The 72,089-nt window shown below is 45.3% G+C and overlaps 2 protein-coding genes across 3 annotated transcripts in view; one reads left to right on the forward strand and one right to left on the reverse strand.

Moving 5' to 3' along the window:
* Positions 1 to 11,657: 11,657 nt before the first annotated feature.
* On the forward strand, positions 11,658 to 21,549 carry LOC111591162 (zinc finger MYM-type protein 1-like). Its single transcript, XM_023302092.1, has 4 exons — positions 11,658 to 12,565; positions 12,644 to 14,107; positions 20,852 to 21,454; positions 21,540 to 21,549. The coding sequence occupies exons 1-4, from the start codon at positions 11,658 to 11,660 to the stop codon at positions 21,547 to 21,549; spliced, it is 2,985 nt and encodes a 994-aa protein (XP_023157860.1).
* Positions 21,550 to 69,512: 47,963 nt separating this feature from the next.
* Positions 69,513 to 72,089, reverse strand: part of LOC103650450 (wall-associated receptor kinase 2) — a 6,368-nt gene continuing 3,791 nt past the window's right edge. For both annotated transcript variants that reach the window (XM_020550278.3, XM_035966277.1), the window contains 2 exons: positions 70,912 to 72,089; positions 69,513 to 70,487 (listed from right to left, as the gene is read on the reverse strand). The exon at positions 70,912 to 72,089 is cut by the window's right edge and continues 325 nt beyond it. In XM_020550278.3, the coding sequence (XP_020405867.1) occupies positions 69,970 to 70,487; positions 70,912 to 72,089 (1,696 nt within the window). In that variant the 3' untranslated portion in view covers positions 69,513 to 69,969. The remainder of the gene's footprint in view (positions 70,488 to 70,911) is intronic.

Below are 72,089 nucleotides of genomic sequence, written 5' to 3' on the forward strand. Positions count from 1 at the left end.
CGCACGGTGATGATTCCTTGTGGTCCCGTCATCTTCAATATCATGTATGTATAGTGCGGAATGGCCATGAATTTCGCCAATCCTGGCCTGCCGATGATAGCGTTGTATCCGCAGTCAAAGCTTGCTACCTCGAACCTTAGGAACTCGGTTCTGTAGTTTTCCGGAGTTCCGAAGGTGACCGACATGTAGATGTGTCCGAGTGATTATTCTCCTTTAGTCGGCACAATGCCGAAGAAAGGAGTGTTTGACTCGTGGAGCTCTTTGAGTGCGACTCCCAAGCCAAGGAGTGTCCGGGGGAAGGTGACGTTGATGCTGCTTCCCCTGTCCACTAACACCTTCTTTACCCTGCTTTCTCAGATCACCGGATCGACGAGGAGCAGGTATTTCCCTGGGATGATCGAAGTTGAGCCACTGATCCGCCCGAGTGAAGGTGATCGGGTGTTCGGACCATCGATACGGGGCAGGAGGACTGGTGGCTGCCACCAGTATCTGACGGTCGTTGAGCTTCTGCTGCCTCTTGCTCTCTTGCGACCCATGTCCGCCAAAGATGACATTGACTTCTCCATCGACGCGCGGGAATGCTCCGCCTCCTCCCCCTTCCTGCTACTGGGGTTGCCGAGGTTCTTTGGGTCCTCCTCGTGGTGGGGAGGTGGCAGAGGTTAGAAGGGTCGGCCGTTCCCGACGGAGTGCTTGAAGTCTCTGCAGTTCTGGAGGGTGTGGCGCATGTCCTTGTGGTATGGACATTGGGTGTCGAGGATGTCGTCTAATGTCCATTCGCCTCCGCGGGGTGCCCCTCGGGCACGAGAGACAGGTGGTCCGACGGCGTGGACTTCCTCGCGAGGCCTCTTCTCCCAACGCTTGTCGGGTTGTTGGTTCGTGTCGTGTCGTGGTGCCGATGGTGTAGGCTTCGTTCCTCCGATGAGGTCCTGAGCCCATTCGTCGACGGTGATGTAGAGGTCCACTTCCCTAAATAGTTGCTCAGAGGTAGTCGGCGCCTTTTGCAGTATGGCTCGGACAAAGGCCGAGTCATTAGGTCCTCGGTAGAAGTCCTCGATCACCGCTGCTTCCGCAACCTCGGGGATACGATTTCTCATGGCCTGAAATCTTTTGAGGTATGACCGGAGAGTTTCATCCCCTCGGCGCTTGATAGATTTGAGGTCCCATGGCTGCGCCAACTTGTCGGAGAGGGATTGGAAGTTGGCGATGAAACGCCGACTGAAGTCGCTCCATCGTTGATGCAGTGTCGGGGCAGGTGTCGTAGCCATTGCAGTGCATCTTGCCCAAGGACGATGGGCAAATACGCAGTCATCACATCTTCAGTTGCCCCAACGGCTTGGGCAGCGGTGGTATAGACGGCCAACCAGCCTCCCGGGTCCTGCTTAGGCTCGTACTTGTCAATGTTGGAGACCTTGAAGTTAGGGGGCCACTGAATGGACCTGAGACGTGGAGTGAGCGCCGATACTCCACACGTGTCCTCCTGTCGACGATTGTGGTGTCGGTCCCAGGGAGGGGAGTTATCGACGTGCTGCCTCGACCGTCCCCGGGTTGTGCCGCCAGTTGAAGCTGTTGCCGACTCAACCCTGGTGGCCTGACTTCGCGTAGGGATGCCATGATCCCGATCATACTCTTCTCGGCGCCGAATCTCGTTCTCATGTCGTCGTTCGCGCAATGCATTAATGGAGCTCCGTGTGTCCCATCGACTATTGATGGCGTGTCGTAGATCGCTCGGACGATGAGCGAGAGGCAGAAGGTGGTTAGCTGCCCGAGTAAGCAGCCGTCGATAGCCCTCGACGTCTGGAGTCCGGGGGAGGCCATCGGCTGTAACACCCCTCGTGTTACTGTAACTAAAACTTGACCATGACATCATAAACATTGGCATTGCATATGTTTGACACACCTAGAGTGCATTCACTAGGTAAAAATTTCAAACAAGTTGTATTGTTATAGCATTTTGCAAATAGAACCCTAGATAGGGAACTTAACCCTAAATAGGGATTAAAGGGGTAAAACTTAACCCAAGTTGAGAAAACCTAAAAGCTTTAGGGAATAGTCATAAAATGTTCCCAAACATAAACTTGAATCACATTTATACCCCTGAGATACCAAAAAACCCCATTTGAACCCTGAAAAACCTTAAGTCCAAACCCTAGGGGCCTATGTGCAAAAACTGTGCACATTTGGACTAAAGTGTCAAAACTACTATGTTAAAGTATATAAAGTCACATGGTTCACATTTGAGAAGATTTACAAGCCAAACCCTAAGTTTTGGATTCATTTGCAAAAAGGACCCCAATTGAGATTTCACTCTAAGTCTGAATTTCAGATTTGTGAGCTCAACTTTGGAGCTTTGCATCTTTCAAATTCTAGGGTTTTTGCCCTAGGTCACCACATCAAAGTTGTAGACCAATCATAGGAGAACAACTTTGCTTAAGAATGTGAGCTCAGTTGTTAAGAAGAATTTAGAGATAATTAAATCTAAAGTTGGACTGTCAGGCTGTTAAGGTCTGAATTTTCAGACAGACAGTGCAATCACTACGACTTTGGGCATAAATTCAACCTTGATCCAGTGCTCAACCGAGTTTAATCCCTATAGTCGATTTGTAGCTGGTATGTAGCACTACAACTTTGCTGCAGAGATCTGGATGTGTTGCCACAGAAATTTGGAAGAAATCTGGCCCTAAACTATGGCTGTCAGGCTTACTGATGGAGCACTCGCGATGGTACAGTACCCTGAATCAGATCAGACCGCCAGCGCAGCCGCTTCATCGCCGACGACCGCTCCTCGCCATGATTCGTGCCACCGTTGTTGCGATTCACGTCGCCGGTGACCAGATAAGGCCGTCGGTAAAAGCCATGCGCTGGACGCCACTCCGGTGACCCCCCCACCGTACTTCCCATCTGCCTTGCGGCTGGAACCGATAAGAACGCCAGTGAACCGCCGTCGCTCGGTCTTGCGCCACGTGTCCGGGCGCTTTACCACGTCGCGGATAGTTACGCTAGGAGCGTCCGGTGATCGCCGGAGATACAGCCACGGTAGAAGCCACCTAGCGCTTGCGCCAGTGCCTTCTTCTTCCTCTGGCCGCCGCGCATCTCGCCCGATTCACCAGCCACCGCCGTTGAGCCATATAAATTGAAGCCTCCACCAGCCCCACAAGGTCATCAGCTACCCAGCCTCCGAGAATCGTTAGCAATCGTTCGCCAGAGCTCGCGAATTTTGAATTCGCCCCAAATCAGTTCTCCGCCACCCCGAAATCCACCTCACCGCGGCCAGCCCCATTTCGGTCAGTTCATCCTCCCCTCTCCCTCGTTTAAGCTTTCTCATATGTCTACGATGCTTGCCGACCTGCGCAATTGCGCTAGGAGCCCTCTGGTCGCCGGGAACACGACTGTCTAGCCGCACTGCTCACGGTCACCGTGGCCACAACAAACATATTGGTCATTAGTGAAATTAGGTTGGGGGAAAGGTTTGGGATGGGTCCAATTCCGTGTCTGTTGCTAGGGACCCTAGTCATTGCCCCAGTCGGCCGGTACAGTTGCTCACCGGAGCGCGGCCGCGTTCACCGTCGTCGTGGACTTCACCCCGCGAAGAAATAGAAATCGGAGGACCTCTGTGCAAATCGTCAGTGACTCAGAAAAACAGTAACCGAACTCATTCCCAGTTAGCCAAAAACCCGAGGCCCTTTCCGCAAAACTGCCATCGCGCGCGCGGGCGCGGGCGCGCTTACCCTCTGGTGTTGGGCCGCCTGGGCTAAAACCAGCCCAACACTATTCAATCTTTTTCCGTTTCTTTTTCAGTAGAACTTTAGAAATCCATAGAAAATTATAGAAAATTCATAAAATTGTCAAACTAATTTTCCTAGGCTTCTTATTTTCCATAGAATTTAATAAAAATAGTTGCCTGATTTTTAGATAAAATAAGGAATTTTGGAGTATTTAAAGTAGCTTAAAACATTAGTTCTGGATTTTTAGAAAATAAATGGTAATCCCAAAATTGCTCAAACTTTTTATATAAGCTCTACACATTATTTAGAAGCCTTGGGTAGAGTTTGGGTTGATTTGGACCTTGTTTGATACTTAGAACCCAAAACCCCCTGCCCTTTGAACTCCTTTACTGACTCCGGAAACCCTAAGTTCTCGGAGTTCCGTGAAGGAAAGTTGTATTCAAGAATTAGATAATAAATTCTTATTATCTTTGCACTCTCATGAGCATTACATGGCATTCATTCTTATATATACCTATATGGTTATATTTAGAAAACGAAGAAGAGATCGAAGTGACCGAAGAGAAGACACCACCACCTTCGGAATCTCAGGCCGGAAATTGTTTCTACTTCGATATCTGCGGGTCCGAGCCTGACTCACCTATCAACGAAGGCAAGCCCCAGTGCATTTGCCACCTTCCTTGATGTTTTAAAATCTTTCTCACTTGCTTGATGCATTAGGTGATAGGAGTTGATTGATAAAACAATTCCTGCATTACCTTCCTTGAATTTGATTACCTTCCTTGATCACCCGTTTTACAAAATATTTTTGATGCTTAGCCTTGCTTTAGAAAAACAAAAATGTTTTGTTTTACAAAAGATGATGTGGCAAAAGTGGGTGGGATGTTTTCGAAAATAAAACTTGATGGTGGATCCATCACGGCCGTGATGGGTTCAACATCGGAAAAGATGTACCTCTGCCAGGTACCAAACTTTGGGTTTGAAATGATTAAGCTGAGACCGGGCGGGTGACTTGCACGAGAAAGGAGTCTCGGTGTAGTGTCTCCGTTTGAGTCGATTAAGGACCGTCTCGATGTAGGCCTGTTGACCGGGGACCCTTTAACTGGTCACATGCCTTGTCAAGGGTAAGCCTTGCCTCGGGCAGACTAAGGCCAGAATAAGATAACACGAAATGGGCGTGGAGCGATGGCGGGAGTAGCGTGTACCCTCCGTAGCAAGAGGCTGGACGGTGGTGTATCTGTGCTCTCGGTTTGCATGAACCTGATCTGGTCTTAAGAACCCCGGTGGCGGGTTGACATATGTAAGGGTTAAGTGCTACATATGTCGTGTGATTAGAGATCCTCACCTAAGTATAATCGATTCGAATCGCCGTACCTTCGCGGTTATGAAGACTTGGTCACTGACTTACACGTAGTAATCCACTAAAGATGATGGTTTGTTAAGAAATTGGCTAGTGCAGGTCAAGTGATTGAACTAGGGTAGAAAGAACTCTAGTTGCAGGTAATTTTACTTAACTTGACAAATAAAACTGGATTTTTAAGGATCCACTTTAGTAAGCATTTCTGCAAAACAGAGTCTTTGATTATTGAGAAGCCTTACCTTGACTCCCTTAACCAGCATACCCTTGAGAGTCTTTTCTTTAGTCGGGTAAGACTTGCTGAGTAATTCCATACTCAGGGTTTATTCCCCCGTTGTTTTTAGGTGAGGAAGCGACAAATTTTTGTTGCTTTTGCTCCAAGGTGGTTCCCAATGAAGAAAAACAATAGTGAAGCTGCGGGAGGACATGATCCTCCATTAGAACTTTTATAAAAACTATCGGGAGGAGTTTTTGCCTCCCTTGGTATTGTAATAATACTACTCAGCACTCGTTTTATAACTCTGGTCTGTAATAAGTAACTTGATCTTACTTTCTAAATAAATGTAAGTTTATGTAATCGCTTCCGCATTTCTATATCTCCGATGTTCTGTAATGTCTGCAAGACAGGTGAAACGTTCCTGGAAAGGTAAGAAAGAAGATACCAAACTTGTCGAGTGATTCAGGAACATCTACAGGGTTGTCTGATGTCTGTTGGACAAGGACAACTGTAGGTGGGCCTAATTACTTGGGAGGTTCCGTCACAGCTGGTATCAAAGCGAAGCCCTTCTTTGCAGATATTATGAGGCATCTTCAAAAGGATTTTCTAAAAGTCTTATCTAGAAACTCTCTTCCCTTCTTACCTAAGTATTCTGAAGAGTTTATTTTAAAGACCAGGTAGTAAGAGTGCAACATATAGAAGGTGTGAATCAACTAAGGTTGATTCTGTGATTATACATGCATCATGCTAAGAACTATACTAATCAAATTTTCCCCCTTAGAAAATGCCGCCGCGCACAAGGAGAACAGCGCGCAAACATACTGGACCGATTGGTGTGCCGTGTCACCAGCTGGCCCCAAGACATGATAATAGTAGTAGTGGAAGCAACAATCCTATCGGGGATCTGAAAGCACAAGTCGAACTGCTTCAATCAGAACTCCGTTACAGGAATGATCTATGGGTCGCGGATGGTGAAAAAAGAAACAAATTGAGAGCAGCCATCCGCTACTTGCAAGACCAACTCGCGAAACGAGATCTAGCGCTCGATTGGGCGGTTAACTCTCGTCCACTCGCCTGGGCTAATGAAGCCAAAGCTCGAGCCCGCGTGGAGAAGCTTAGCTTAGCCATGGACAACTTGCAGGTCTATTATAATACTCTACATGAAGAAGTTCATGTGTTGTATTCACAACTACACCCGAACGTCCCTGCGAATCTTGTCGGGATGGAAGTCAGACCTTCTCATGTAGCGGGAGAAGCACTTGATGGTGAACTGGACCTTTTCAGGCCCCCTCCCTCTATGAAGATTGGTTGACGAATGATCTTCTACGCCCGACAGTAAAGCTACCAAAAGTGATAAGAAGTGGCTTACCAAGTGCCCGTAACATTGGCCGGACGGGACTTTCCTACAAATATGATTGTTCCAAAAGGCCAAGACATAGATGTCATCTTGGGCATGAACTGGTTAGCCCAGCATAAAGCAATTCTCAACCCTGATCTGAGAACCATCAGGTTGAGTTATGGCCAATAGAGAGTTGGTGACTTGATTGCCTAAACCCAAGATTAGGCTATATTCGTATTTAGTGAACCATGACCAAACACATACAAATAAATGCCTAGATAATTTCTTTGTCGGACCTAAAGTGTACCTAGGCTTCAAACAAGGATCTCAAGTCATATCTCTTTTAGAACCTTTCTCTTGTTCAGCTGATGCAGGTTGAGGTCTCCCTTGTATTTGGCCTCTCCTTGCGGATCACCATGTTGCTTTATTAACCCAACCTAGGAAAGACATGTCCGACCATTTTCTTGAATTTGATGCCTTTGGTTTCTTCGAAGGCATACCAACTTAATCCTTGACCTTGTGCTCTCTACGATGTGCATAGAAATATGCTTGGGGCTGAAATAACAGTCTCCCATCGTACTCCTTTCATTCAGTTAGGTTATGGCCATGTCTTGATTCACTTCATCGGGCCATGATCTATTTGGCTCTCTACTGGTAACCATCTTTACTGGTGGAGTATCTCTTTGTATATTGTCACCATTGCCCAATCCATTAGTGTCACACGAGATTTCTTATTGGTTACGTCTGGCAATGGTGTTATGACTAAAACCGATGGCACCGCGATGAAACTGAGAGCCTCCTGTGAATGTGCACACAGGATTTTGCTGCTTGGTGCATGCCGGTATCGAGGTCTCTAGTCATGATCCATTATGGAATTACACTAATGTGTTATCTTCCATTGACCTTTCTCTTGAAACAATTTCTATGTTGTTTGTGATAGAAATCAAGCAACATCTGTCATTTCCGTTGGATCAAAAGGGCATACCACTTTCATGTGTGGTCTTATTTCTTTTGATCTTGATAGTGACTATTCGTACAAGTTCCCTTTACATCCTTTGTGTAAAGGTGAAGCCTTGGAGCTTTTTAGTGTAAGAAAACAACTGATTAGCTCTCAAAATAGAGATCTGTTTCCCCTGCTGCTGAAATGCAGGAGTTTGTTCATTCGCTCTCTTATTTAATCCATGTATTCCCTAACCAAGTGGATAATTCATCTCGCATGAGAAAAACGGATGAACAACTTGACCAAATAGATTTTTACCCACATACATAACCTCTTATTAACAAAGAGTGAACTCTCAACCCTTGGCTTACCAATGGTATTGAGAGGATTTGCTTAATGTCAAAAGTAGTTCAACAAGTTGGTTTTGACTAACTTGTAACTGCCCGATGAAGGAAGGCTGAGTTTAGAGATCGTTTTATCGAGTTGTCTAAACTCACTTTGGTTCAACCCACCCTAAAGAAAGTACTTACCAAAAATCAAATTAAGTCGCCAGTAAGTTATCGCTCTAGTCGCGCCTCGACCGCCTCACGCATGCTTTTCCTACGTGTGTGATCATGACGATCCATGACTAGTGCCGGATAAAATGGACTAGATGCAAAGTCCGCATCTACAGATCCCTCCGCTGGTGATTTTTCCTGAATCTATCTCACCTTTCGTGAGCTTGGATTCCCTGGCTAACACGAGTTGACCGTGATGTTATTCGACAATCACACCCGTCTCGTGTGCTATGAACTCACTGCAACCACTTGTTGGTAAACCTCTTTCTGTGTGTTTTACCCAAGATGGTGCATCTGCTTCTGTCTGGGTAAAATCGCGTAAATGTCGCTCGCCCAACAGACTCAGATAGTACAGTGTCATCAGAAGAAGCAAATTGCACACATGGAACCTTATGTGTTCTTCTGGCTGACATCGTCTCTATTAGTGGGCAAAGATGAAAAATTGAAATTGCACGCTATGTGGCTAGATGTGACACTTGTAAACGTGTCAAGGCCATATACATGAAGACTGTTGGTCCATTACAATCTTTGCCAATCCCAACATGGAAATGGGAAGATATTAGTATGGACTTCATATGGGATTCCCCAGAACTACAAAAGGGTATGATTCTATCTGGGTTATTGTTGATCGGCTCACGAAAATTGTTCACTTTCTGCCGGTCAAGACATATTACCCGGTACTTACCTATGCGGAATTATACATTGCTCGCATTCTCAGTTTGCACGGTGTTTCGAAGACTATAGTGTCGGATCGTGGACCTCAATTCGTATCCAAATTCTGGGAGGAACTTCATAAATCCCTGGGTACCAAATTGCTCCATAGTTCGGCCTACCATCCTCAAACCAGTGGGCAGACTGAGAGAGTGAACCAAATACTTGAAGATATGCTGCGGGCATGTGTTCTGGAATTTCCACAAAAATGGGATGAATGTTTGCTGTTAGCGGAGTTTTCATATAATAATAGCTATCAAGAAAGCATCAAGATGGCACCCTTTGAAGCTTTATATGGACGACGATGTCGTACTCCACTAAATTGGTCTAAACCTGGTGAAAGGTACTTCTTCAGGCCTGATATGGTGAAAGAGACCGAAGAAAAGGTTCAGAAAATAATTCATAATTTGAAGAAAGCTCAAGCTCGTCAGAAGAGTTATGCAGACAAACGGCGAATGCCCTTATATTTCCTTGAGGGGGACTATGTCTACTTAAAGGTTTCACCAATGATGGGGGTATCACATTTCGGGGTTAAAGGAAAGCTTGCACCCCGGTATATTGGTCCTTTCCCTATACTTGAGCAATGTGGACCAGTGGCATACCGACTTCAATTACCCGAAACTTTGCCTGCTGTACATAATGTGTTCCACGTGTCCCAATTGAAGAAATGTCTTCGGGTTCCCGATCGAACCGTTGAAGTGACAGATGTTGTCCTTGAACCGGACTTGACATATTCTGAGCACCCTATTCGAGTCTTGGATCAAAAGGACAGGGTTACCCGGAGAAAAACTCTCAAGTTCTACAAGATACAGTGGAACCAACATTCCGAAGATGAGGCTACATGGGAAACTCAAGACTTTTTAGATAAGAATTTCCCAGGCTTTTTAGCCTCTTGTAATTTGTAAAGCATGTATAGTTGTTGTAATAAAGGAGTGAGTTTCAAACCACCCCTGCCTTGTACCAAGAATAAGGAAATAAAAACGTGATGTGTTTCCTTTACCATTACTTACCCTAGGACTTTTTATCTCGGGACGAGATTCTTTTATGGGGGGAAGGATGTAACACCCCTGGTGTTACTGTAACTAAAACTTGAGCATGGCATCATAAACATTGGCATTGCATATGTTTGACACACCTAGAGTGCATTCACTAGGTAAAAATTTCAAACAAGTTGTATTGTTATAGCATTTTGCAAATAGAACCCTGGATAGGGAACTTAACCCTAAATAGGGATTAAAGGGGTAAAACTTAACCCAAGTTGAGAAAACCTAAAAGCTTTAGGGGAATAGTCATAAAATGTTCCCAAACATAAACTTGAATCACATTTATACCCCTGAGATACCAAAAAAACCCCATTTGAACCCTGAAAAACCCTAAGTCCAAACCCTAGGGGCCTTTGTGCAAAAACTGTGCACATTTGGACTAAAGTGTAAAAACTACTATGTTAAAGTATATAAAGTCACATGGTTCACATTTGGGAAGATTTACAAGCCAAACCCTAAGTTTTGGATTCATTTGCAAAAAGGACCCCAATTGAGATTTCACTCTAAGTCTGAATTTCAGATTTGTGAGCTCAACTTTGGAGCTTTGCATCTTTCAAATTCTAGGGTTTTTGCCCTAGGTCACCACATCAAAGTTGTAGACCAATCATAGGAGAACAACTTTGCTTAAGAATGTGAGCTCAGTTGTTAAGAAGAATTTAGAGATAATTAAATCTAAAGTTGGACTGTCAGGCTGTTAAGGTCTGAATTTTCAGACAGACAGTGCAATCACTACGACTTTGGGCATAAATTCAACCTTGATCCAGTGCTCAACCGAGTTTAATCCCTATAGTTGATTTGTAGCTGGTATGTAGCACTACAACTTTGCTGCAGAGATCTGGATGTGTTGCCACAGAAATTTGGAAGAAATCTGGCCCTAAACTATGGCTTTCAGGCTTACTGATGGAGCACTCGCGATGGTACAGTACCCTGAATCAGATCAGACCGCCAGCGCAGCCGCTTCATCGCTGACGACCGCTCCTCGCCGTGATTCGTGCCACCATTGTTGCGATTCACGTCGCCGGTGACCAGATAAGGCCGTCGGTAAAAGCCATGCGCTGGACGCCACTCTAGTGACCCCCCCACCGTACTTCCCCTCTGCCTTGCGGCTGGAACCGATAAGAACGCCGGTGAACCGCCGTCGCTCGGTCTTGCGCCGTGTGTCCGGACGCTTTACCACGTCGCGGATAGTTACGCTAGGAGCAGTGGCGGACCGAGTGCCCAGGCAGTACAGGCCGTCGCCTGGGCTGCCAGCCTGCCACGCCACGAGAGTGCATGTAAGAAGTCCAAAAATTTTCAGTCCATTTCTCTGCCAGCCCAGGCCCAGGCCGATACAGCGATATACTGGAGTACTGGACTACGGCTACTGCTAGACCGGACAGCGCCAGGCGGCCAGGAGAAAAGAATACGACCTCTCCAACCCTAGCTGTTGCCCGCCACGACGCCATCTGCAAATCCCTGCTGCCCAGCCCAGGCACCGCCAGCCACCGCCCCAGCCCCCACGCAGCCACGCTCGGACGCTCCCACCTGGGCACCTGGCCACCTCCATCTCCTATCAAGGACAGCACACGGCAGGGAGCAGCAGCACTGCAGCAGGTTGGCCGGTTGCCTGGTTCCACTTCTCGGCTGCTGCAGAGTGCAGACCTCCCCCATCTCCTTGTGGTTTGATTTTCTAACTCTAACTTATGACTTGTGATTTCATCTTCATTGATTATTATCTATAAATTGATTGTATTTAATAATTAATTGTGTACTCATTGCAAATTTGTAGAAAATGAGAAGATTCTTGGTTGATAGAAGTTTACTGTCTGAACCACAAGGTCAAGGTGCAGCACAACCAAACCCACCACAAGCTCAATCTAGAGGTGGCAGCGAGATCAATTTAGATGAGATTGTAAGCGATCCTGCACTTAGAAAACCTATACATGAGTATGCTCCAGAGATTCGTGACCAAATTAAAAGGGCATACATATTGAAGGGACCAACACAACCTATTGTTAATTTCCCTAAGAAGAAATTTGGTGATTCTAGTAGGGCTTTTCAACAAGCATGGTACAAGAAATTTGATTGGTTAGAATATAGTGTGTCCAAGGATGCAGCATTTTGTTTCTATTGTTTTCTCTTCAAGGAACCAGGAAGGGCAGAATTTCATGGATTTGATGTATTCAATAAACTAGGATTTAATAATTGGAAGATGGCATATAAATCATTGCCTGAGCATGTTGGTGGTATAAATAGTGGTCACAACAAATGTGTCGAACAATGTGATGATTTTAAAAATCAAAGGCAAAGTATATCAAGTAAGCTCTCAAGTGCGACTAGAGAAGCCGAAGAATTATATCAGACGCGTTTGACTTCATCTCTAGAGTGCTTGATGTTTCTTATAGGACAAGGAATGGCTTTTCGTGGGCATGATGAATCCTCGTCCTCTCTAAACAAGGGTAATTTTCTAGAGATGATAGATTGGTACAAAGAACATAATGAATCAGTGAGACATGCTTTCAACCGTGGTGGTTTGAATTGTCAAATGATTTCTCCAAAAATTCAAAAAGATCTTGCAAGATGTTGTGCGGAAGAGGTCACTGATGTGATCATGGGAGAACTTGGTGATAGGCATTTCTCCATACTAATTGATGAGTCTCGTGATATATCCGTAAAAGAGCAAATGGCGGTAATGTTGAGGTTAGTACTTACTTCTTAATGTATTTCCTTTTTCATTATTTTCTATGCATCTAAAATTGTTCCCTATTGTTATTGTAGGTATGTCAACAATCAAGGAAAGGTTGTGGAACGATTTCTTGCACTACAACATGTCATTGATACCACATCCGAGTCACTAAAGGTATCTTTGCTTGCTCTTCTTGACAAATACAACTTATCAATTTCGAAGATAAGAGGGCAAGGATATGATGGTGCATCAAATATGAGAGGTGAATTTAATGTCTTGCAAAGGAAAATCTTAGAGGAAAATCCATATGCTACATATGTTCATTGCTTTGCCCATCAATTGCAATTAGTGGTTGTCTCAGTTGCTAGTTGTTGCTCTTCTATTCGAGATTTCTTTGATTATGTCTCTTTAATTGTGACCACTGCAAGTACATCTTGTAAGAGAAGAGAAGCTTTGGTAGAACATCATCATGAAAGACTTTTGTTGCTACTTGATAGTGGTGAGGTAAGTACAGGAAGGGGGCAACTACAGGAAACCAACCTTACTAGGCCTGGTGATACTAGGTGGGGTTCACATCAAAAAACTTTGTTACGTATAGAGCTAATGTGGGACTCTGTTATAGAAGTGCTTGGGATTGTTGAAAGGGATGGACGCATATCATCTGCAGCTGGGGGGTTGATTGAAAAAATGGAGAATTTTAAGTTTGTCTTCATTTTAAAGCTTATGGGTAACTTGTTTTCTATCACAAATGATCTTTCACAAGTCTTGCAAAGGAAGGATATAAATATTATCCATGCCATTGATTTAGTTGATGATGTGAAATATCAATTGATTGCCTTGAGGGATCATGGTTGGGAAGACTTTCTTGATGAGGTCAAAAAGTTTTGTGAAGCAAAATGTGTTCCGGTGCCAAATATGGATGATGAGATACCATGTAGAAGCCGCTCAAGGCGTGAAAGGATTATGATCACAAATCTTCATCACTACCGTGTTGAGCTTTTTTATGTCACAATTGATCAAATCATTGTTGATATGAATCATCGGTTTAATGAAGCAACTACAGAGATCTTAACATGCTTTTCATGTCTTGATCCAAAGAACAATTTCCCCAAGTTTGACACCAATAAGCTCTTCCGGCTTGCTGAAATTTATGATGCGGATTTCTCTAATAGTGATCGTGCTTTAATAAGGGGCCAACTTGAGACTTATATACTACAAGTTAGAAGGCATGCTGCTTTTGCATCTTGTAAAGATGTAGCAAGTTTGGCTATGAAGATGGTTGAAACGGGGAAGCACTTGGTTTTTCCATTGGTATACAAATTAATTGAGTTGGTTTTGATATTGCCCGTGTCAACGGCATCTGTTGAAAGATCTTTCTCAGCCATGAAAATCATTAAGTCCAAATTACGCAATAAGATTGGAGATGAGTGGTTCAATCATTTGATGGTGTGCTATACGGAGCGTGAGATATTCAAGGGTCTTAATGATGATACAATCATGCGAAGGTTCCAAAACATTAAGACAAGAAAAATGAATTTACCTCGTCATAGAAATTAGTGGTATGTTTTGGACTTTTGGTTTTAGATTTCATTAGATAAAAACAAATGTATCATTGTAACTCCATACAATATTTAATGTGTATAAATTTCTATGTTGCAGGATCTCGTGTGGCCTTTTCCATTATTATTTTGGAGTATAAGCTATTATCATGCCATCTATATTACTCTAGTAAGTTTTTCTTATTTTGTTCCTTTGTTTTTTTTCTAAATGTGGACATTTACAATATTCTCTGTATGCTTGAAAAGAAATGGCTTAAAACAATTGAACTTGTACATGTCTTTTGATATTAAATTATCTATAGACTATAGTTATTAGCACTTAATAATTTCGCCTAGGCTGTCAGTAATTCCTGGGTCCGCCACTGGCTAGGAGCGCCCGGTGATCGCCGGAGATACCGCCACGGTAGAAGCCACCTAGCGCTTGCGCTAGTGCCTTCTTCTTCCTCTAGCCGCCGCGCGTCTCGCCCGATTCACCAGCCACCGCCGTTGAGCCCTATAAATTGAAGCCTCCACCAGCCCCACAAGGTCATCAGCTACCCAGTCTCCGAGAATCGTTAGCAATCGTTCGCCAGAGCTCGCGAATTTTGAATTCGCCCCAAATCAGTTCTCTGCCACCCCGAAATCCACCTCACCGCGGCCAGCCCCATTCCGGTCAGTTCATCCTCCCCTCTCCCTCGTTTAAGCTTTCTCATATGTCTACGATGCTTGCCGACCCACGCAATTGCGCTAGGAGCCCTCTGGTCGCCGGGAACACGACTGTCTAGCCGCACTGCTCACGGTCACCGTGGCCAGAGCAAACCTATTGGTCATTAGTGAAATTAGGTTGGGGGAAAGGTTTGGGATGGGTCCAATTCCGTGTTTGTTGCTCGGGAACCCTAGTCATTGCCCCAGTCGGCCGGTACAGTTGCTCACCGGAGCGCGGCCGCGTTCACCGTCGTCGTGGACTTCACCCCGCGAAGGAATAGAAATCGAAGGACCTCTGTGCAAATCGTTAGTGACTCAGAAAAACAGTAACCGAACTCGTTCCCAGTTAGCCAAAAACCCGAGGCCCTTTTCGCAAAACTGCCATCGCGCGCGCGGGCGCGGGCGCGCTTTCCCTCTGGTGTTGGGCCGCCTGGGCTAAAACCAGCCCAACACTATTCAATCTTTTTCCTTTTCTTTTTCAGTAGAACTTTAGAAATCCATAGAAAATTATAGAAAATTCATAAAATTGTCAAACTAATTTTCCTAGGCTTCTTATTTTCCATAGAATTTAATAAAAATAGTTGCCTGATTTTTAGATAAAATAAGGAATTTTGGAGTATTTAAAGTAGCTTAAAACATTAGTTCTGGATTTTTAGAAAATAAATGGTAATCCCAAAATTGCTCAAACTTTTTATATAAGCTCTACACATTATTTAGAAGCCTTGGGTAGAGTTTGGGTTGATTTGGACCTTGTTTGATACTTAGAACCCAAAACCCCCTGCCCTTTGAACTCCTTTACTGACTCCGGAAACCCTAAGTTCTCGGAGTTCCGTGAAGGAAAGTTGTATTCAAGAATTAGATAATAAATTCTTATTATCTTTGCACTCTCATGAGCATTACATGGCATTCATTCTTATATATACCTATATGGTTATATTTAGAAAACGAAGAAGAGATCGAAGTGACCGAAGAGAAGACACCACCACCTTCGGAATCTCAGGCCGGAAATTGTTTCTACTTCGATATTTGCGGGTCCGAGCCTGACTCACCTATCAACGAAGGCAAGCCCCAGTGCATTTTCTACCTTCCTTGATGTTTTAAAATCTTTCTCACTTGCTTGATGCATTAGGTGATAGGAGTTGATTGATAAAACAATTCCTGCATTACCTTCCTTTAATTTGATTACCTTCCTTGATCACCCGTTTTACAAAATATTTTTGATGCTTAGCCTTGCTTTAGAAAAACAAAAATGTTTTGTTTTACAAAAGATGATGTGGCAAAAGTGGGTGGGATGTTTTCAAAAATAAAACTTGATGGTGGATCCATCACGGCTGTGATGGGTTCAACATCGGATAAGATGTACCTCTGCTAGGTACCAAACTTTGGGTTTGAAATGATTAAGCTGAGACCGGGCGAGTGACTTGCACGAGAAAGGAGTCTCGGTGTAGTGTCTCCGTTTGAGTCGATTAAGGACCGTCTCGATGTAGGCCTGCTGACCGGGGACCCTTTAACTGGTCACATGCCTCGTCATGGGTAAGCCTTGCCTCAGGCAGACTAAGGCCAGAATAAGATAACACGAAATGGGCATGGAGCGGTGGTGGGAGTAGCGTGTACCCTCCGTAGCAAGAGGCTGGACGGTGGTGTATCTGTGCTCTCGGTTTGCGTGAACCTGATCTGGTCTTAAGAACCCCAGTGGCGGGTTGACATATGCAAGGGTTAAGTGCTACATATGTCGTGTGATTGGAGATCCTCAGCTGAGTATAATCGATTCGAATCGCCGTACCTTCGCGGTTATGAAGACTTGGTCACTGACTTATACGTAGCAATCCACTAAAGATGATGGTTTGTTAAGAAATTGGCTAGTGCAGGTCAAGTGATTGAACTAGGGTAGAAAGAACTCTAGTTGCAGGTAATTTTACTTCACTTGACAAATAAAACTGGATTTTTAAGGATCCACTTTAGTAAGCATTTCTGCAAAACAGAGTCTTTGATTATTGAGAAGCCTTACCTTGACTCCCTTAACCAGCATACCCTTGAGAGTCTTTTCTTTAGTCGGGTAAGACTTGCTGAGTAATTCCATACTCAGGGTTTATTCCCCCGTTGTTTTTAGGTGAGGAAGCGACAAATTTTTGTTGCTTTTGCTCCAAGGTGGTTCCCAATGAAGAAAAACAAGAGTGAAGCTACGGGAGGACAGGATCCTCCATTAGAACTTTTATAAAAACTATCAGGAGGAGTTTTTGCCTCCCTTGGTATTGTAATAATACTACTCAGCACTCGTTTTATAACTCTGGTATGTAATAAGTAACTTGATCTTACTTTCTAAATAAATGTAAGTTTATGTAATCGCTTCCGCATTTCTATATCTCCGATGTTCTGTAATGTCTGCAAGACGGGTGAAACGTTCCTGGAAAGGTAAGAAAGAAGATACCGAACTTGTCGAGTGATTCAGGAACATCTACAGGGTTGTCTGATGTCTGTTGGACAAGGACAACTGTAGGTGGGCCTAATTACTTGGGAGGTTCCGTCACATCGGCTATCCGAGCCAACACTCCACCGACCTCGCTCGGTGTGTTCATGGCTCGAGCGAAGTTGGGGTTCAGATTTCGTCCGAGGAGAGGGTTCTCTCGACGCTGTCTCGCCTCCTGCTCGGCCTGCTCTTGAGCTTGCCGACGATCACGTCAGCGGGAATTCCTCCTCTCCCTGAAGACTTGTTCATCTGGAGTTTCTCCCACCTCCAAGATCTCATCTCGCGACACAGGCTGCGTCGGGTCTCGTTCTCCGGATTCATGATGTCGCCGGGCGTTACAGCGTCGGTTCCTTCGTCGACGAGCTTCCCACTGAGGTGGTTCTTCCCCAGGCATGGTTGGTTCATCGTCGGAGATGGGGGACGATTCCATTCTCCCCCCGATAAAGAGGATGTCAGGGTAGAACGGAGTTGTCGTGACAACAAGCTTCTTTCTATTCTCCTTTGAGGGCGGAGGCACCAGAAGGGCAGCTTGATGGGTCTTTGTTTCTTTTTTTCCTTGTAATCCGTGTCCATCCTTCTGTGGATGAGGTGGACAACGAGGTTCTTCGGGTGAATGAATTTTCCGCTCCTGTCTAGAGGTTGCGCTATTTCCTGCTTCGTTCTGGCTTTCCCGGAGATTATCGAGGAAGGTTTTCTCTCCTGCAGATCCGCTATGCGATGTAGAGTTCCTTCTTCGTCTGCCACGGATGAGATGGTCCCGAAGCAGAACACGGATCCAGGGCGGAGAGCAATCTTGTGCTGGAAAGTGACGGCCATTGAGCTAGCTTGGATCAGTGACACACCCCCTACCTGGCGCGCCAGCTGTCGATGTTTTGGGTCCGACCGCGCAGCCGGGGTTGCCCTTCGAGGTGCTTTTTGGAGTAGGATGATGTTACCGACTATAGCTCGATGGTTCGTGCTAGATGCATGAGAGACAGTGGACAATTTTATACAGGTTCGGGCCGCTTAGAGAAGCGTAACCCCCTACTTCCTGGTGTGGATCTTTTATGTGGTGGGTTACAAGGGAGTTCTCTAGTATGAGGGATACTAGGGAGCTGAGTAGACGACTAATGAGTGAGTTGTTTGATGGGGTGCCCCCTAGGCCTTATATACTCGACCGTGGGGCGTTACATGCGAATATGATAACAACGTGCGCCTAAGTAATAGTGAACCGACTGAGCTTATCTTCCTATAATTCTGCCGACATCATCATTCAGTTTCGACGCCTGAGGGCACAGCGCGGGAGGATCGGATCACTGCTGTGGATAATGCTTAAATCCATTGGGCCACCTGGGCTCGAGTTGATCCAATCTTGCGTCTATCCACTCTGCCAGACATTCCTCCCCAGGCCCACGAAGGGATGACCTTGCGAAACAATGGGCCCAAGGCCTTTCGCGAGGTCTTCTAGCCTTCTAGTGGACCCGAGGGATATCTGTCCCCCACATCGCTCGACTAATATTTATTACTTTAATATTCCAATTAGATTAAATGTGTAGTGTTCCACTCGAGCTTTATAATAAATATTGATAGGCAAATATTAACTTAACTACTTTCTATTTATTTAATATTTGTTTAGTATAAACATGTCATCTATTTAGTTTTTCTCGCCACTCGCGCGTGTTGTTCCGCACGTGGTGGCGTGCTGGTTCGCGTGTCGTTCACGCTGGTCGCGCGCACTGTTTCGTGTGTCATTAGCATGTTATGTCGCGCGTGTCCGCTTGTCATTTGCATGGTGTCGTGCTGTTTCATGCGTCGTAAATTCGTCTCGCTTAGAATCTCTCGTTTTAATTAAATTACTTAATTAACTGACATTTGTTAGTATAGCAGATTAATCGAACTAAACGATGTATAATATTTATATTTGATAATGTCGAACTAAAAGTTATAGTTAATACTTGTTTAGCGTTAACGCGCTAACTTCTCAACCGTAGCTTCGAGTTCGACATTTCTTTCCCTCGCGTGACCGTAGAATCGAGCTCTATTTTATGTTGCATGTTTTTATAGCATTTTATCTTCTATGGTGTAATGTTCTTATGCATATATATGTTTGTTTGTTTGTCCCTGTTTGTATTTGCTATGCGTCGCGAATAAATCACGATTCCTTTCCGAGCTTCGAGGAATCGACAGGCTTCGACGGCCAAGTGAACAAGCTCCCCGAGTTCTATAAGGTTGAAGACCCTGAGCATCTGTTTTGGTGAAGGCAAGTGTCCTCTGACCCATTATGTCCTACATACTCCATAATTCACTATCTCGCATTACATTACTGAAACTTAAGGAGTAACTAGTCTGTATTTACATTATCCTTGTTTACCTTTTTGGGTTAATCATGGTTAGCTTATGCTATTGCTTTAACTTAATCAATAAACATGATGAGATTATTTATGATACGATGATGTTATCTCGATAATAATATTGTGATACTCTAGGGGGCTCAGGCTATTTTTCCTGAGTACCTCTCCATATGGACCTGTTCGTGGAGTGACCACTCGGGATAACTGTGCAACCTTGAGGGTGGAATGGGACACCCTTAGCTGATTAATTAGATGAACCTGGGGTGTAGTTGGCTTTGCCTGAGGGCTGTCAATGGGGGCTGGGGCATGGTGCTCGCTCTGCCAAGGGGGGTGCAGAGGTTCATTTGATTTGGTTTTGTTAGTCACCCACCTTGGGGAGGTGTACTGCATTTGTACGACTGACGAAACCTAATGAGCAGCTATGCACCAGTGAGTCTTTGTAAAGGCTACGTAGTGGTACCCTGGCAGGCCACCTAGGTAGTGGTCAATGGAGAGTAGCTCTCTCCGGACAGAAAGGGAATCACGACTCATGGGTAAATTGTGCGACCTCTGCAGAGGGAATGAATTTGATATATCAGCCATGCTCACGGTTAAGAGCGACCTTGGGATCCTCTTTGATTAGAGATACAGATGGTTCGAGATACAGATGGTCTGAGATAAAATGGTTCTATTTATGGTTTTGGTTCAATGATGCTAATGATGTTTCCTCGATGAGGAAATGGTTCATGGGTTGGTTATAGGATAAAACTTGGCTCTCACTAATAATAAATACCTGACCAACTAAAATCAACTACTTGAGCTTAACTCCACATAAAGCTAGTCCACCTCAGCCAAACGGGACATTTGCTGAGTACGTTGATGTGTACTCACCCTTACTTTCACAAAACAACAGGTTGCCTTTGGTGCAATCTATGCTCAGGTAAATAAAGAAGAAGGCGTCGAGGCGGATCCCCAGGAGTTCCAGGACTTCGATGAGTTCGAGAATTAGGCTAGCGACCTCCAGTCAGCTGCCTGTGGTGGGTTTGTTTACGTTGGCTACATTTCGATTCTGTGTACTTTGATTTATATTATGTAAATGACTCTAGTATTTAATATTATTACTTATTCCTTATTGTTATTTGAAGCATTGTGCTATGATGAGTCATTTATGTAATCACTGTGTACGTGAATTTCTGATCCTGGCACTACATGGTTCGCATTCGGTTTACCTTCCAAAATTGGGTGTGACATAAGTGGTATTCCCGACCACTTCATTGCCAGTTGCCCCAAGAAGGGCAAATCGGAGTCTGGCCCGCGCAACCATCACTCTAGTCGGTGCAAGGGCAAGTACTCCTCCGGCAAGTACAAGTCCAAGGGAGGATTCAACAAGGAGGCGCTCAAGAAGAAGTACCTTCAGAAGGCAAAGATCAAGGAGCGTGTCTTCCTTGCCTCCCTCAGTGACCTCGACCACGACTCCGATGATATTGTATCTTCCTCGAGCGACGAGGAGACTGAGAGGCGAGTCGAGGACAAGCTGAACAGGTTGTGCTTCATCACCGACACCGCAGGAGGCTTCTGCACCATGGCACTTGGTGAGGACGTGGTCGACACCAACGACAATAAAGACATCGGCGATGACACTACTTTTGAGGTACTACCTGCCGCCGACGATCTCGCTGTTGAGATAGAAGAGCTGAACGCTGCTTTGGCTAGTCAGGATAAGTTGCCTAGGCAGGCTTCTCGTGAGAGGAGAGAGTTTAGATCCAAGTATGAGAGCATGCTTAGGGAACTTGAGTCTGCTAGAGCTTCAGTTGAGGTGTCCGACGAGACTGAATGTGATGAGTGCGCTCTACACATGTCGAACATCAACACTTTGCAGACCAAGTACTCCACCTTGCTAGATGAGTGCGATGAGTTGAGATCTAGGTCTATCATGTTGGGTGCGTGTACCGTTTGTCCTGGCTTGCAGTCTGAGCTAGCAGAGAGACACTAGGATAGCTATGCTTGAGAAGGCTAGCTCAGTGAGTGCCCCTGCACCTGCGCAGTGTGCACGTTGTGAGGCTTTGCAATATGCCCTTGAGTCCTGCAGACACGACAAGACAAGAATCGAGGAAGAAAATACATACCTTCGATCTATCTTGAGTTGGGTGTCGTGCAGTGAGACCCAGTTGGGCATGATGGTTAGTCAGTTCAAGAGGGGAGCTGGCGGACTGGGGTTAGGCTTTGCTACTAAGGATGGGAGTGTCGCTCGCTTTGGGAAGGTTGGTGAGTGCAGTGGTTTGACACCTTCAGAGAAACCTTCACCCACTCCCAAGCTTATCAAAACCACCTCTGCTAAGCCTATCACCCCTGTGAGAGATGGTGTGATTGATGAACCTATGAGAGCTCCTCCTCAGAAACAAGTGTGGCTTCAAAAACCTAATCATCTTAGGAACACACTTGACACCCTTCTCGACATCTCTAGTGATCCCCTTCCTAGAGCCCTCAGCCATCCAAAAAGAAAGCCCCCTCCCACAAACAAAATCCACCTAAGAGAGAGGTGAGGTGTAGCATCCCAAAAATTCAAATATTGAATTTTTCTCAAACTTGCTCTAAATTCAAAATGAATTTCAGATTTCATTTCAAAATGTTTGTTTGCGAGTTGATATCAAAAAATAAATTATAGTGGTCTATATTCTCTCCAAAATCCTCCTCAAAATATCCTACAAATATTTCCCAGTGATCCCCTCAAGTTCTTTCCAGAAATACTGCCCAGATATTTTCCCAATGATCCCCCTCAAATTCTTTCCAGAAATACTGCCCAAATATTCCACCAATAATTCTCCAGATATTTTCCTCCTCAGAAATACTTTCAGAATCAATTTTCAAGTCCCTACAAATATTTTCTTCATAACTTTCTTAATGCTCATATGTATACATATGCCTCCGGTGTCATACGGTGAGCTCTACAAGCTAATTACACTCATATAAGACAAATCCATGCTAATCTCCCACTAATCCTCTCATCCTCCCACTAATCCTCTCATCCCTCCCCCTAATCCTCCCACCATGGCTATAAATAGAGGGGCAAGGGCCTCCTCTCATCCCACCCCCAAGCCATTTCATGGCAACTCTCTCCACTCCCCCCCCCACACGCCCACTCCACCTCCCACACAAGCACACACTAGCACAAGGATTGTTCGGTCATTCTTCGATCATTCGTCCACCTGTTCTTAGTTTGTTTGTTCATTCGTCCGATCGTTCGATCGTTCGTCCGATTGTTCATGGTTCGTTCGTCCAATCGTTCGTCCGTTTGTTCATCCAAATAATCTTTTTCCCGCCGTTATGCTGCCGAAATTCCGATCGTTCGTTCGTTCGATCATTCGATCGTTCATCGTTCGTTCATAGTTCCTATTCATCGTTCATCGTTCGTTCATAGTCCATATTCATCATTCTTCCAGATAATCTTTGTCCTGCCGTTATGCTGCCGAAATTCCGATCGTTCGTTCGTCCGATCATTCGATCGTTCATCGTTCGTTCATAGTTCCTATTCATCGTTCGATCATCGTCACTATTCATCGTTCGTTCATACGAACTATTCACCATCACTATTCATCGTTACTATTCACCATTGGTACTATTCATCGTTACTATTCATCAACACCATTCACCATTGTTACTATTCGTCATCGTTGCTATTCATCGATGATATCTATGGTAGCTTTTTCATCGTCACTATTTATCGTTACTATTCATTATTACTATTCATCGATCATCCGATCACCCCAAATTTCAACTACTCATCCATCATACTGTCCAGTCCACCTAAGACCAGCCAGACCCATATTCCAGTCATACGAACTCCAGCGACTGTGATTTTCCTTCCAGTAGGGAACTTCCCATCTGGTCACCCATCCCAGGTTTCTCCAAGTTGAGCACGCTTAACTTTGAGATTCTTCGAACCAGGCTTCCAAACTCATATTCCAATAATTCTTGTTTCTAAATTCTTATCAAACTATTCCCTATCCAACCATGTCATCCCCTAAGCATGGTTCATATTCCAGAAAACTCCCAAAATACTCTTGTCCCATATTTTGCCTATAACTCTCCTGTTCATACTAAGTCAGACGATTCATTCATCACTATTCTCACCAACAGTGAACTTCACTGTGCTACACGCCTACACCACATACACCCAGCTATAAATACACCCAGCTACCCTCTCCCTCTCCAAACACACTCAGCACCCTCAGCCAAGGAAAACAACCCATCCACTCAGTTACTCCGCTCTGCCGGCTACACGCATAGTGTCGCTTCGCCTCCAATCTAGCCTCCTGGTAAGCACCTCTGCTCCGCCACCAATAATATCACAACACCACATGACACAGATTCTGCTCAAGACTCTGGCCATCCATATATCGCTATTTTGACCACTATACTAAATATTTGTTGGTATACTTGCTGGTTTGTATGTTTGCTTCTTCATGTTGCATAGTTATCGGAGCATTCGTGTCGTATCATGGAGGCCAGATCTGCAAGTCTACGCCAGGCGGTGGAGCCAGAAGCCAGTTCCGCGAGCTCTCCCCCCTTTCGCCGGATAAGCACGGCAAGCTCACTGGATCCCTTTGATGCATAAATTACCTATGATTTTTTCAACCACAACCCTCAGCCTGTTATTTTATGCATGATATGATTTTGAGACAAGTTATTTTGGCCACCCAGTCGCTTGCTGCAATCAATCCTTGATATATTTGTTACAAATGATTTGAGAAAAGGTGTGAGTTTTCAAAAGAAAATGCTTTTCAAAATGTGAATGATGAAGGGTTTTCACCCTCATCACCTTTGAGTAGGGATGATCAGGGACTCCCTGGTTTAGGGGAGGGCCTAAGGTGATGGCTCAGCTTATTTAGGTGTGAGCAGAAGGATTGTCCCCTCACATAAGGACCAGTTTGTCATCCTTCACTACCTGTACTCATGATAAGTACAACCACTCGAGACTGTATGGGCAGTCACTCAATCTGTACTCGTACGGTCCAAACCCTAGGGTTATGAAGGCTGGGGAGCACCGGGAGGATAAGAAGGGGGAATGTTTTGTCCGGTTTGGACATGGCGGTGGCCTGACTCCTTCAGGTATAACCGCTAAGGTAAGGACGTGCGAGGAAAGAAAGAGATTCGGTTTCGGGTCTCACTAGCTATGAGATCGCAGAGCCGGACTAGTGGGTAAAGTGTACACCTCTGCGCAGAGTTTGAAAACCTATTCGAATAGTCTGTGTCCACAGGAATGGACGAGTCTGGTGTGGTATGGCAATTAGTGTTTTGTTTTCAAAAAAGGGTGCGTTTGAGAAAAGTGGTTTTTAAAAGGTCCGGCGGTTGAGCCGTGAGCTATGGTGGACGGGAAGTCCAGTAGCTGTTTTTGAAAATGAAAACCAGTGGGAAACTGCTGAGATACCTGGATGGTTTAGTCCAGGGGATTTTGTTCTATATTGAAAAAAAAACTTCCTGCTCTCTTGGGAGAGGATGCGCTTTGCAAAATACAAAATGTTTTTCAAAATAACCCTGCATCAAATACTGCTATTTCTGCAAAATATCCTGAGCTCCACATATTCCATGCATTATATCTGATTTCCCCATTCCGTGGGTGAAGGTGGGCTGCTGAGTACGTTTGTACTCACCCTTGCTTATTTGTTGTTTTCAGAAAAAGGAGATCGGGTAAGAGTTACGCCTGTTCCCAACCTTGCATGTGGCTGTTGGACCGCTGATTTGCTTCGCTGCGTATATCGGGCTGCTTCAGCCTCACTCTAATGATATGTCCCAAGTTGTGGACCAACTCTTAAAGTTGATCGCCACCTTTATAGGTTTGTCTCGTTTAAGTAGATCTTTAATCATCTGATGTATAAATGTCTTTACTAGCCTCTTGGGACTAGTAGTTGTATCACATTTGAGTCCAAGAGGATTGGGGACACTTTAGGTGGTATCAGAGCTATTAGGTTGGCCGCAGGACGTAACCCGTAGCCTGATCCAAAAGTTTTTGAGTCAAAACTATTTTCTTAAAAAATTCTTGCTCTCATCCCTTCATTTCAAAAATGCTTTCCCCCTTTCCTTCTCTCAGAAGTCAGATGGACGTTCGCTGCCAAACCAGCTTTTGCCAGAATGAAGATGATTTCCCCAAGTTGCTGAGAGCATGCACAGTCCACCTCGGAATCAGGAGCCAACCAGAGTATGATGGTCGTGAATTCGTCGAGCATGGCACAGAGAAGTGTGTCGTGACTGTATACATTGGATCCAGTCCACACCATGTGGAATGGAGTGTCACTGCTGGAGGGCACAGATTCAAAGATACCTGCCAAGTCGTCGCCCGCAAGGCATTGAGGGCCCTATGTCAGATCAATGAAGAAGAAGTGGCCGACACACCACTCAGATTCTTTTCGCCCTTTCAAAGAAACCGTCTAGTTTGGATGGCCAGGATGTGTGCATTGGAAGTGCAGCAGTTGCTTGAGGATGACCCCTCAGTCGTGTACCTCACTGCATACCTGCTCACCCTGGACGCACAGTATGATTTCTTGGCTCGGCACCACCGTCAGATGATTGCCCGAGCAGAAGATGCAGAGAAGCGCAGCCGTCAGCTCCATGTGGATCTCGCCTCAGCTCAAGCCCGTGTAGCTGCCTTGGAAAGTCGTGAAGTCATTGCTGTTGAAGCCCTGAAGCAAGCCAAGGATGAGCACGTCCAGAAGCTGATGGAGGCCCTACGGATCCAAGAGCCCGCCTCATCCAACCTAGTTCAACCCATGAGAGCCGAAGATCCCTAGATTCTTGAAGGTCACCTGATCTCTATCAGAGGAGAGAAGAAGGCTTGGGAACTCCTGGAAGGAGCCATAGTCTTGGAAGGAATTCCAGTCTTCCCTAAGGCTATGGATAAGCAAGAGCACCCCGAGTCCTCCCAAGATCCCCTACCAGAGTTGTTTGAGCTCCTCACCATGAAGAAGATTTCAGCACCCTCCCTTGAGATCAAAGAAGAAGCTGCAAGCACCCTGCTAGCATCGCCGCCCTCTAAGGAGCTACAAGAGCCAGTCCAGCTTGAAGAAGCGATTGACCCAGTCATTTCATCTTAGTTGCAGCCAGAGGAAGTCATCAACATCAGCTCCCTCTTAACCCATCGAGGAGATGTCTCGGATTGAAGTTGTGTGCCAGCCTTGCCAGAAGAGAAGCTACCAGATCTGAAGTTAGTTATGCCCAGTCCTCTGCATGCATTGGGTAGTGAAGTTTTTCTTCACTTTGGCTAGAGCCCTGCATGTATGAGAGGTAATCGTGTAGACTCGTGTTTTGCAAAACTCTAATTGTGTGGCCCCCTAGGGCATTTCAAAATGAATTTCTCTTGATGTTTTCTCCCCTTTTATGTGCATATGTGATGATTTAACGTTAGTGCTCATAAGTTGCATTTAGCATAGTTCTCAATTCAGGAGCCGAGCAATAGTAGTTATGCTTAGCCCCCGAATCTGAGTAGTTTGTGATTTGGAAAACTCTATTCTTCCCTTATTCAAAACATTTGATTTGTTTGTGCTTATCATTGCTGAGCTTGTGTGTTTTCTTTCTTTTTAAGAAAGGTTTTATCTAAAAACATATATAACAAATTAGAGCTAATTCTCACCTTATGCTTCCATTCTAATCTTAACCCATCTCAAGAGAAAAGTGCCTTACCCAAGAAGATACCGGGAAGCTTACCCTTGAAGCCTGGAATAAGCTACAGAAGAAACCTATCCAGTCGCTCAGTCAAAAGGACCGACCATGAGAATCAAAGCACTGCCCCTGAGTCAAAGTAAACAGGAAAAGAGGACAGAAGAAGTTATTACCATATAGAGAGGCAAAGATTCTTGGAACCAGAGACCACAAATATTAGGGTCATTAACCCCACCACTCAATCGTGCCCCCCCGCACGCGTGCCCACCTCCATGCGCACTAGCACCGCCGCCCACACCCCCTTTGCAGCGCACCCACCGCCGCCATCACCGCCAGCAACACCGTCCCCCCTCCCCTTGTCGTGTTTGCTGTCGCGTGGCACCTGTTCCATCACCCCCACTCCACACCCTCGCACCCCCTCTCGCTTATAAACCCCCCCCCCCTCACCACCAGCTCCCTCAATTCCCATCTCTCAAAGCAAAGCACACTCCCGATAAAATCCCCTCTGCCAAATCGCAAGCAACTCCATTTTTCCACTCCCTCGCCCCTAAGATCACAATGCTTGGTGATTCTTGGGTTGAAGACTGTTGTACATGGTTCATAGTCTTTGGTTTCCTCCAGTGTATGATGGTAATACTCTTTGATAGAATCCTCCAGTGGGAAGAGCAAAGAGAAAGAAAGGAGCAGTGAAAAGTGAGAAGAGAAAAGAAGATAGCAAAGAGAAGATAAGAAGAAGGTTCTCCCAAAATCAACTCTATGTCAGTCATCTCTCCGCAGCCTGCTCAAGCAGCAACAACAAAAGAAGGCCCCGTAACACCCTTGTTATGAGGTACTTCAAGGAGTTCAAATCCCCAAGATTCAAGAGTTCTACCTCATTCTTTTTAAGTGGGGTAGTGTTCCAGCAAGGTTCTTGCTATGGAGAAAAAGAAGAAGGCCTGTAGCAAGCTTGTGGAGGACCAGATCATCGAAACTTATAAGTTTCTGGATGAGAAGTGGTCACCCAAGTTTTGTTGATGAAGCACCAAAAGACTAATCAAGGAAGGAATCCATGTGGAAGTTCGCAAGAGGAAGGTTTGCGTGTTGGCATCGATGCTTCTTCAATAAGCTAGCTGCCAAGCAAAACCTAGAAGCCTGAAGATGATCTTTGAGTAGCCAGAATCAGCGTTTGCAATCGGCAACCAGATGCTCCTCAAAGGCCAGATTTTGTTGAAGTTCCATCTCCTCGAGGAGTCTGCAAAGTGAAGATATGTAGCTGAAGTAAAGCTATACACATAACCCTTCTAAGCCGAATCTCGAGGACGAGATTCCTTTTAAGTGGGGTAGTTTTGTAGCATCCCAAAAATTCAAATCTTGAATTTTTCTCAAACTTGCTCTAAATTCAAAATGAATTTCAGATTTCATTTCAAAATGTTTGTTTGCGAGTTGATATCAACAAATAAATTATAGTGGTCTATATTCTCTCCAAAATCCTCCTCAAAATATCCTACAAATATTTCCCAGGGATCCTGTAACACCTCAGGTGTTACCATGGCTAGAGCACACCTTGGTACTAAGGACTGGGATCACATGTGGTAAAAACTTAAGGAGAACATAAGAACCTTGGAGACCATGTGTAACCAAGATTTCACATGACCTAAGAGCATCACTCAAGCTTTTGTGCACTTACTACCTTGGGCAAGAGGAGGGAAAACCCTAGACCTCTCTTGAACCCTATCTTCCAAAACCATGGTTAAGAGGGGGAGAGAATAAGCAATTGTGCCAACCATGAGTTAATCTTTAACCAAACTTTAAGTAACCTTATAACCAGCAATTGTGGGAAGGAAATATTACAAAAAGACCCCTGGAGAAACCCCAAATCCATTCCCTAAGTGGAGAGAGAGCTAGAGCTCTCTATTTCTCTCTAAGTCAAAAACTACACCTACACTAAAGATCAACCGTGTTCACCTTGAAGATGGCACTAAAACCACCTATGTTCTATACCAAAAATGTGGCATACCACCTAGGGCACCCACTGGAAAAAGCTGAGCCCGAGACCTTGACGTTTGACATGCCTTGGCATGGTTTTTGTCGCGAGGTGGGCAGAGTGACATACCTGATTTGGCGACCGAAGATCTCCCTACCTAGGCCATATTTGCCATGGCAACTCACGGATGAGAGACAGCCCTAGGTGCCAGGAAAAGACTCGCGCCGGATTTTTGCCAAGATTCGCACGTTTGCGACTTGGGTGAGCTGTGGAACACGGGCAGAAGAAAAACTCCACGTGTTCGACGTGCTCTGTGTGCGCCAGAGCACGCCCGCGCGCGCCCCGCGTCGCGCCAACAGCCAGCCGATGCCATGGCCCGCGCCCGCGCCTATAAAGCCCACCCAGGCGTCGACCACACTCTTCCATGAACGCTCAAACCTCACCGGAGCTCAACTCACCGCCGTTTGCCCGTGCGCGGCGTGTCCGCGGCCACCCGAGCCCCTGCCGCCGTAGACCGGCTAGCCCAGCCATTCCCGACCCTGTCCGACCCTCGGAGACGAGTGAGCACACCTCGGTGAAGCTCCCTGAGCAAGGAATCGAAGTCTGCTTCGCCGGAGATGCCAGTCCACGGTCGCCGGAGTTCACAACCCCGCCGGAGTGCGTGGACCGGGTAATCCACTGAACCATTTTCCGATTCCTTGTGCACATGGTCTCTACGTCACCCCGTGAAGCTCACTGTGCCATTGGATTGAACCAGATCGCCTTGATCTGGCCGGCACACTCGCCGCCGATGAAGACACCCGCCTGCGCACGTGGACCGAGCGATTCCGGCCATCCCCGTCGTCGAGCCGTACATTGCTATGACCGCTAGAGCCTCCCCGAGCCAACCCCGCCCCTTGCCGGACCTATCTCGCCGCCGGTAAGCCGCGCCACCCTTTTCTTTCTTGCGGGCACTGTTTAAACCTAGGGAAGGACCGCGGGGGAGAAGAAAAGAAGTCTGGGGGGTTTTGTGAAATGTCAGAGACTCAAATAAATAGTAACGCGGGGGTATAACTGAGAGAGTTAGTTTGGAAATAACTCAGGGTCCTCGGTGTAAACTGCTTTTCCAGAAAACCTTTATTAAATCTGATTTTAAATTTGAACAGAAACTTTAATAATTCATAACTTCTGTTTAGTTCATCCAAATTTGGTCAAACCAATTTTGTCAGACTTTAAATAATATAAACTGCTTAGGAAAAATATAAAACCCTTAAGTACTACAGAAAACTATAAGGTTCTGATTTAATTATTGTCTTGGCCAAAAGCTAAATAATAGGGCTAAAAATAGTTGCACTATTTGACTAGGGTTAGAAAAATTTGGAGAAGTTTATATCCACCTACTGACCTGTTTAAAAATGCTAAACTTCTCTGTCCAACCCATTAAGTTAGTTTTTGCCATTTAATTTACAATATGCTTAAGGTTAAGAAAAATAGAAAAGGTGATTTAAATAATGAACCAGAGGGCACCCCTATTTTTGTTAGAGTACTTATTCAATGTAGTTTACTAGAAAAATCTACTATACCCTGGTTTAATATGAAATAAGTAGGATCCCTTTTATTTTAAGAAAACAAGAAAAACTTAGAAAAACCCTACAAAAATAATCCCAAGGTGAAAACACCCCAACCCTTGGGATAATTAATGTTTTGTTATTAAGAACTTAGGAAAAATATGAAATCTGCTGTTTGACATTTTTCAAATAACAATGTAGTAGAAAGTGCCTTTTTGGCATTTAACTTTAGAAAATCATAACTAGATGACCACCCCTTAGCTTTCTGTGATTTTTGGCACAGAAGCCTATTATTACTGTTAGATGCCAACAAAAATAACCCTTAGGGCAGAACTCACCTCTAATTAAGAGATGTAGTGCAAAGTGGCCCATTTTACACAACTTTTGTTATTTTTGTCTAAAGCATAGTCTTTTTATTTTATACCTCAAATTCCTAGAACAGGCTATAATGACCAATGGCAACCCACTGTAATTTTTACAGAATTGTTGGAAAATATTAAACCACTGTCGTCGTTCAAACCTACACTAGAAACCATAAAAAGATAATAAAGAAAGGGAAATATGAATAATAGAAAATTAGTATCATCCTAAAACTCTTTATAACTTGTCCACTAAAATATATAAAGGCAATACCAATTTCCTATGCCTATCCCTAGCAAAACCTAAACCTAGAAGTGATAAGCATAAACCATTAAAAGCCACGTATGACCCAGAAACCCTAAGTTACTCATTAACTTAGTTTTTCTTATCTTAACATAATGTTATTAAATCCTGCATAATCATGACATACATGTTCATTGCATTTCGATAGACTGCAACCTTGCTGACGGAGAGTACGTCCTCGTGCCGGAGCAAGGAGCTGCTCAGGAGGTAGCCCCAGATCCAGCACCAGAGCCTGCACCAGAGGACCTGCCTGCCACTGCTTTGGAAGGCAAGCCCCGGTTTTATGCATAACCTGTTAACTATGCTATTTTAATATACTTAATGATTGTAGGATTGATTGTGCACTTAAGTATAGTTGTTTGAAACCCTAGTTGCATGAGCTCAGGATTCCTTCTGAGATGGATACTAGTATGCTAGGTCGAGTAGCTGCTTTATTTAATTAGGATCTCGGTAGAAGACGAGTGATTTTTCTAGCACTCGCGCGAGATCAGGAATTGGTTGTACCCACTTTTCATATCATATTGATAGTTGGTTGGTGGACACGGATCCATGGGGATGCGTGGTCTACGAGGTGAAAATGGGAATAAGGATTAACGTGCGGATACCTGTGTCAAGCGTTTGAACGTACTAAACATACGCTGAGAAATATGGTAAATCGGTAAGCCTAGTACCTGATTGAACCTGGCAGCAGATTGCCCTCCTCACGCGACCTGAGACGTGGTCTCCCATTCCGGTTATGGTGGGTACAAGTGCGGTCACTGCACGACGGCGGTCGGGGTCAGTGAGGCATTGTACGCCAAGACGGTGAGCCCCTCTCTGCTGACGGGGAATCGATGGGGACGGTTGATGTGTGTGGGGACGGAGTGCCTCGCCATGTCATGTGTTTAGGTTTACCTTGCAAGGATAAAAACTCGATTCGAATCGTCTGCTTCTCGCAGCTAATGAGACTGCTTGATCCATTGTACTGCATTGAGTAACAAGTGGAAATATGATGAGTTGATAAAAGATGTTGATTACTAATAATGTTTGCTACTATGTATGAGTAGATAGTACACATTTAGCCTTAAGAGAGTCACACTTAAATTGACAAAGTTAAAACTTGACTTGGAAACTCAGCCAGTGCTTTTGGCAACCAAACCCCACAGCCAAACAGCTGGATGTCTAGAGGTAGAGGAGTAGACTCCTCACACCAGGTAAGTCTTGCTGAGTATTAGTATACTCAGCCTTGCTTGTGGCATAATTTTACAGGTTCTCTGGAGGACATGGTTGCTGGAGTGACTTGGCCGTCCATCTTGCCACCGGGTTGGACTGTCGAGTGGGACCCTACCTCGGCTGAGGAGGAGCATGAGGAGTGATGGGACAGGCTTCCCCATCTCTCTGTTTCTTTACCGTTAGTTTATTTCCGCTGCACTTCGAACCTTGATGACTACTTTTGCAAAAACTCCGATGATGATGTAATAATTTAATACTCTTTAATGCATGGTTTTATGCTTTATTGTATTTGCTCTGTGACTCACCATCGAATGAGATTGTGGTACTTGATCCTGTCAGTGGCCGTGTCGGACTAGATCCGAGGGATTGACGGGTTATTCCTATTTAAGTGTGGTCTAGCCTCTAAGGCAGGGCTTAGGCACTTAAGTTGGAATAATTCGGGCAGTTCCGCCACAGCTGGTATCGGAGCTTGTACCACCACAGAGGAATCAATAAAATATGAATACCATCCTTTTCCGAAGTAAAACTTGATAGAAACCATGTTGGATAGATCGTAGGACGATCATGATAGACCTAGGACGTGAAGCCTTAGGAGGATAGAAGGGTAGCTAGGTGGCTAAGTGATTAGGCCCTACAGGCCACTTTAAGGGACGAGAGTTCTTCCCTATTCCCTTTACATTGCTGTGAGGTCGTTCAGGACGAGCATGCATGCATTCTTGAATTAAACAAATGGATAATTGAGTAAAGATTTAGAAACAAAATGATGACCAACTAAGTATCCCAATACCATTCTTATAGTTGGAGAGCAGCTGAGTCTTATTTTTCTTGTTCTTTTTATAATTCTTTTTCTTTTACTTACGCTTAACCGTATACAGATGGCTTCCCACGGATCCTCAGATGACGGAAATGCACTGTCCCACACTGACGGGCTTGCACGAGAGGGTTTTCCCCGCATTTTGTGGGAGGTACTTCAGGGGGCCGGATACACAACGCCTCCTCAGTACGCGGTGCAGCAGTTCGAGAAGCACCGAGTGCCCCGCTGTAGGGTGAGGATGACTCTGGAGCCTCATCCCCTACAGCCAGGCTAGCGTTCATGGGACTCTGAGTCTTTTGGATACCAGGCTGAGGACACGATAGAGGCGATTGCTCTGCACGGGTTGACCACTTTCTACGGATTCCATCCCTTGGAGCTGGCTACCCACCCCATTGGCTTGTTCCTCGCCGAAAGGGAGGACGACCCAATGTGGAAGGATCGGGTGGAGCATGCCAAGGACATCTGGGCCATCTACCCAGGTCAGACTGTGCACTTGACTGTACGGTGCATGAATGCTCTGTACCGTCTGCAAGTGATGCGCGGTGAGGCGATGTCCCACCTGATGGCATTGTTGGAGGCGACAAAGATCACTTTGGACAAAAGAGAGGAGCTCGTGGTTGATTTGTCCACTGAGATGGTGGAAAAGGATTTGCAGGTGGAGCAGTTATCCAATGAGATCCAAGAGTTTGAGGAATTTGTGGGTACCAGGGAGAACACCATCGAGGTTCTCAAGGATCAGCTCCTTAACACTCAGCAGCAGCTGGCTGAGGCTAATGAGCACCTGGATATGCATCACCAGGAGATCCAGGATATGGAGGCCAACGAGGACGTCGACATCGAGGGAGGAGAGGAGCCTGCCTCCAGCGTGGACACTGCTGGCTCCGGGAGACCACCTTCCCCCGAGTCGAGTGTTGCCTCGTTCGCTCACTAGGTGTCAGGGATAGAGTTAGAAGTCGGTGATGGTAGGACTCCTCGCAGCTAGCTTAGCTTTTGCACCCATAGGGTACTAGGCTAGATAGAGTTGAGTCTTTTTGGAACCATTGATGTAACCGTGATAAACTCTTTTGGAAGCATGGTTGGTGCATGCTGTTAGTTTTAAATTCAGAAAGAAAAGTTTATACCTTTTTAAATCCTCTATGTTTATGTCAAGAATCTATCAATTCGCCTTTTTGACTCTTTCGCCACGAGTAAAACCGTGAACTTGAAGATGTGTATTAAGTATATATGTGGTTTTTCAGATGGCCGGGAGACAGCGTCGCGGTCAGAATGAGCGCGCTCCTCCACTGCCGCCACCGCCTCCCACTCTGCAGGAGCTAATGGCTCAGCAGAATGAGATCTTGAGGCAGCTAGCTCAGCGTCAGCCACCACCTCAGCACTATGGTGGTGGAGACCATCAGCGTCACCCCGCGGCAGCTACCTACCAGGAGTTCCTCAGTACCCAGCCTCCATTGTTCACAAGGGCAGAGGACCCACTTGATGCAGATGTGTGGTTGAGAGTAGTGGAATCCAAATTCCCGCTACTCCATGGAGCTTGTTCAGAGGTCACTAAAGTCAGGTTCGCCACCCAGCAGCTTCGTGGACCCGCAAGGACTTGGTGGGACCATTTCCTTGCCATGTAGCCAGAGGATCGAGAGGTGGAATGGAGAGAGTTCAAGGCAACTTTCCGGGGACACCACATACCAGTCGGGATTATGGACCGAAAGCTTAACGAGTTTCTGGCACTTACTCAGGGCAACAGGACAGTGTTGCAGTATGCTCAGGCTTTTAATGACCTGTGCCAGTATGCTGGGTATCATGCAGATACGGATGAGAAGAAGAGAGACAGGTTCAGGAGGGGGCTCAGCACTAAGCTCCGTGACCGTCTCAACACCGTCAGGGCCAACAGCTACAATGAGTTGGTCAACATGGCTATCTCCCAGGAGGACTGCATTACAGCTCGACAGGCAGAAAAGAAGAGGAAGACCCCTGTGGCAGGACCCTCAGCTCAGCCACAGCGCTTTCGGATTGTGTCTGACACTCAGAGCAGGAGACCTCAGTAGCAGCAAGGGAGATGGGTGATCCGACCACAGCAGCAGCAGCAGCAGCAGGCACCCAACCGCACCCAGTTTCCAGCTCAGAGGAACAATCAGCAGCAGCAGCAGTATCGCCAGGCAAATGACAATAGGTGTTTCACATGCGGCAACACCGGACATTATGCCAAAAATTGCCCCAGGAACCAGCAGAGGCAAGTGCAGAATGTGAATCAGAATCAAGGCAAGAGACAGAAGGTGCAAGTGAGGCAGGGCAGGCTGAACTTCACCACCATGACTGATATTCCAGAGGGAGCACCCGTCATGACTGGTATCTTTACAATTTTGAATTATCTTGCTATTATTCTTTTTGATTCTGGTGCATCGCATAGTTTTATCAGTGCCAAATTTAGTGCCAAGTGCCAGTTGCCTTTTCACCACGCCAATGGGGACATTACCATTTCAACACCAGGAGGCAGGGTTGCCACTTATCAAATCAACAGGCAAGTGCCTATAAAATTTGGTAGTCTTGTGATTAGAACCACCCTTCTCATCTTAGGATTGGATAGCGTGGATATTATATTGGGATCTGACTGGTTGACCAGGCATCGGGCAGTATTGGATATTGCAGCCAGGGCCATTGAAATTCATTCCCCTGCTTATGGTGAGACTGTTTTATATTTGCCCGACCAAGGTTGTACCCGTTCCTGTGCCTTTGTTATGATAGAATCCCCAGTGGAAAAGATCCCAGTGGTCTGTGACTACCTGGATGTGTTTCCGGAGGAATTGCCAGGGATGCCACCTGACCGAGACATTGAGTTCGCAATCGAATTGCAACCCGGGACTGCTCCTATCTCCAAGAGACCCTATAGGATGTCTCCCGCGGAATTGGCAGAGCTGAAAAAGCAATTGCAAGAGTTGTTGGACAAGGGGTTCATTCGCCCAAGTACTTCACCATGGGGATGCCTAGCCTTATTTGTGAAGAAAAAGGATGAGAGCTTGAGAATGTGTGTTGACTACCGCCCTCTCAATGCGGTGACTATCAAGAACAAATACCCACTGCCCCGCATTGACGTTCTGTTCAATCAGTTGGTATGAGCCAAGGTATTCTCCAAAATAGACCTTCGCTCATGTTACCATCAAATCAAGATCCGTGCCAGTGATATTCCCAAGACGGCTTTCTCTACCAGATATGGGCTCTATGAATTTTTGGTAATATTCTTTGGGCTGACCAATGCCCCGGCTTATTTTATGTACTTAATGAACTCAGTGTTTATGCCAGAATTGGACAAGTTCGTAGTCGTTTTCATTGATGATATTCTAGTCTATTCCAAGAATGAAGACGAACATACTGAGCACCTGCACATCGTGCTTCAGCGACTGCGCGATCATCGCCTTTATGCTAAGTTGTCTAAATGTGAATTCTGGCTGAAGGAGATTAAATTCTTGGGTCACACAATTTCTCAGGATGGGATATCAGTTGATCCTGAGAAGGTGCAAGAGGTAATGGATTGGAAACCCCCGACTACAGTGAGGCAAATTCGAAGTTTTCTGGGATTGGCAGGGTATTATCGACGATTTATTCCGGATTTCTCCAGAATTGCCAAACCAATGACTGAATTATTGAAGAAGGGAGTCAAGTATGATTGGAGCCAAAGGTGCGAAGATGCCTTTCATGCTTTGAGGCAGCATTTGACAACAGCCCCAGTGCTGGCTCAACCTGATAACACCAAGCCATTTGAAGTTTATTGTGATGCTTCTGGTACGGGATTGGGATGTGTCTTAATGCAAGATAACAGAGTCATCACTTATGCTTCCCGAGCACTCAGACCCCATGAGCAGAACTACCCTACACATGATCTAGAATTGGCCGCTGTGGTTCATGCTCTTAAGATATGGAGACACTACTTGATGGGAGCTCACTGTAACATCTACACTGATCACAAGAGTCTCAAATACATCTTCACTCAGGCAGATCTGAACATGAGGCAGAGGAGATGGTTGGAGTTAATCAAGGACTATGATTTGGAAGTACATTACCATCCGGGCAAGGCCAATGTTGTAGCAAATGCCTTGAGCAGAAAGGCCCAGTGCAATTGTATGAGCATGGATGCAAGAGTTACCACCCTGTGCGATGAATTGTGCAAGCTGAACCTGGAAGTTGTTGCTTCAGGTGACTTAAGTTATATCTCGGTAGAGCCCTCATTGCAAGAGCAAATAGTCAGGGCACAGATTGAAGATAAGGGTGTTCAGGTGATCAAGGAAATGATCAAGCAAAAGGCAGAAAAATACAAGTGCTTCCATCAGGACAGCAAGGGAATTCTATGGTTTGGAGATCGATTGGTTGTTCCCAAGGACCCTGAGCTCAGAAAGAAGATACTGGACGAAGCTCACCTTTCCAAGTTCTCCATGCACCCTGGTAGCAACAAGATGTATCATGATCTCAGATCTTTATATTGGTGGACCATAATGAAGAGGGAAATTGCCAAGTATATATCCGAGTGTGACACCTGCCAGAGAATCAAAGCCAGTCATTTGAAGGCAGAAGGCCCTTTGCAACCCCTTCCCATACCATCTTGGAAATGGGAGGACATTTGCATGGATTTTATCGTAGGATTGCCCAATACCTCCAGGCACCATGATTCTATTTGGGTTATTGTGGACAGATTGACCAAGACTGCTCATTTCTTGCCAGTGCATACCACCCACAAGACAGAGAAGTATGCATAAATTTATGTTGATCAAATAGTGTGATTGCATGGTATTCCAAAGACAATTATATCTGACAGAGGAGCACTGTTTGTGGCACGTTTTTGGGAGCAGCTCCAAGAATCACTTGGGACCCAAGTAATACGAAGCTCAGCATACCATCCCCAAACAGATGGCCAGACAGAAAGGGTAAATCAGATTTTGGAAGACATGTTGCGGGCATGTGCACTACACTACGGAAAAGATTGGGACAAGTGTCTTTCCTTGGCAGAGTTTTCTTATAATAACAACTATCAGTCCAGTCTAAAGATGGCACCTTTTGAAGCCTTATATGGGAGAAGGTGTAGGACCCCGCTGAATTGGTCTCAAGCAGGAGAAAGGGAAATATTTGGGCCAGACTTGGTACTTGAAGCAGAGGAAAAGGTCAGAGCTATTACAAAGAACTTAGAAGCTGCTCAAGCCAGGCAAAAGAGCTATCATGACAAGAGGCGGAAGCCTCTACAGTTTGAAGTGGGAGATCATGTTTATCTTAAGGTGTCACCCACCAAGGGTGTCCAGAGATTCGGGATTAAGGGCAAGTTAGCTCCTCGCTACATTGGACCCTATGAGATCAAAGCAAGTTGTGGACCCGTAGCCTATCAATTGGAATTGCCACCTCACATGTCAGCAGTTCACAATGTGTTTCATGTATCTCAGCTGCGGAAATGTGTCCGCCTACCCACTGAAGTGCTACCTGAGCCAGACATTGAGATAGAGCCAGACTTGTCCTACCAAGAGTACCCCGTCAAGGTAATAGATCAGAAGGAGAGATCAACTCGGGCAAGGTCGATCCGAATGTATAAGGTTCAGTGGAGTCACCATTCAGAAGAAGAAGCTACATGGGAGACTGAGGATTTCCTACGCTCCCGCTTCCCCGACTTTCTGCCCAAAGGAGTCGGTACGTAACCCCAAAACCCCACCCCCACCTGCCCTTTGAATACAATATTAAGAAAAACTTAGATAACAAGGATAGTCTAAGTTGTGATTTTAACTTAAAAAGGACTTCCTTCTGAAGTTGCAAAGAGAATGACATTCGAAGAGCAGTTAACAAGAGAAACTCGAGTATAAGGAAGAGTAGCACACCACTGTACCTTAGTAGTACCCCTCTAGAGGACTCTGCCTAAAATCTCGGGACGAGATTCCTTTAAGGGGGGAGGGCTGTAACACCTCAGGTGTTACCATGGCTAGAGCACACCTTGGTACTAAGGACTGGGATCACATGTGGTAAAAACTTAAGGAGAACATAAGAACCTTGGAGACCATGTGTTAACCAAGATTTCACATGACCTAAGAGCATCACTCAAGCTTTTGTGCACTTACTACCTTGGGCAAGTGGAGGGAAAACCCTAGACCTCTCTTGAACCCTATCTTCCAAAACCATGGTTAAGAGGGGGAGAGAATAAGCAATTGTGCCAACCATGAGTTAATCTTTAACCAAACTTCAAGTAACCTTATAACCAGCAATTGTGGGAAGGAAATATTACAAAAAGACCCCTGGAGAAACCCCAAATCCATTCCCTAAGTGGAGAGAGAGCTAGAGCTCTCTATTTCTCTCTAAGTCAAAAACTACACCTACACTAAAGATCAGCCGTGTTCACCTTGAAGATGGCACTAAAACCACCTATGTTCTATACCAAAAATGTGGCATACCACCTAGGGCACCCACTGAAAAAAGCTGAGCCCGAGACCTTGACGTTTGACATGCCTTGGCATGGTTTTTGTCGCAAGGTGGGCAGAGTGACATACCTGATTTGGCGACCGAAGATCTCCCTACCTAGGCCATATCTGCCATGGCAACTCACAGATGAGAGACAGCCCTAGGTGCCAGGAAAAGACTCGCGCCGGATTTTTGCCAAGATTCGCACGTTTGCGACTTGGGTGAGCTGTGGAACACGGGCAGAAGAAAAACTCCACGTGTTCGACGCGCTCTGTGTGCGCCAGAGCACGCCCGCGCGCGCCCCGCGTCGCGCCAACGGCCAGCCGATGCCATGGCTCGCGCCCGCGCCTATAAAGCCCACCCAGGCGTCGACCACACTCTTCCGCGCACGCTCAAACCTCACCGGAGCTCAACTCACCGCCGTTTGCCCGTGCGCGGCGTGTCCGCGGCCACCCGAGCCCCTACCGCCGTAGACCGGCCAGCCCAGCCATTCCCGACCCTATCCAACCCTCGGAGACGAGTGAGCACACCTCGGTGAAGCTCCCCGAGCAAGGAATCAAAGTCTGCTTCGCCGGAGAGGCCAGTCCACGGTCGTCGGAGTTCACAACCCCGCCGGAGTGCGTGGACCGGGTAATCCACTGAACCATTTTCCGATTCCTTGTGCACACGGTCTCTACGTCACCCCGTGAAGTTCACCGTGCCATTGGATTGAACCAGATCGCCTTGATCTGGCCGGCACACTCGCCGCCGACGAAGACACCCGCCTGCGCACGTGGACCGAGCGATTCCGGCCATCCCCGCCGTCGAGCCGTACATCGCTGTGACCGCCAGAGCCTCCCCGAGCCAACCCCGCCCCTCGCCGGACCTATCTCGTCGTCACTATTGTATCTTTTTCGCCGTACATCGCCAGATATCTATGGTAACTTTTTCGTCGTCACTATTCATCATTACTATTCATTGATCATCCGATCACCCCAAATTTCAACTACTCATACATCATGTTGTCCAGTCCACCTAAGACCAACCAGACCCATATTCCAGTCATACGAACTCCGGTGACTGTGATTTTCCTTCTAGTAGGGAACTTCCCATCTAGTCACCCATCCCAGGTTTCTCCAAGTTGAGCACACTTAACTTTGAGATTCCTTCGAACCAGGCTTCCAAACTCAGATTCCAATAATTCTTGTTTCTAAATTCTTATCAAACTATTCCCTATCCAACCATGTCATCCCTTAAGCATGGTTCATATTCCAGAAAACTCCCAAAATACTCTTGTCCCATATTCTGCCTATAACTCTCCTGTTCATACTAAGTCAGACGATTCATTCATCACTATTCTCACCAACAGTGAACTTCACTGTGCTACACCACATACACCCAGCTATAAATACACCCATCTACCCTCTCCCTCTCCACACACACTCAGCACCCTCAGCCAAGGCAAACACCACACCCACTCAGTTACTCCGCTTTGCCGGCTACACGCATAGTGTCGCTTCGCCTCCAATCCAGCCTCCTGGTAAGCACCTCCGCTCCGCCACTAATAATATCTCAACACCACATGACACAGATTCTGCTCAAGACTCTAGCCATCCATATATCGCTATTCTGACCACTATACTAAATATTTGTTGGTATAATTGCTGGTTTGTATGTTTGCTTGTTCATGTTGCATAGTTATCGGAGCGTTCGTGCTGTCTCGTGGAGGCCAGATCTGCAAGTCTACGTCAGGCGGTGGAGCCAGAAGCCAGTTCCGCGAGCTCTCCCTCCCTTTCGCCGGATAAGCACGGCAAGCTCACTGGATCCCTTTGATGCATAAATTACCTATGAATTTTTCAACCACAACCCTCAGCCTGTTATTTTATGCATGATATGATTTTGAGACAAGTTATTATGGCCATACAGCCGCTTGCCGCAATCAATCCTTGATATATTTGTTACAAATGATTTGAGAAAAGGTGTGAGTTTTCAAAAGAAAATGCTTTTCAAAATGTGTATGATGAAGGGTTTTCACCCTCATCACCTTTGAGTAGGGATGATCAGGGACTCCCTAGTTTAGGGGAGGGCCTAAGGTGATGGCTCAGCTGGTTTAGGTGTGAGCAGAAGGATTGTCCCCTCACGTAAGAACCGGTTTGTCATCCTTCACTACCTGTACTCATGATAAGTACAACCACTCGAGACTGTATGGGCAGTCACTCAATCTAAACTTGTACGGTCCAAACCCTAGGGTTATGAAGGTTGAAGGCTGGGGAGCACCAGGAGGATAAGGAGGGGGAATGTTTTGTTCGGTTTGGACATGGCGGTGGCCTGACTCCTTCCGGTATAACCGCTAAGGTAAGGACGTGCGAGGAAAGAAAGTGATTCGGTTTCGGGTCTCACTAGCTATGAGATCGCAGAGCCGGACTAGTGGGTAAAGTGTACACCTCTGCGTAGAGTTTGAAAACCTATTCGAATAGTCTGTGTCCACAGGAATGGACGAGTCTGGTGTGGTATGGCAATTAGTGTTTCGTTTTCAAAAAAAGGTGCGTTTGAGAAAAGTGGTTTTTAAAAGGTCCGGCGGTTGAGCCGTGAACTATGGTGGATGGGAAGTCCAGTAGTTGTTTTTGAAAATGAAAACCAGTGGGAAACTGCTGAGATACCTGGATGGTTTAGTCCAGGGGATTTTGTTCTATATTGAAAAAAACTTCCTGCTCCCTTGGAAGAGGATGCGCTTTGCAAAATACAAAATGTTTTTCAAAATAACCCTGCATCAAATACTGTTATTTCTGCAAAATATCTTGAGGTCCACATATTCCATGCATTATATCTGATTTCCCCATTCCGTGGGTGAAGGTGGGCTGCTGAGTACGTTTGTACTCACCCTTGCTTATTTGTTGTTTTTTAGAAAAAGAAGATCGGGTAAGAGTTACGCCTGTTCCCAACCTTGCCTGTGGCTGTTGGACCGCTGATTTGCTTTGCTGCGTATATCGGGCTGCTTCAGCCCCACTCTGATGATATGTCCTGAGTTGTGGACCAACTCTTAAAGTTGATCGCCACCTTTATAGGTTTGTCTCGTTTAAGCAGATCTGTAATCATCTGATGTATAAATGTGTTTACTAGCCTCCTGGGACTAGTAATTGTATCACATTTGAGTCCCAGAGGATTGGGGACGCTTCATGAGGTACCATTGTGAATATTGTGAGAGGGTTGGGCATCTAGCTTCTTTTTTCTTTAGGAGGAAGAGAGATGAGCGGCGGGTTTCTGAGACGAGCAGGAAGGACATGAACCACCCCTCTAATGGTGTTCATGCTCATCCTGTTTAGAGACGTCCTAGGGGCCTAGAGGTGTTTTGCCTCTTGCCTCTAGGCCTCAGGCAGTGAGACCACGTGGTGGTCGTGCCCGAGGGGATGCTGGTCGTGTGCCATATGGTCAAGGACCATGTGACAGAGGCTTTAGTTCATACTTCCCCAGCGGACAACAATTTCCTTTTTGTGGTGATCGCTTCCCTTCGGGACCGGGAATGTTTGGTGTTTTTCCTAACAGTTTTTAGGGGCTAATGCCGCAGCACTGGTATTCTTCACAGTTTACTTACCCCAGTGTTGTGCCATTTGCTCACCCCGGGTCTTACTATTGATGCAGGATGAAGGCCTAGAGAACACGTGGCTCATGGATTCCGGATGTTCGTGCCACATGACCGGAAGCTCAAAATGGTTCTCCAGCCTCAACCCCGTGATTGGTATGGAATACATCACATTCGGGGATAAGTCAAAAGGTAAGGTTGTTTCTCGTGGCACCATTCGGGTGAACGAGAGCTTTATTCTCAAGGATGTTGCTTTGGTCTCGAATCTGCATTTTAATTTACTTTCTGTTTCGCAACTCCTTGAGGATGACTTTGAAGTGCACTTTAAAAAGGGCTTGTCTCGAGTTTTGGATGCCCATGGGGATCTTATTTGCTAGATTTCCCCTTTTGGTCCAGTTTTCAGTGCTGATTTTTCACATTCTTCTGGCCCTTCTCGATGTTTGTTGGCAGGACCTTCCTCTTCTCTTTGGAAGTGGCATAGGAGGCTAGGTCACTTGAGCTTTGATCTCTTAGACCAGCGGGAATGATTTGTAATGGAATCCCACCGAAGGGAGGCACCGAGCCCTCGGACCCTATCGAACGGGTCTGGGTCCAGCAAATCACCTGCAGGTACTTTTGGAGCGCGCCTCTGGGCCACTAGCCGACCCTTATCGAATAGGGCTCGGGCGTCCGCTCGGATTACCCAATAGCAACTCACCGAAAACACCATGTTCAGCGCCCACCGAGGGTAGCATGGCGCGTTCCCCCCTCCTCCTTGCGGAAAGGCGACGAAGGGGCGTATAATAAAAAGTCGAGACGGTCCTCGATCGTCCTCTCGCTCCGTGCAGAGGCTCGGAGGCTGCTCTCGCACCAGGCTACGGCCAAATTGTTGACCACGTCGACAAACCAGCTTAAAAACTCGGAGCCTGACCATGCACCCGGGCTGCGGCTAGGCCGCATGAGGGAACAACAAGGCCGACCGAGGAATCAGAAGAAGAATTAGGACCTCAGAGGAGTCAAACCACTCCTCCAAGGCCTCGGGGGCTACACCCGACGGGTGCGCTCGCGCACACCCATCGGAACAAAATATAACCGAGAAAGGCTAGTCCCCTTGCAAAAAAATCTGGCAGAACCTCCAAGCGAGTGCCTACACTCCCTTTGAGGCTCGAGGGCTACTGTCGGGTACCATAATTAGGGGTACCCCCAATACTCCTAAGCATGGCTGAAAACATCTTCAAAACAGACCGTAAAGACTAGTAAGCACAGCTCAAATTTAAAGCCTCATCTACCAAGGGACGCGATTTCGTCTCGCTCGAGCCCGGCCTCGGGCAAGAACAGTAGTCCCAGACGGATTCACGTCTCGCCCGAGAGCCTCCTCAGGCAGCAGGTGCACCCCCGGCTCGCCCGAGGCTAAGCTCGGTCAAACTTTGTCGTATAGCAACCTCGGCCAAATCGCCTTACCACCGACCGTATCGCATGCGCATTTAATGCAGGGATCACCTGACACCTTATCCTGACACGCGCACCTCAGTTGGCAAGGTCGAAGTGACCGCAGTCACTTCACCCTTTCACTGATCATTCTGAAGGGATGACAACACTATTCACCCCGTTCCCACAACTGTGCCAACCACCAAGGTAAGACTAACAACAGTAAGTCACCGCCTCTCACGAGTTTAGCCTTGGGCGCCGCAGGGAGCTCCGCCTCGCCCGACCCCAGCCTCGGCCTCGGGAGGGGTCGTCACCACGTCCAACCTAGGCCTCGACCTCCGCTCCGGCCTCGGGAGGAGATCTCCGCCTCGCCCGACCCAGGCCTCGGCCTGGGCCTCAGCTCTGGTCTCGGGAGGAGGTCTCTGCCTCGCCCGACCTAGGCCTCGGCCTTGGCCTCGGCCTCGGGAGGAGACACCGCCTTGCCCGACCCTAGCCTCGGCCTTGGGAGAGGTCACCGCCTCGCTTGAGACGGCCTCGGACCGACTATGTGAGTAGGGAAACCATCATTATCCTACCCCTAGCTAGCCACCTCGGGCTACGAAGGAACAAGACCGGTGTCACATCAAATTACTCCGGTAACAGGTAATGATGATCCCCGGCATGCGCTCATGACGTCGACTATCCTCAAGCTCTCTACGAAATCAAAGAAACGTCAGTAGGACCCAGGGCCGCACCGCCAGCTATGGTTCTACAGGGCTTAAGCACTTCTCCGCCGGCCACGATAGCACACAACTACACCCCCACATGTACAGCTGGATCACCTCCTTGTATCTATAAAAGGAGATGCCCAGGACCTACCCACGGCACGCGGCGAGGATGACGGAGACGGACTCGCTCAAACATCGAACTCCTCTCCGCAACACTAGACTTCTCAAGAGACATGGGACCAGTTCCCTCTCTCGCGAAGCTTGTAGCCCCTACTGCAAGCACCCCGGTGCAAGATAATATAAGCCTCATCCCTCCTCTTGTGTTTCATCTTGCATCAACCCATCTGGGCAGGGACACGCGGCACAAAATTCACTAGTCGGTTCGGTTGAGGGTCCCCCGGGTCCGAAACACCGATAGTTTGTACCAACTTGCTTCCCTGCTTGACATGCGCTACAAACCCTATCTTTCTCAAAATGAACATTTGTTAGTCCCAAAATGTGTTCCCCCTTTAGAAGCTTGTGAAGATTCTTCATCCCAACATGGGCTAGTCGGTGATGCCAGAGCCAACCCATATTAGTCTTAGCAATTAAGAAAGTATTGAGTTCAACTCTATTAAAATCAACTAAGTATAGCTGACCCTCTAATACTCCCTTAAATGCTACTGAATCATCACTTCTTCTAAAGACAGTAACACCTATATCTGTAAAAAGACAGTTGTAGCCCCTTTTGCATAATTGAGAAACTGAAAGCAAATTGTAATATAAAGAATCTACAAGAAAAACATTGGAAATAGAATGGTCACGAGATATAGCAATTTTACCAAGTCCTTTGACCAAACCTTGATTTCCATCCCCGAATGTGATAGCTCTTTGGGGATCTTCGTTTTTCTCGTAGGAGAACATCCTTTTCTCCCCTGTCATGTGGTTTGTGCATCCGCTATCAATGATCCAACTTGAGCCCCCGGATGCATAAACCTATAAAACAAGTTTAGGCCTTATTCTTAGGTACCCAAACAGTCTTGGGTCATTTCACATTAGAAACAAGTACCTTGGTTACCCAAACACAAGTCTTGGAGCCCTTGTGTTTGCCCCCAACATATTTGGCAACTACTTTGCCTGATTTGTTAGTGAGCACATAAGAAGCATCAAAAGTTTTAAATGAAACATTAGGTTCATTTGATGCAGTAGGAGATTTCTTTTTAGGCAATTTAACATGGGTTGTGTTGGGGACTTGTTCTCAAAGGCTATGAATTAAGAACAAGGCAACATAGAATGTTAAATGTTAATGTCCTTCGTCCGCTGAAGCATTATCTCCCCAAGGATTTAATGAACTTCGGACGAAGGCCTTGAGCAAAATATAACGAAGGTCATACCTTTGTGATCAGACTTATAAAACAATGAAAAATGCAAAATATAGAACATTAAAGATATACCAAAGACGGATAATATTATTCACATATTTTATTATACAAGCCTAAATATTAAAACATAATATTTAGGTACATTTATATCTTCGTCTTGGCAGAAAACGATAATTCCAGTGTAATGTGTCAGCAATTACAAGATTGCGTGAACAGTACAGGGGTACTGTTCATCTATTTATAGACACAGGGCGCAGCCTGTGTAAATTTACATTTATGCCCCTTACAATCGACTACAATAATGACACAAAACATCATGGGTCTTTAAGTCATTTCATCTTTAAGTCGGTTCACCGCTTCGTCTTGAGATCTGTCACTGTGCTGAAGCTTTATAGGTGATAGCTTCGGTGCTACTTCTGAGGGGATCTACCGAAGGTGTTCTCTTGCTTTAGGATCTTCGGCTACTAAGCATACCCCCAACAGTAGCCCCTTCGCGGTGCTAGATCGTTTTTCGTAACGAGCTTGATCCGTGAAAAAGTCTTCTAGGCTTTGGGATGCCGAAGATCCGAAAAACACCTTCCCTGAGCTCGTTGGCGAGAAACGATTAAAATAATCCGGAGAGCAGAGTGGGCCCATCTTGCAGCAATTACACACGCCCTGGCGATTCACCTTCTCGGACTCTGTGGCCCACCGTTCAGTGAGTGTGGGTGACTGTTTGTCCGGTGCGGAAGACCTTGACGATTCACCTTCCCACCAGCGGCACTATATAAACAGACGGGTAGGTGTGAAGTTACCACAACATTCATTGCTATTGCACTGTTTTGCTGCCAAAATATTAACCAAAGCCGAAGCTATTTCCTTTGCTCAAGCTTCGTAAAACGAAAGAGCTTTGGCAAAGTAAAGAAAAATTTTCAACTTCATTCAAAAAACAAGGAATTCAATCATCAAATGGCCAGAGTGCGTTCCACAGCTAGAGTTACGCGCGACGGAGAGGAAGCCGAAGGTGTTGAAACTGCCCCAATCTCCAAAGTGATGTAGCGCTCAGGGCTGGTAACATCGGAGGATGTACCTGCCGCTGAAGCAGAGCAGGCTGATGTTGAGACTGAGTCTGAAGATGATTACAGCGCGGTGCCAAGTAAACCTAGCCACCTAGACTTCGGGAAATCCACCATCTCCAAAGATGATTTGCCTAAGATGTTGAAATTGGGCTATTTTAATGAAGCAAAGAAAGAGTTGATTCGTTTTGGTGGGGAAGAGACTACTCCGAAGCCAGGAAAGGATGAAGTAGTGGTCTTTAAAAGTTTCTTTAAAGCTGGTTTAAGGTTTCCTTTGAACAAGATGATTGCTAATGTGTTGAATAAGTTTGGGATCTACCTTCATTAGCTAACTCCTAACGCTATTGTTAGGCTTAGTGTTTATATTTGGGCTCTCCGAAGCCAAGGGGTGGAGCCATTTGGTGAAGGCTTCTGCCGAGTGCACGAGCTCCATTACTAGACGAAAGCTAGAAGAGATCGGCTACATGAAAATTTCGGCTGCTACAACTTTGCCTATCGCAAGACTACAAAATTTCCAGTGATCAGCTACCGAAGCAAGTGGCCAGCTGGCTGGAAGTCTGAGTGTTTCTATGTCAAAGTTGATGAAGATAAGGAGAAGCTAGTCCAGAGTCCGTTGGAATTGATCTTCGGAGAGACTAGACCCCGGTGCGACATGACACCAGGGAGTCCGAGCCAAATCGCCCTGGCTGAATTTCGAGTTATTGCAGATCATATCGGCACTAGGGACTTAGTGCAAGAATTTTTGGCCTTCAGAGTGTTCCCAACTTTGAAGGAGTGGGAAATGCCGAAGCTGAAGGGGGAAAAGAAGAAGGGGGAATTTGTCCGATTGCCTTACCATTACAAATTCAAGAAACATTTCAAAGTGCCTTGCCAAGAGTGGCTAGACACAATTGAAGTAATGTGCAATGAAATACTCGACAATTATTCTAAAAAAGATCAATTGATGACTGCGGCCTTTGGCACCCGTCCGAAGTGGAGGTTAAATCGTGTAATGAATGCTCTGGATTTTGAGTACCCCGACTACGAGCGGCTAGACAAGGATGCCGAAGATCAAAAGAGGAAAAGAGTAGCTGATGCTCTGAATAAAGACGATGAAGAACAACCGAAGAAGAAAATTTTAGAGCCTGAGCCAAAAACAGGTATTTCGAAGAAGAGAAAAGCTACAGCTCCGAAGCAAAAAGCAATTGATGAGGAAGAAGAATCTGCTGCAACACCCTCTGCTACCAAAGTAGAGGAAATCTTAAAGATAATGACTGAATCTTTGCCTGTCAAGCTAAGTCCACTCGAGCCACAACTGACGAAGCTTTTTTAGAAGGAAAAGGAGCCCGCGAAAACGAAGAAGGCAGCTAGGCCAAAAAAGCAAAGAATCATTACAGTGACAGAAGCCATCGAAGGGACACCACCACAAGCTTCAGCTCCGAAGGCCCCAGCTGTTGAGAGCACAACAGCTACCGAAGCTGCACCTTCGGAAGCCACGGTTGCCGAAGATATTCATTTAGAAAGCATAATTGCTGTTATTGATAAAATACTGCTAGACATGGCCGCAGAAGAAGCTGCCGCAGCCACCAAAGAGACTACGGCCCCAGAGCCTGAGAAGGAGAAAGAAATAGCCGAAGACACTTCGGAAGATGAAGTTTTTAACTTTCAAAACTTAGTTGGTCAAGAACTGACAAAGGCTGAGAAAGAAGAGCTAAAAGAATATGTTATATCTTGCGGATATCGGCCGGGAGCACTTCTCTTCGGTGGCATTGATGACGAAAGATTGGGCTGCGTCCGGGATCAGACCGGTGCGAAGGTTATCGGTACTCTATCAAAGAGTATCGATTTTCCGAAGCTCGAAACAGATATCAGCCACTACCAACGACAGCACATCGTCGGTAGTTTATTTTATTCCAATTTCAAGGTAAACAACTTTTCTCTGACTTTTATTGTTTTTAATAACGAAGATGTTTTCTAACGAAGGTTGTTTATGTGCAGAGTATGCTACTGAGCAAATCTTTGAAAATACAACAAGATTTGGAAGATAAAAAACATGAGGTTATAATTGAGAATTTAGAGAGCAAAATAAAGGAGCAATCAGCTGCTATTGAAAAGATAGACTTCGAGCTTCAGACAACCGAAGGCTTAAAGGCAGAAGCTGAAGCTAAAATATCAGAATTAAGTACGAAGCTTCTCTGCCAATCAGAACACTTTGAACAAGAAAAGCAAGAACTTAATGCAAAATTTGAGGCCGAAGTCCAGAAAAATTCAGATTTGAAAGAATCATTGACAAGCCTTCAAAACAAATGTTTGGAATTCAGTAATTGATGTGTTCAACGGCTGAAGCAGGTCTTCTATTCGGTTGGAGCCAGCAGCGAAAAATTCAATCTTTCGTCTGAAGACCTGCCAGGAGCCTTCGAACATATCGAATGTGAAATTGATGACCTTGATGAAGTTATAGCTGGACATGGTGACTTCTATGCCCTGGTAGCTTCTCGGGGCACAGCTGTTGCCTTCCTGAAGTCTGGCTGCGAACACGGAAAAGTTATCAATAGACCCAATTTCAGCTTATCACCAGCAGATTTGGATAACATTCCCAACCTTGCCCGAAGCATAGCAAATAGATTTATAAAACTAGTATGGACAAAGGGTGGACGAAGCAAAGCTGGTGATGAAGCTCGAAGTCATCTTAAGCCGGTAACAAAATCATACCTTGTGCCTACCTTTTCCTTCAAGCTTAAACCTTGCTTACCATACTTTGATTCATACAGGATGACGAAGCCGAGACCGAAGCTGAGGAGTAAGGAGACGAAGCCAAAGCTTAACGGATGACGAAGCCGAAACCGAAGCTCCTTGGATACTGATGAAGCTTGAATAGATGTCTGTAGAAAAAACTCTAAAGACTCTTGTAATAATTTGTGTAAAGAATGATGTAATTAAATTTTACTTTGTGGACTTTGTCCATACCTTGTAATACATTCTTACCTTTCCATCAATGTATAAAATGCTTTGGTGTGAACGAAATTAGCATTTTTGAGCCGAAGGCAAAAAACACCTTCCCTTCTTTTCGTACACAGCGAAGCATAGAACTGCTTCTTTTTCTTTTTTCCGAAGTTTTGTCTTTAGAGCCGAAGCAACTGTCTGTGTTATGATGATGATGATCCTATGTATGTCTAAATGAATGTTTATGAATGTAAATGTATGATGTAATGTACTGTGCAAATGAATGTGCAAACACACATATACGAAGCCACAACCAAAGCTTTTATTCCCTTAGGAATAATCAAAGTCTCTTTGCCGTTTATTTTTCGGCTTCACCGCTTATTTTTCGGTGTATCAGCGCTGACTTTTCGCTATAAGTTCTGCATTCCCTTAGGAACGTCTTTTGAACTTTTTCGCCTTCTATTTCGGTGGTATTGCGTTGACTTTTCGCGCTTCGCCTTATATTTCAGCGGAATCAACGTTGACTTTTCGCTGTAAGCTCTGCATTCCCTTAGGAACGACTTTTGAGCAGAAAACTTACGCTGCGCTCCCTTAGGAACGACTTTTGTAGCTTTGTCATGCTCTGCATCCCCTTAGGGACGCCTTTCGAGCTTCTCCCTATTTTTTCTTTCTCTTTGCACTCGATGGTGCATGCTCAGCTTTTACATTTACATTTTTTGGGGGATATTGCTCTTATAGAGCTGAAATAAGAAAAAAATAAATTACATGCTATGGCCCCATTAAAAACCTTTCTCCCCTTTGGAAAGGAAAAGGGTTCCATAGAAAAAATAAAAAGATTACATCAAGCTACAAATAATATCGTCGAAGCTCATCCGCATTCCAAGATCTAGGAATGTCGTTGCCATCCATATCCTTCAATCTGTAAGAACCGGGTCTTGACGAAGATACTACCAGAAAAGGTCCTTCCCACTTTAACTGTAGCTTGCCTACTGTATCTGGGTTGGCAACTCTCCGAAGTACCAAGTGCCCTGGCCTGATATTTTTTAATCGAACTTTTCGGTCACGCCATTTTATTGTTTCGGCTTGATATTTATTGATGTTTTCCACAGCCTGTAGCCTGATTCCTTCTATAGCATCTTTTGCCATAGAATAATCAGCTTCGTCCTCTGCCGCAGCCACTATTCTTATCGATCCTGCTTTAGCTTCTTCCGGGGTTATCGCTTCGTCACCAAACAGCAATTTAAATGGTGTAAAGCCTGTTGACCTTGACATCGTTGTGTTGTGGCTCCACACCACTTTGATCAATTCATCTTGCCACTTTCCCCTGGGCTGATTGAAAATTAACTTCATTATTCCTGTCATTATAATGTCATTAGCTCTTTCGACAAGTCCATTTGACTCCGGATGTCTAACAGATGCAAAATGGATCTTCGTGCCAATTTGCTCACAGAATTCTTTGAAAGCTTCGGTATCAAACTGTGTTCCGTTGTCCACAGTAATAGCCTTCGGCACTTCGAAGCGACAAACAATATTCTGCCAGAAAAATTTCTGAACAGTGACCGAAGTTATTGTGGCTAAAGGTTTCACCTCAATCCATTTGGAAAAATATTCTACCGCCACCACAACATAATTTAAATTTCCTTGTGCTGGTGGAAGTGGGCCTAGCAAATCAAGGCCCCACCTTTGCAACGGCCAAGTGGGTTGTATTAACTGAGTCAGAGACGAAGGCTGTTTTTGATCTGTTGCACATTTTTGGCAGCCTTCGCATTTTTGGACTAATTCTGCTGCATATGAAGCTGCATTCGGCCAATAAAATCCTTGACGAAAAACTTTTCCCAGCAAGGGCCTAGATCCGATGTGAGATCCACACAGGCCTGTGTGTATTTCCTTCATCAAAATTCTATACCTTCAGCTCTGGATAAACATTTGAGCAATGGAGAACAGACTCCATGTTTGTATAACTCCCCTTCTATTATTACATATGGTCGGGCTCTTGCCTCTATTCTCTTGTTATAAGCTTCGTCATCTGAAAGGCAGTTGCCCTGGAGAAAAGATATAATCTCGGATCTCCAATCTTCACTATGAACAGGAGATATATTGAGCACTGCTCTTTTAAGAAGTTCCACCGAAGGTGCTTTTATTGTCTCAAAGAATACTTTCGAAGGTAAAGGCAGCCCCTATGTCGCTGACTTGGCTAGCAGATCAGCATGCTCATTTTCTCCTCGTGGAATATTTTTGACAGAAAACCCTTCGAAAGAAGCTTCAAGCCTTTGAACTATATCTAAATATTTCTCGAGCTTTGGATCTCTTGCTTTACAACTTTTGTCAACATGACCAGAAAATAACTTAGGAATCGGTTTTGAGAACCGCCCTTTGAAAGGGAATTAGGCTTACACCTAGTCCCTAATTAATTTTGGTGGTTGAATTGCCCAACACAAATATTTGGACTAACTAGTTTGCTCTAGTGCATAAGTTATACAGGTGCCAAAGGTTCACACTTATCCAATAAAAGACCAAGTATTGGGTTCAACCAAAGAGCAAAGGGACAACCGAAGGTACCTCTGGTCTGGCGCACCGGACTGTCCGGTGTGCCACCGGACATGTCCGGTGCACCAGAGGTCTCCAACTCCGAACTGCTCACCTTCGGGAAATTCCAGAGGCAACTCCGCTATAATTCACCGGACTGTCCGGTGTACATCGGACATGTCCGGTGCTCCACGGAAGAGCAGCCTCCGGAACTCGCCAGCCTCGGGAATTCACTTAGGCCACTCCGCTATAATTCACCGGACTGTCCGGTGTACACCGGACTGTCTGGTGTAACAGCGGGGCAACGGCTACTACGGCGCCAACGGCTACCTGCAGGCGCAATTAATGCGCGCCAGCGCGCGCAGAGGTCAGACACGCCCATGCTGGCGCACCGGACAGTCTACAGTACATGTCCGGTGCGCCACCGGACATCCAGGCGGGCCCAGAAGATAGAACTCCAATGGTCGAACCCAACGGCTTTTGGTGACGTGGCTGTCGCACCGGACATGTCCGGTGTGCACCGGACTATCCGGTGCGCCATCGAACAGACAGCCTCACCAAACGGCTAGTTTGGTGGTTGGGGCTATAAATACCCCCAACCACCCACCATTCATTGCATCCAAGTTTTCCACTTCTCAACTACTTACAAGAGCTCTAGCATTCAATTCTAGACACACCAAAGAGATCAAATCCTCTCCAAATTCCACACAACGCCTTAGTGATTAGAGAGAGAGATTTGCTTGTGTTCTTTCGAGCTCTTGCGCTTGGATTGCTTTCTTCTTTCTTGATTCTTTCATTGCGATCAAACTCACTTGTAATTGAGGCAAGAGACACCAATCTTGTGGTGGTCCTTGTGGGAACTTTGTGTTCCAAGTGATTGAGAAGAGAAAGCTCACTCGGTCCGAGGGACCGTTTGAGAGAGGGTAAGGGTTGAAAGAGACCCGACCTTTGTGGCCTCCTCAACGGGGAGTAGGTTTGAGAGAACCGAACCTCGGTAAAACAAATCCGCGTGTCTCACTTCATTATTCGCTTGCGATTTGTTTTGCACCCTCTCTCGTGGACTCTATTATATTTCTAACGCTAACCCGGCTTGTAGTTGTGATTGTAATTGAGAATTTCAGTTTCGCCCTATTCACCCCCCCCCCTCTAGGCGACTTTCAATTGGTATTAGAGCCCGGTGCTTCATTAGAGCCTAACCACTCGAAGTGATGTCGGGAGATTACACCAAGAGGGAGATGGAGACCGGCGACAAGCCCACTACAAGCCACGGGAGCACTTCATCGGAAGAGTCCCGCACCAAGAGGAAGGAGAGGAAGAAGGACTCCTCCAAACGGAAGGAGAAAAGATCTTCTTCTTCTCACCACAAAGAGAAGAAGGAAAAATCTTCTTCCCACAAGTCGCATCGGAAAGGCGACAAGCACAAGAGGATGAGGAAAGTGGTCTACTACGAGACCGACACTTCATCAACATCGACCTCCGACTCCGATGCGTCGTCCGTAACTTCTAAGCGCCAAGAGCGCAAGAAGTTTAGTAAGATCCCCTTACACTATTCTCGTACATCTAGACATACACCTTTGCTTTCCGTCCCATTAGGCAAACCACCAATGTTTGATGGTGAAGACTATGCTAGGTGGAGTGATTTAATGCGATTTCATCTAACCTCACTCCACAAAAGTATATGGGATGTTGTTGAGTTTGGTGTACAGGTACCATCCGTAGGGGATGAAGATTATGATACGGACGAAGTGGCCCAAATCGAGCACTTCAACTCCCAAGCCACAACCATACTCCTCGGCTCTCTAAGCAGAGAGGAATACAACAAAGTGCAAGGGTTGAAGAATGCGAAGGAGATTTGGGACCTACTCAAAACCGCGCACGAGGGTGATGAACTCACCAAGATCACCAAGCGGGAAACGATCGAGGGGGAGCTCGGTCGTTTTCGTCTTCGCCAAGGGGAGGAGCCTCAAGATATGTACAACCGGCTCAAAACCTTGGTGAACCAAGTGCGCAACCTCGGGAGCAAGAAGTGGGACGACCACGAGGTGGTTAAGGTTATTCTAAGATCTCTTATTTTCCTTAACCCCACTCAAGTTCAATTAATTCGTGGTAATCCTAGATACACACTAATGACTCCCGAGGAAGTAATCGGGAATTTTGTGAGCTTTGAATGTATGATTAAAGGATCAAAGAAGATCAACGAGCTTGACGAACCCTCCACGTCCGAAGCGCAACCAGTGGCATTTAAGGCGACGGAGGAGAAGAAGGAGGAGTCTACACCGAGTAGACAACCAATTGACGCCTCCAAGCTCGACAATGAGGAGATGGCTTTAATCATCAAAAGCTTTCGCCAAATCCTCAAGCAACGGAAGGGGAAGGACTACAAATCCCGTTCCAAGAAGGTTTGCTACAAGTGTGGTAAGCCCGGTCACTTTATTGCTAAATGTCCATTATCAAGTGACAGTGACAGGGACAAAGACAAGAAGGGAAAGAGGAGAGAAAAGAAGAGGTACTACAAGAAGAAGGGCGGCGATGCCCATGTTTGCCGGGAGTGGGACTCGGACGAGAGCTCCACCGACTCCTCCTCCGACGACGAGGACGCCGCCAACATCGCCGTCACCAAGGGCCTCCTCTTCCCCAACGTCGGCCACAAGTGCCTCATGGCAAAGGACGGCAAGAGGAAGAAGGTTAAATCTAAATCCTCCACTAAGTATGAGTCCTCTAGTGATGATAATGCTAGTGATGAGGAGAATAATTTACGTACCCTTTTTGCCAACCTTAACATGGAACAAAAGGAAAAGTTAAATGAATTGATTAGTGCTATTCATGAAAAAGATGACCTTTTGGATTCCCAAGAGGATTTTCTAATTAAAGAAAACAAGAAACATGTTAAGGTTAAGAATGCTTATGCTCTAGAGGTAGAAAAATGTGAGAAATTATCTAGTGAGCTAAGCACATGCCATGACACTATTGCCAACCTTAGGAATGAAAATGCTAAATTAATCGCTAAGGTTGATTCTCATGTTTGTGATGCTTCAATTCCCAATCTTAGAAATGATAATAATGATTTGCTTGCTAAGATTAAGGAATTGAATGATTCTCTTGCTAGCCTTAGAGTAGAAAATGAAAATTTGATTGCTAAGGCTAAAGATTTTGATGTTTGCAATACTATTATTTCCGACCTTAGAACTAAGAATGATATGTTGCATGCTAAGGTTGTAGAATTAAAATCTTGCAAACCCTCTACATCTACCATTGAGCACACTTCTATTTGTACTAGATGTAGAGATGTTGATATCAATGCTATTCATGATCACATGGCTTTAATTAAACAACAAAATGATCATATAGCATTATTAGATGCAAAAATTGCCGAGCATAACTTAGAAAATGAAAAGTTTAAATTTGCTAGAAGTATGCTCTATAATGGGAGACGCCCTGGCATCAAGGATGGCATTGGCTTCCAAAGGGGAGACAATGTCAAACTTAATGCCCCTCCTAAAAATTTGTCTAACTTTGTTAAGGGCAAGGCTCCCATGCCTCAGGATAACGAGGGTTACATTTTGTACCCTGTCGGTTATCCCGAGAGCAAAATTAGGAGAACTCATTCTAGGAAGTCTCACTCTGGCCCTAACCATGCTTTTATGTATAAGGGTGAGACATCTAGCTCTAGGCAACCAACCCGTGCCAAGTTGCCTAGAAAGAAAACTCCTATTGCATCAAATGATCATAGCATTTCATTTAAGACTTTTGATGCATCTTATGTTTTGACTAACAAATCCGGCAAAATAGTTGCCAAGTTTGTTGGGGGCAAACACAAGGGCTCCAAGACTTGTGTTTGGGTACCCAAAGTTCTTGTTTCTAATGCCAAAGGACCCAAAACCGTTTGGGTACCTAAAGTCAAGAACTAAAACTGTTTTGTAGGTTTATGCATCCGGGGGCTCAAGTTGGATACTCGACAGCGGGTGCACAAACCACATGACAGGGGAGAAGAAGATGTTCTCCTCATATGAGAAAAACCAAGATCCCCAACGAGCTATCACATTCGGGGATGGAAATCAAGGTTTGTGTTAAAGGATTGGGTAAAATTGCTATATCACCTGACCATACTATTTCCAATGTTTTTCTTGTAGATTCTTTAGATTACAATTTGCTTTCCGTATCCCAATTATGTCAAATAGGCTACAACTGTCTATTTACTGATGTAGGTGTTACTGTCTTTAGAAGGAGTGATGATTCAATAGCATTCAAGGGAGTGTTAGAGGGTCAGCTATACTTGGTAGATTTTGATAGAGCTGAACTCGACACTTGCTTGGTTGCTAAAACTAACTTGGGTTGGCTCTGGCACCGCCGACTAGCCCATGTTGGAATGAAGAATCTTCATAAGCTTCTAAAGGGAGAACACATTTTAGGACTAACAAATGTTCATTTTGAGAAAGACAGGATTTGTAGCGCATGCCAAGCCGGGAAGCAAGTTGGCACTCATCATCCACACAAGAACATCATGACTAGTGACAAGCCACTGGAGCTCCTACACATGGACCTATTCGGCCCGATCGCTTACATAAGCATCGGCGGGAGTAAGTACTATCTAGTTATTGTGGATGATTATTCTCGCTTCACTTGGGTGTTCTTTTTGCAGGAAAAATCCCATACCCAAGAGACCTTAAAGGGATTCGTGAGACAGGCTCAAAATGAGTTCGCCTTAAGGATCAAGAAAATTAGAAGCGACAACGGGACGGAGTTCAAGAACTCACAAATAGAAGGCTTTCTTGAGGAGGAGGGCATCAAGCATGAGTTCTCTTCTCCCTACACCCCACAACAAAATGGTGTAGTGGAGAGGAAGAATCGAACTCTATTGGACATGGCAAGAACCATGCTTGATGAGTACAAGACACCGGATCGGTTTTGGGCCGAAGCAGTCAACACCGCCTGCTACGCCATCAACCGGTTATATCTACACCGAATCCTCAAGAAGACATCATACGAACTCCTCACCGGTAAAAAGCCAAATATTTCATATTTTAGAGTTTTTGGTAGCAAATGTTTTATTCTTGTCAAAAGAGGTAGAAAATCTAAATTTGCTCCTAAAACTGTAGAAGGCTTTTTACTAGGATATGACTCAAACACAAGGGCATATAGAGTCTTTAACAAGTCCTCAGGACTAGTTGAAGTTTCTTGTGACGTTGTGTTTGATGAGACTAACGGCTCTCAAGTAGAGCAAGTTGATCTTGATGAGATAGGTGAAGAACAGGCTCCGTGCATCGCGCTAAGGAACATGTCTATTGGGGATGTGTGTCCTAAGGAATCCGAAGAGCCTCCACATGCACAAGATCAACCATCCTCCTCCACGCAAGCATCTCCACCAACCCAAAATGAGGACGAAGCTCAAGTTGATGAAGGAGATCAAAGAGATGAGCCATCTCAAGATGACGGCAATGATCAAGGGGGAGATGCAATTGATCAAGACAAGGAGGATGAACAACCAAGGCCGCCACACCCAAGAGTCCACCAAGCAATACAACGAGATCACCCCGTCGACACCATCCTCGGCGACATTCATAAGGGGGTAACTACTCGATCTCGTGTTGCACATTTTTGTGAACAGTATTCTTTTGTTTCCTCTATTGAGCCACACAGGGTAGAGGAAGCACTTCAAGATTCGGATTGGGTGATGGCGATGCAAGAGGAGCTCAACAACTTCACTAGGAACGAGGTATGGCATTTAGTTCCACGTCCTAATCAAAATGTTGTAGGAACCAAGTGGGTCTTCCGCAACAAGCAAGACGAGCATGGTGTGGTGACAAGGAACAAAGCTCGACTCGTGGCCAAGGGGTATTCACAAGTCGAAGGTTTGGATTTTGGTGAAACCTATGCACCCGTAGCTAGGCTTGAGTCAATTCGTATACTATTGGCCTATGCTACTTACCATGGCTTCAAGCTTTACCAAATGGACGTGAAGAGTGCCTTCCTCAACGGACCGATCAAGGAGGAGGTCTATGTTGAGCAACCTCCCGGCTTTGAAGATAGTGAGTACCCTAACCATGTCTATAGGCTCTCTAAGGCGCTTTATGGGCTCAAGCAAGCCCCAAGAGCATGGTATGAATGCCTTAGAGATTTTCTTATTGCTAATGGCTTCAAAGTCGGCAAGGCCGATCCTACTTTGTTCACTAAAACTCTTGACAATGATTTGTTCGTATGCCAAATTTATGTTGATGATATCATATTTGGGTCTACTAACGAATCTACATGTGAAGAATTTAGTAGGATCATGACACAAAAATTCGAGATGTCTATGATGGGGGAGTTGAAGTATTTTCTAGGATTCCAAGTCAAGAAACTCCAAGAGGGCACCTTCATTAGCCAAACGAAGTATACTCAAGACATTCTAAGCAAGTTTGGAATGAAGGATGCCAGGCCCATCAAGACACCCATGGGAACCAATGGGCATCTCGACCTCGACACGGGAGGTAAGTCCGTGGATCAAAAGGTATACCGGTCGATGATTGGTTCGTTGCTTTATTTATGTGCATCTCGACCGGACATTATGCTTTCCGTATGCATGTGTGCAAGATTCCAAGCCGACCCTAAGGAATCACACCTTACGGCCGTAAAACGAATCTTGAGATATTTGGCTTATTCACCTAAGTTTGGGCTTTGGTATCCTAGGGGATCCACATTTGATTTGATTGGTTATTCGGATGCCGATTGGGCAGGGTGCAAGATTAATAGGAAGAGAACATCGGGGACTTGCCAGTTCTTGGGAAGATCCTTGGTGTCTTGGGCTTCAAAGAAGCAAAATTCGGTCGCTCTTTCTACCGCCGAAGCCGAGTATATTGCCGCAGGCCACTTTTGCGCGCAATTGCTTTGGATGAGGCAAACCTTGCGGGACTACGGTTACAAACTAACCAAAGTTCCTCTTCTATGTGATAATGAGAGTGCAATCCGCATGGCGGATAATCCCGTTGAGCATAGCCGCACTAAACACATAGCCATTCGGTATCATTTTCTTAGGGATCACCAACAAAAGGGGGATATCGAGATTTCATATATTAACACTAAAGATCAATTAGCCGATATCTTTACCAAGCCACTTGATGAACAATCTTTTACCAGACTTAGGCATGAGCTCAATATTCTTGATTCTAGGAATTTCTTTTGCTAATTTGCACGCATAGCACACAAGTATACCTTTGATCATGTCTCTTTTATATATGCTATGACTAATGTGTTTTCAAGTGTATTTCAAACCAAGTCATAGGTATATTGAAAGGGAATTGGAGTCTTCGGCGAAGACACAGGCTTCCACTCCACTCTACTACTCATCCTTCGCCGTCTCTCCGAGCATCTCTCCAACTTTGGTATAATCTTCACTCATTTATTTTATGACCAAAGGAGGAGAAAGTACTTCGTTGGGCTCTAATGATTCCGTTTTTGGCGATTCATGCCAAAGGGGGAGAAAATATGAGCCCAAAGCAAAAGGACCGCACCACCACCTAATTTTTGAGATTTTTTGGTCAATTTCAAATTGGTATCTTATTATGTTCTAAAGGGGGAGGAAGTAGTATTTCAAAAATGATAAATCAAAACCCTCTTGAACACTAAAAGGAGGATCTCATTTAGGGGGAGTTTTGTTTAGTCAAAGGAAAAGCATTTGAAACAAGGGGAGAAAATTTTTAAACTAGAAAATGCTTTGCAAAAATCTTATTCATCTACCCTTGACTATGTTGCAAAAGGACTTTGAAAAGGATTTACAAAAAGAATTTGCAAAAACAAAACATGTGGTGCAAATGTGGTCCAAAATGTTAAAAATAAAGAAACAATCCATGCACATCTTGTAAGTAACATTTATTGGCTCAATTCCAAGCAACCTTTGCACTTACATTATGCAAACTAGTTCAATTATGCGCTTTTATATTTGCTTTGGTTTGTGTTGGCATCAATCACCAAAAAGGGGGAGATTGAAAGGGAATTAGGCTTACACCTAGTCCCTAATTAATTTTGGTGGTTGAATTGCCCAACACAAATATTTGGACTAACTAGTTTGCTCTAGTGCATAAGTTATACAGGTGCCAAAGGTTCACACTTAGCCAATAAAAAGACCAAGTATTGGGTTCAACCAAAGAGCAAAGGGACAACCGAAGGTACCTCTGGTCTGGCGCACCGGACTGTCCGGTGTGCCACCGGACATGTCCGATGCACCAGAGGTCTCCAACTCCGAACTGCTCACCTTCGGGAAATTCCAGAGGCAACTCCGCTATAATTCGCCGGACTGTCCGGTGTACACCGGACATGTCCGGTGCTCCACGGAAGAGCAGCCTCCGGAACTCGCCAGCCTCGGGAATTCACTTCGGCCACTCCGCTATAATTCACCGGACTGTCCGGTGTACACCGGACTGTCTGGTGTAACAGCGGGGCAACGGCTACTATGGCGCCAACGGCTACCTGCAGGCGCAATTAATGCGCGCCAGCGCGCGTAGAGGTCAGACACGCCCATGCTGGCGCACCGGACAGTCTACAGTACATGTCCGGTGCGCCACCGGACATCCAGGCGGCCCAGAAGACAGAACTCCAACGGTCGAACCCAACGGCTTTTGGTGATGTGGCTGTCGCACCGGACATGTCCGGTGTGCACCGGACTGTCTGGTGCGCCATCGAACAGACAGCCTCACCAAACGGCTAGTTTGGTGGTTGGGGCTATAAATACCCCCAACCACCCACCATTCATTGCATCCAAGTTTTCCACTTCTCAACTACTTACAAGAGCTCTAGCATTCAATTCTAGACACACCAAAGAGATCAAATCCTCTCCAAATTCCACACAACGCCTTAGTGATTAGAGAGAGAGATTTGCTTGTGTTCTTTCGAGCTCTTGCGCTTGGATTGCTTTCTTCTTTCTTGATTCTTTCATTGCGATCAAACTCACTTGTAATTGAGGCAAGAGACACCAATCTTGTGGTGGTCCTTGTGGGAACTTTGTGTTCCAAGTGATTGAGAAGAGAAAGCTCACTCGGTCCGAGGGACCGTTTGAGAGAGGGTAAGGGTTGAAAGAGACCCGGCCTTTGTGGCCTCCTCAACGGGGAGTAGGTTTGAGAGAACCGAACCTCGGTAAAACAAATCCGCGTGTCTCACTTCATTATTCGCTTGCGATTTGTTTTGCACCCTCTCTCGTGGACTCTATTATATTTCTAACGCTAACCCGGCTTATAGTTGTGATTGTAATTGAGAATTTCAGTTTCGCCCTATTCACCCCCCCCCCTCTAGGCGACTTTCACCCTTCTTATCCCCATTGCCTTTAACTTCCGAAGCCCCAAAAGCAAAGCTTCGTATTCAGCCATATTCTTTGTGCAGCTGAAATCAAGTTTCACTGCATAGCATGTTCTAACTTTGGAAGGTGCAACTAGAACAGCGGCTGCACCTGCCCCGAAGGTTCCCCAGGAACCGTCGCAGAACACTGTCCAAGCTTCGGCATCTTTACTTGCTTCTTCTTCCTGAGCCCCTGGCGTCCAGTCAGCGATGAAGTCTGCTAATGCCTGGGACTGAATCGAGGATCTATGCACATAATCAATGCTGAATTCATTGAGTTCTGCAGCCCACTTTCCAATCCTTCCAGTAGCTTCTTTGTTCCACATAATATCCTTCAAAGGCTGTGATGAGGGAACGATTATATGGTATGCTTGAAAGTAGTGTCGAAGCCTTCTGGAGGCCATTAAGACAGCATATAGCACCTTCTCCAATTATGTATAGTTTTTCTTTGATAAACTGAGGACTTCGGAGACAAAGTATACTGGGGCTTGCTTTTTAGTTTGTCCTTCAAGCTTCTCCTGGACAAGCGCCACACTTACTGCAGAGTGCGAAGCTGCCACATACAGCAGCAGAGGAGCCCCTAGCGCTGGTGGAGTTAGCGTCGTTAGATCTATCAGATACTGCTTCAGCTCTTCGAAGGCTTTCTGCTGAGCTGATCCCCATTGAAAGACTTCGGCTGACTTCAGCACTTCGAAGAATGGTAAATTTCTCTCTGCTGATCTAGATATAAATCGATTCAAAGATGCCAGTCTTCCTATCAACTGCTGAGCTCCCTTCTTTGTACTTGGCGGCTCCATCCGAATGATAGCTTCGATTTTATTCGGATTAGCTTCGATTCCTTTTGTTGAAACTAGACAACCAAGGAATTTTCCCTTTTTTACTCCGAAGACACATTTTTCTGGATTCAACTTCAGGCCAGCTTGCCTAAAGTTGGCAAATGTTTCCTACAGATCAGCAATGTGATTTTCTTGCTTCGTGCTTTTTACTATGATATCATCAACATATGTTAGCACATTTCTGCCTATCTGAGAATGAAGGACTTTCGCTGTCATTCTGCTGAAGCTTCCTCCAGCATTCTTGAGCCCCTCAGGCATCCGAAGGTAGCAATATGTACCACTTGGGGTTATGAAGCTGGTTTTTGGCTCATCTTCCTTCTTCATTCAGATTTGATGGTAGCCTGAATAACAATCTAGTAGACTCATGAGTTCTGACGAAGCTGCTGCATCCACTAGAGAATATATCCTTGGTAATGGAAACTCATCCTTCAGACAAGCCTTGTTGAGATCAGTAAAATCAATGCACATTCTCCATTTGCCATTGGCCTTCTTCACCATAACAGTGTTAGCTAGCCATTCTGGGTATTTTACTTCTCTGATGACTCCAGCACTAAGAAGTCTTTTTACTTCGTTCCGAGCACCTTCGGCTTTGTCATTAGACATTTTCTGAAGCCTCTGCTTTCTGGGTCTAAAGGATGGATCGACATTGAGCGAGTGTTCAATGACATCCCTGTTGACACCACAGAGATCGTTGGCGGACCATGCAAAGACATCTTTGTTGTTGAACAGAAACCTTGTTAGGTTTTTCTCCTGTTCCTCAGATAATTGAGATCCCAGCAACACCTTCTGCTTTGCTATATCATCACATAAGAGCATGGGCTTTGGCTGATCGGCCGAAGCAGCCTTCTCCCTTCAGTATTTGTATTGCTCACAAGCTTCGGCTCCATCTATATTATGGATTGCTTTTGAATCTGTCTAGTTTCCTTCAGCCTTTCTGGCAGCTTCCTGACTACCATGAATAGCAATAGGCCCTTGATCCGAAGGTATCTTCATGCAAAGATATGCTGGATGAAGAATTGCTTCAAAAGCATTGAGTGTCCCACGACCAATGATTGCATTGTAGGGGTACTCCATGTCGATAATATCAAACACAACTTGCTCAGTCTTGTATTGTTGACATATCCGAAGGTCACTGGCATCGTGATCTTGCCGAGCGCGACAATCTGCCTTCCTCCGAAACCACAAAGAGGGTGTGTAGCATCATGAATCTTATCCTCTGGCTCTTGCATCTGTCTGAAGGCCTTAGCAAATATAATATCCGCTGCACTGCCTGTATCAACCAGAACATTGTGGACCAGAAACCCTTTGATAACACAAGAAATAACCATAGCATCATTGTGAGGGTAATCCTTGAGCTGAAGGTCCTCTTAGGAGAAGGTAATTGGGATGTGGGACCATCTTGACTTGATGAAGGGTCCTTGCACCCCGACATGTTGTACCCTTCTCTGTGCCTCCTTCTTCTGCTTCTTGTTGGCCGGCTCTGAGCATGAACCGCCTGTTATCGGGAGTACGAGCTTTGGAGCCGAAGCAGCTCCAGCTTGGTTGTTGAACGAAGCCATCAGCTCAGAAAGTGGAAGTGAGTTCACCGGAGGTGGGCGCCAATGTTGGGGACTTGTTCTCAAATGCTATGAATTAAGAACAAGGCAACATAGAATGTTAAATGTAAATGTCCTTCGTCCGCTGAAGCATTATCTCCCCAAGGATTTAATGAACTTCGGACGAAGGCCTTGAGCAAAATATCACGAAGGTCATACCTTCGTGATCAGACTTATAAAACAATGAAAAATTCAAAATATAGAACATTAAAGATATACCAAAGACGGATAATATTATTCACATATTTTATTATACAAGCCTAAATATTAAAACATAATATTTAGGTACATTTATACCTTCGTCTTGGCAGAAAACGATAATTCCAGTGTAATGTGTCAGCAATTACAAGATTGCGTGAACAATACAGGGGTACTGTTCATCTATTTATAGACACAGGGCGCAGCCTGTGTAAATTTACATTTATGCCCCTTACAATTGATTACAATAATGACACAAAACATCATGGGTCTTTAAGTCATTTCATCTTTAAGTCGGTTCACCCCTTCGTCTTGAGATCTGTCATTGTGCCGAAGCTTTATAGGTGATAGCTTCGGCGCACTTCTGAGGGGATCTGCTGAAGGTGTTCTCTTGCTTTAGGATCTTCGGCTACGAAGCATACCCCCAACAGGTTGATTACCTAGAGCTAGATGCCTCATTCTTATACATAAAAGCATGATGAGAAACAAAATGAGACTTCCTAGCATGAATTCTCCTAATCTTATGCTCGGGATAACCAGCAGGATATAAAATATAGCCCTCGTTATCGTGAGCCATGGGAGCCTTACCCTTAACAAAATTAGACAATTTCTTGGGGGCATTAAGCTTGACATTGTCTCCCTGTTGGAAGCCAATGCCATCCTTAATGTCAGGGCGTCTCCCATTATAAAACATGCTTCTAGCAAATTTAAATTTTTCATTTTCTATCTCATGCTCATTAATTTTAGTAGTTAGTTGAGCTATGTGATCATTTTGTTGTTTAATTAAAGCAAGGTGATCATGGATAGCATCAACATTATAGAAACATGATCAACAGTGGATGTAGAGGGTTTGCAAGATTTTAATTCATCTATCTTAGATTTTAGCATAGCATTTTCATCTCTAAGATAGGAAATAGAAACATTGCAAACATTTAAATCCTTAGCCTTAGAAAATAATTTATCATTCTCAATCTTAAGGCTAGAAATTGATTCATTCAATTTGTCAATCTTAGCAATTAAACTAGCATTATCATTCTTAAGATTGGCAATTGAATCATCGCAAACATTTCTCTTTTCAACCTTAGCTATCAAATTTGCATTTTCAATTCTAAGGTTGGAGATAGTGTCATGGCAAATGCTAAGCTCACTAGTTAAATTTTCACATTTCTCTATTTCCTGAGCATAAGCATTTTTAACTTTAACATGCTTTTTATTTTCCTTAATAAGGAATTCCTCTTGGCTATCTAAGAGTTCATCATTCTCATGAATGGCACCTATCCATTCATTCAATTTTTCTTTTTGTTGCATGTTTAAGTTGGCAAAACGAGCAAGCAAATTATCTTCATCATCACTAGAGCTACCCTCATTACTAGAAGTCGTATATTTAGTGGAGGCTCTAGATTTTACCTTCTTCTTTTTGCCGTCCTTTGCCATGAGGCACTTGTGGCCGATGTTGGGGAAGAGGAGGCCCTTGTTGATGGCGATGTTGGCGGCGTCTCGTCGGAGGATGAGTCGGTGGAGCTCTCATTGGAGTTCCATTCCTGGCATACATGGGCATCACCGTCCTTCTTCTTATAATACTTCTTCTTTTCCTTCCTCCTTCCCTTCTTGTCGTCGCCCCTGTCACTATCACTAGAAATATGACATTTTGCTATAAAGTGACCGGGCTTACCACACTTGTAGCACACCTTATTGGAACGGGGTTTGTAGTCTATCCCCTTCCTTTGCTTGAGGATTTGGCGAAAGCTTTTGATGATGAGCGTTATTTCCTCATTGTCGAGCTTGGAGGCGTCGATGGGGAGCCTACTTGATGTAGACTCTTCTTTCTTTTCCTCCATCGCTTTGAATGCGACGGGTTGCACCTCGGGTGTGGAGGTGCCGCCTTGCTCGACAATTTGTTTGGAGCCTTTGATCATCAACTCAAAGCTCACAAACTTTCCTATCACTTCCTTGGGAGACATTAGCTTATATCTAGGATCACCACGAATTAATTAAACTTGTGTAGGATTACAAAAAACAAGTGATCTTAGAATAACCTTGACCATTTCATGGTCATCCCATTTGGTGCTCCTAAGGTTGCACACTTGGTTGACCAAGGTCTTGAGCCGGTTGTACATTGCTTGTGGCTCCTCTCCTTGGTTGAGGATGAATCGATCGAGCTCTCCCTCGATCGTCTCCCGCTTGGTGATCTTGGTCACCTCATCCCCTTCATGTGCGGTCTTTAGTACGTCCCAAATCTCTTTGGCACTCTTAAGCCCTTGCACCTTATTATACGCCTCTCAACATAGAGAGGCGAGGAGTATAGTAGTGGCTTGGGAGTCAAAATGCCGAATTTGGGCGACCTCGTCTGAATCATATCCTTCATCCCCCACGGATGGTACCTATGCTCCAAACTCAACAATGTCCCAAATGCTAGAGTAGAGTGAGGTTAGATGATGCCTCAATTAATCACTCCACATACAATAATCTTCACCGTAAAAAACCAGTGGTTTGCCTAATGGGACGGAAAGTAAAGGAGTGCATTTAGAAATGCAAGGATAGCGTAGGGGGATCTTACTAAACTTCTTGCGCTCATGGCGCTTAGAAGTGACGAACGGTGCGTCGGAGCCGGAAGTGGAGGGCGAGGAAGAGTCGGTCTCGTAGTAGACCACTTTCTTCATCTTCTTCTTCTTGTCGCCACTGTGATGTGACTTGACGCAGGGAGGTGATTCCTCCCTTCCTTTAGCGCCGGACTCCTTCGATGGAGCCTTCCCGTGGCTTGTGGTCGTTTCCATCTCCCTCTTGGCGGATCCTCCCGACATCACTTCGAGTTGTTAAACTCTAATGAAGTACCGGGCTCTGATACCAATTGAAAGTCGCCTAAAGGGGGGGTGAATAGGCGGAAACTAAAATTTACAAACTTTAAGCACACTTATAAGCCGGGGTTAGCGTTAGAAATAAATTCGAGTCCAAAAGAGAAGGCGAAAACAAGTCACAAACAAATTAAGTGGATGACACAGTGATTTGTTTTACCGAGGTTCGGTTCCAAAGAACCTAGTCCCCGTTGAGGTGGTCACAAAGACCAGGTCTCTTTCAACCCTTTCCCTCTCTCAAATGGTTACTTAGACCGAGTGAGCTTTCTCCTTAATCAAATTTGTCACTTAGACCCCGCAAGGACCACCACACACTTGGTGTCTCTTGCTTTGATTACAAGTCACTTGAGAATAAGAATGGGAAGAGAAGAAAGCACGATTGCAAAAGCCAAGCGACAAGAGCGACAAATAACACACAGATCACTCTCTCTCTCAAGCCACTAATCACTAATGATCACTTGTCTTAATTGTGGAACTTGGAGAGATTGGAGGCTTTGATTGTGTTTTGGAATGGATTGCTAGCTCTTGTATTGAATGTGAAAGGTTGGAATGCTTGGGTTAGGTGACTGGAGGTGGTTGGGGTTGTATTTATTAGCCCCCAACCACTTCCTAGACGTTGCTCCTTTTCTGCCGACCGCGGACGGTCCGCGCCCCTGGTCCGGACGGTCCGCCCCTGCACATCAACGGCTACAATCGCAACGGTCAGCAGTAACGGCTATATCAACGGCTACTATGCATTGAATGCGTCGTCAGATATCAGATAAAGGCAGTCGCGGACGGTCCAATCGTGCACCCCGGACGGTCCGTGAAGACGCTATAATTCATTTTACTGAACCCGTCACCTTCGGGTTTTTCGGTTCTACGCCGACCGGACGGTCCGCGCCTGAGGCCGGACGGTCCGCTCTTGGTCTCGGATGGTGCTTGCTTTTCCAACGGACGGTCCGTAGTGTAGACTTATGTTTTTTGCATTGGTTCTGTCCGAGGCTCACCCTAGTGTCGCGGACGGTCCACCGCAAAGGCCCAAACGGTCTGCGCTTAAGTGATTTTCCAAAAAGCTTCTCCTGTCCGGAATAATCTACGGTATTCCAGACAGTCGACTTTAGAATAGTTGTAGATGAACTTATGCACCTGTGGAATGATCAACTAGACAAACTGGTTAGTCCACAAGGTTTGTGATGGTCGTCAAACAACAAAATCGATTATAGGAAATGTTGTGACTATTTCCCTTTCAGAGCACTCACCACCGAAGACGCTGAATCTGATACCACTGTAACAACCCTGGGACGGTGGCGCACCTCCACCGTCGTGAGTCATTGCCAAGGAGGAAGAAAAATTCCATATGCAAGTTACAGAAGTGAGAAAACAGGTATGTGTAATTTTCGATATTCTATTTTTCTGTCTTTCTTCACTACTTGTCCAGTATTTGTATTACAACACTAGGCCAATACGGCCCACTACTAATACGACCATCATAGGGTCCAAACACACAAATGGATTACAAATGAATCACATCTTCCCGCTTCCATAGAACTAAGTCGGTTTGTCACGTCCCTGACATAATTGCAACAAAATAGCACCCTCAATATACAATATGTGTCATGTGTACTAGAACAAAATGTTGGTGAAAAAGGGCTCTATATTTCAAACGGAAACGGTATCGCAAACAACCAAGTGATGGAACGTGAGTGTCTTTTTCAGACAACAAGAAATGCTTGTAACAGTAGTGTATGCTCACAGTAAAATTTGTATCCTCGTGTTCCTTGGCTCAAAGTTTGTTCCTCTCAACCTGCACTGCTGTTCCACATAAGGTGCCTATTCCCAGCTGTAGAAACGTCGTATCCCCTCAATCCGTTGAACAACTTCTGCCATTGCTGGTCTCATTGTGGGGTTCTTGTCACAGCAATGAATTGCAAGTTTGAGAAACTGAACCAGCTCCTCTACCACAGTTTTGTTTGTAAGGAGCTTCTTATCGAATGCTTGTGTTGCCCAGTGCTCATGGGGTATTGATAAAACCCAATCGACCAAATCTGGCTCGTCTGTGACGATTGGTGACTTGCTTGTGAGCATCTCAAGCAGTATGACGCCAAAACTGTACACATCATCCTTTTGTGCAATGTTGTTGTCAGCAAGTAACGTTGGGATACTGACAAGAGTTTTGAGGCCGTGTTCTGAGACAAGTCCCTCGTAGTTACTGGTGAGAAGAACGTTGGAGGAGCTGATGTTGCCATGGGAAGCTGCAGCATTGGTTGAGTGGATGAAGGCAACAGCACGAGCTACAGAGAGTGCAATGGCAGACCGAGTCTCCCAGCCTACTGGCTTCACATCTTTTCCTGGAAAAAAGGTTATTCCAAAGTGAACAAAGCATAATGTTCAAGTACAATCGTGGCATAACATAAACTACATAGAGAATATTTTGCAACAAAGCATTTTGCTGAAAACAAATTCATTATATAATAGATGCAGATTTTCTTCTTGATTTTTATTATGAATTGACTTAGGGGCTGTTTTAAATGCACTAGAGTTAATAGTTAGTTGGCTAAAAAACTGCTAATGGAATTAGCTGGCTAACAAATAGCTAACTAACTATTAGCTAATTTGCTAAAAGTACATAATAGCTGAACTATTAACTAAACTGATTGGGTGCCTTCAACTAGTTTTAGCAGCTAACTATTAGCTCTAGTGCATTCAAACATGGCCTTAGTTGTCAAAACTAAAGCATATATGTGTGGATCCAACACATGAACATTATATTACCATGAAGATTTGAAGCTAGGCTACCATTGGGAAAATAATCATACACCAGTAGCTTCTCATCCTTGCTGTAGTAGTACTGACGTAGTGGGACTACAAGCTCATGCTCAATTGTTCCTATTGCTACTATTCGTTTCTTGAACACTGCCTCTGGCACGTCTAGAGTCTTCAGTCTCTTTATAATTAACGTGGAACCATCATGCAGTGTAGTCTTGTATGTTGTTCCATACTTGCCTTTCCCAAGAACCTCGGCAGATGCTTCCAACAGCTTTTCTAATTCTATCCCCTGCGATGAACCAAAGCTGTAAAGTTTTGAACTCCTATCTCTCACTACTGTGACATTATGAACATCTTTATCTACTTTACTGACTTCCTGTGTTTGTACCTCCGCTTTAAGAACTTGATTTCCACGATTTTTGTGAATCTGGACCATATTTTGGGGTGGCTGTTTGCTTCTCCGTACCCAGCCAAAGAAAAATATTTTTTCTTGTGACTGATATTGAGTTTTTCTAAACATCCGAAGCTGTTCTGCAACATCTTTCATTTCTGGACGTTTCTCTATTTCCATTGCTAAGCATTTTGCTGCTAGTTTCCCAATTCCATCAAGAATCCTCAAACTGTTCTCATCTGCAACTTTTACATCATAAAATTCCCGTATCTTATTCCGTTTCGCTAGAGCTTGAGTGAAGTTTTCAGTAAGGCTAATTTGACCACCATCGACAGCCTTTCTTCTTGTAATCAGTTCCAAGAGAACAACTCCAAAACTATAAACATCACTCTTTGAGGTGAGGCGTCCGCTCCGTGCAAACAAAGGATCCATATACCCTATGCTCCCCAGTACATGTGTGGTGTATAAGGTATTATCCGTTGAAAGTAACTTTGATATCCCAAAGTCTGATATTTTTGCAGTGAGGTTGTCATCGAGAAGTATGTTGGCAGGCTTAATGTCTCCATGGATGACTTTCCCATACATTTGCGAATGCATATAGCTTAATGCTTCTGCACACCCTATAGCAATACTCAATCGTGTTTCCAAAGATATAGAAATTTCACTGGAGTGAAGAATATCACTGAGGTTTCCTCTAGAGATATATTCAGTCACCATCATTAGTGCATTTTCACCTATACAATAACCAATGAGTCTAACTACATTCCGGTGATTGATTTGGCAATGGACAATC

This window comes from Zea mays, chromosome 3 (genome assembly GCF_902167145.1).
Source record: "Zea mays cultivar B73 chromosome 3, Zm-B73-REFERENCE-NAM-5.0, whole genome shotgun sequence".
Taxonomy (NCBI): Eukaryota; Viridiplantae; Streptophyta; class Magnoliopsida; order Poales; family Poaceae; genus Zea; species Zea mays.

Bases quoted from the DNA above. Each gene is read 5' to 3' on its own strand.
- LOC111591162 (XM_023302092.1), top strand. From the start codon at position 11,658: ATGAGAAGATTCTTGGTTGATAGAAGTTTACTGTCTGAACCACAAGGT. The intron at 12,566-12,643 runs GTTAGTACTTAC...TTGTTATTGTAG, and splicing joins CAAATGGCGGTAATGTTGAG to GTATGTCAACAATCAAGGAA. The intron at 14,108-20,851 runs GTGGTATGTTTT...CTTCATTGCCAG, and splicing joins TTACCTCGTCATAGAAATTA to TTGCCCCAAGAAGGGCAAAT.